The 72,089-nt window shown below is 46.6% G+C and overlaps 2 protein-coding genes across 2 annotated transcripts; one reads left to right on the top strand and one right to left on the bottom strand.

Moving 5' to 3' along the window:
• The first annotated feature begins 33,669 nt into the window (after nt 1–33,669).
• On the top strand, nt 33,670–35,838 carry LOC119923192 (olfactory receptor 1J2-like). Its single transcript, XM_038742697.1, has 3 exons — nt 33,670–33,830; nt 34,947–35,424; nt 35,542–35,838. Exons 1-3 carry the CDS (start codon nt 33,670–33,672, stop codon nt 35,836–35,838), a joined length of 936 nt encoding a protein of 311 aa, XP_038598625.1.
• A 12,587-nt stretch (nt 35,839–48,425) lies between these two features.
• On the bottom strand, nt 48,426–49,451 carry LOC119923191 (olfactory receptor 14A16-like). Its single transcript, XM_038742696.1, has one exon. It carries the CDS (start codon nt 49,449–49,451, stop codon nt 48,426–48,428), a length of 1,026 nt encoding a protein of 341 aa, XP_038598624.1.
• Between the last annotated feature and the right edge of the window lie 22,638 nt (nt 49,452–72,089).

The following is a 72,089-nucleotide window of genomic DNA, read 5'->3' as shown; positions in this document are numbered from 1 at the left end:
TTTTAAGTCTTCACTTCAAAAATATGAGTCTACTAGATTATACCTGGATGGTGAACACTGCTACATGATTATGGTTCCCTTCATTCCCTTCAGAAATGTCTCCCGAGCAAGACAGTCTTTTGTAACTTGAATGGGTCCGTGGTAGTCAAATGAAGGAGTCCTACTATCTGAGCAGGTTTTTTTTAATGGTATTTGTTAAGTACTTACTCTGTTTCAGGCATTCCAATAAGCTCTAAAAACAAACATGACTGTCAACTAAACCTAAAACTAAAACTAAATCTTAGTTTTCTTTGTTTTTATAGTTCCAAAAACTTTCTTAATTCTTTCAGAATTAAGTAATTAATTATTGTTCTTATTAAGCACTTACTATGTGCTTAATAAGCTTAATAAAATGCTGGGATAGGTATAGATTGGACACAGTCCCTGTCCCAAACATGGAACTCACAGTCTCAATCCCCATTTTATAGATGAGGTAATTGAGGCCCTGAGAAGTGAAGTGACTTGCCCAGCAGTCAAGTGGCAGAGCTGGGCTTAAAACCCATGACCTTCTGACTTCCAGGCCCGTGATCTATCCACTAGATAATACTGCTACAGAACTTCCATAAATTGCTTAAAAAAACTAATGAAGAGGCACATATGAAATCATCCATGAAACATGCTGATTCTCTCCCACCGCCCCCCACCCCCTTTTTTGGATCCTAATTTAATGGACTGCTTCTTCCAATGAAATGTTTTCTTAAATGGCATGGGGTGATTTAAAAATTAAGTCAAGCAGTAAGAACTATGTTGTCATCCTGTGTCTCAAAAATATGTAAATAAATCCAGTCTACATCGAAATTATTCCCAGATTCCTGTAATACCTATTACTTATGGAGGAAAATAGACCTCCAACAACAACAGTCACCATCTTTACAGGAGCAGTGTGGGTTCTCAACTTAATAGAATGTTAGAATTGAGGGCAGTTGTGCCAGTTGTAACTGTTTGACTGTTAAACTGCCATGCCAAGCAGTGATGAGCCAGAATCTCTGAGACTTCAGTCAGTTCTCAGCTGCTGTAATGTATTTATCATTGTCCCTGTCTTTTTATATACTGAGCTTTCCAAACTGGGGGGCTCATACCCATAGCTGCAGCCTCATTCTCAATCTAAATGACAACTCTAGATTCCCAGTCACTGACATGCCTAAATGAAGATACACTTTTATTCAATGAAACATTCGGCATATTCCTGATTATTTTTACCTTAATCATCAATTAGGAATTATAGAGGAGTTTGGGGGGACTTTAGATCCCAGCAAGGTTAAAATAAGGCTCTGCCTGGTAAGGACTTTCAAATGAAACCTCCAGTGACTAATAAATGTAAGGACCTTTAGCTTGACCAAAAAAATTAAAGTCTTCTAATTCTGTGTGCCATCAAAAGGGAAAGCCATCTGATGGCTAATTTTCCTCAGGTCAAGACATTTCCTCTACTGATCATTGTAACTTAAAATTCTTTAAATTGTTGCTGAATTAGGGGCAGCTGAGCACTCCTGATGATGCTATCTTTTCAAGAGAAGGAACATTCCATATGCAAGGGTGTCAGAGAGCAGCTCTCAGAGACAACAATAATCAAAGTGGTCTCACTGTTGTCAGCCCTATCTGTAACTGAAAGGCAATCTACTGCTCTACTACTAGTAATATGACTGGTACTAACATTGCATTACTTCTCTTCCACCTTGAGTATCTACTCTCTGACACCAAAAAGATTACTTTCAAATGTTTCAAATTCTCCCTGTCTTGGCTCTTCTCCTGACCAATCATTGCTTTTCAATGATGTTTCCAACAAGTAAATATGAAAACATTGCTTTCCATAACATTTTTGGACCTGACAGTAGACACCTCTCAAAGAATTAAATATTCCAAAAGTGACGTCAGTTCTTGGTATGCTACCTACAACATTCTACTGATATATTTACTGATTTGAAGGAAATTCTTACTGATCAGGGGCAGACTCCTCTTAAAATTTCTATTGAAGTGACTTTACATCTGCCCTAGTAAAAACATAAAACTTCCCAGAAAAGATATTTCAGACCAACTTTTTTAGAAAATTTTCATTCCTACCTAGATGGTGATGTGTGCTTTGTAGCGAAACTCTCTGAATATAGTTGATCACTTTCGCCTTTAGAATCAAAGGGGCATTACAAAGTGTTTCTCTGGACTTTTTGTCCTACCAAAGTTTAAACTAGGTCCTGCCTGGCATAGAATTGTGAAATGAAAGCTCCAAACATTCACAAATTATGGGATTTTAATAATAGATCCTCTTGATTGTCTCGCTTCTTCGGCATTATAATTTGTTGATTCACTATTACCCATAGTTGTTGATTGCAGAGGGGATAGGAGAATGAAAGTTGGCCTGTCTGTAGAGAAGCTGTCTTGTTCAAATAACTACACGTTCCCATTTACTGATCTGTTTCATGACAATGAGTTTGAGGCATTGGAAGCACCTGGCATATTACTAATTAATTTTGCTCTTTTAATCCAAGAGGCTTTACATAGGGCTTCTCTGGACTCTAGTTCCCAGGAAAGTTTAAGCACTTAGTACACTGCTTTGCACACAGTAAGCACTCAGTACATATGATTGAATGAATGAATGAAAGTTTAAACTGTATTCTGCTTGGCATAGAATTGTAAACCCGAAAGATCCAAATGTTCACAGACACAGGGGATTTAATTTAAAAAAAAATTACTGTGAGTGAATTGTCTCATTATCCACGGATTTGTCATCTGACTGTCCTACATGTTTGTTTGCAGAAATGCTGGACAATTGTAAGCTGGAATGCAACAGGAAAAGCTATCAGCTTCACTCGTCAACTCTGGCTCTACATTAAACACTTCGTGTTTGGAATCATTTCAAAACCAAGATCAACATAAATGCATAATTATGACATTTTATCACACAAAAAATTTCAATTTGATTTCTCATAAGTTTTGGGGTTAATTACAATAGAAAAGTATACTCTTCCATACCTCAGCAGTCAGAAGACAACTCATCTTTTGTGACAGATGTTTCAAATACAGAGTGAATAGCATTAAATTACCATGATTTCTGCAAAATCAGAGAGGGAGGAATACTCCACAAACACAAGCCCTGAGTCTAAACAGGGCCACTGCTAATGCATGCTCATGCCCCCTCTTCCTGTTACACCTGTAACAGCTGGTGGTATTGCACCTGGAACTTATAGCATTTTGATCCACATTTAAATTTCATCATGGGCAGCCCACAGTATTCAGAATGGGGCTTCTCCTATGCTAGGTGTCCCATATGATGCTGCATATGAGGCAGTCTTCACACCAGCTACAAGAACACAGACCAAGAGTAGCCACTGGTCTGGTTCCATGCAGCCTGGTGTGGATGAACCCTGGACTTCAGCCTGCCAGCTGGTCCAAGCTCTTGTTAGCTGAAGGGGAGCAGTGTGAGAGCTACTTTAAAAATACTATTTATTAAGCCCTCACTAGAGAAACAGCGTGGCTCAGTGTAAAGAGCGTGGGCTTTGGAGTCTGAGGTCATGAGTTCAAATCCCAGCTCTGCCAGTGGTCAGCTGTGTGACTTTGGGCAAGTCACTTAACTTCTATGTGCCTCGGTTGCCTCATCTGTAAAATGGGGATTGACTGTGAGCCTCCTGGCATTGACTGTGAGTCTCCTGTGGGACAACCTGATCACCTTGTAACCTCCCAAGTGCTTAGAACAGTGCTTTGCACATAGTAAGCACCTACTAAATGCCAACATTATAATTATTATGTGTCATAGACTGTACTAGCCATCAGATAATCAGATTGGACACAGTCCATGTCCCACTTGGAGCTCCCAGTCTTAGTTCTCACTTTAGAGGTGAGGTACCTGAGGCACAGAAAAGTGAAGTCTGTGCCCAAGGTCCCTTCAGATAAGTGGCAGGTACTCTGACTCCCAGACCTGTGGTCTTTCCCCTAGGTCATGCTGCTTCTGTCCAAAAAGCTTTGAGGGTGAAATTATTGTTCTGACCCTCTGATGCCAATCCCCTGGAGGCAGTCATCACTTCTCTGTCATGGAGGTAGCACCTACTGTGCAGAAGAAGGCAGTGTTGCCTAGAGCAAAGCACGGGCATAGGAGTCAGGAGGTCCAGGTTTTAGCTCTGCTACTGGTTTGCTGTGTGACCCTGGGTAAGTCACTTGACCTCTCTATACCTTAATTTTCCCTTTTGTAAAATGGGGATAAGAATCAATAAATCAATCAATCAGTGGTACTTATTAGCGGGTACTTTATGCAGAGCACTGTAATTCTTGGGAGAGTACAATACAACAGAGTTGGTAGACATGTTCCATGCATACTGTGAGCTAATAGCTTAGGTGGGGAAACAGATGTTAATAAAAGTAAATAAATTCCCGATATGTACATAAATACTGTGGAATTCAGGAGGATTGAGTATCGATTTCTTAAAGCATACAGATCCAAGGGCATAGATGATGTAGAAGGGAGGGGAGTAGGGGAAATGAGGGCTTAATTAAGAAAGCCTCTTGGAGGAGATTTGACCTTAATATGGTTTAGAAGGAGGGAACATGGTGGTCTGGCATATGTGGAAGGGGAGGGAGTTCCAGGACAGAGAGAGCACGTGGGGAAGGGGTCAGCAGTGGGCTAATAGATTGTGAGCCTCATGCGAGACAGAGATCTTGTCCAATCAGATAACCTTTAATTTATCCCAGTGCTTAGCACAGACTAAGGCATGAATAAATGCCATTGTTATTATTATTAAAGAAATGTGCCATGACATAGTCAGTGAATCCTTAGTTGGGGTGGGGTTGAATCATTCTCCTCCACATCCCATCGTTTCAGACACAAGTGTAACCCCCTGGTCCAGGGCCTGCTTCTTGGGCTTTGACCTGGTCCACACATGGCAGTAGCAGAGTGTCTGGTATATTCTGAGAAGGTTTGCTGACCCTTAAATGGGAGGAAGCCAGAAAAGGTGCATGTTTGTGAACAAAAGATGCATGATCTACCTGTGACCCTCATATTGATGGGTCCATGCCTGCTGCCAGCAGCTTCATCTTCAAATTGAAGGACAACACTTCATTTCCAGCAACTCATGTGCCTCAATGGTGATCAATTTTGCCACCATTATGCACCATCATGCATTATCATGATTGTCTTTAGGATCAAGAAGAAATTACATAAAGTTTCTCAGCCTCCTGAGCCCCACCAAAGTTTAAACTGGGCTAGTAACTATAAGTCTGTAGTTTCACAAGCAGCAGTTTTTTTAAAAAAGTATTTCACAGAGTCCAGATTGTTTCTTTCTAGGCTTATCCTCTGATGATCGACTATCATAGAAGATTCTTAATTTAGGAGGATGACAGAATTCCATGAATTTGGCTGGGAGAAGGAGTGACTAAGTTGACTCTCGAGGTCCCATAAACCATCTCGATACAGTTGGAGACTACCCATGCACTAGCGAGAGAACTAAGAGAGCCATCACACTGTAAGCTAATGCACATACTCAGGTCACTGTCAAGCTTACCCTCTTGCTCTGCTCTAACTCCAGCCATCTGAACATTTAGATCATTTGATACCCTAGAACAACATAAACAAAGAATTATTTCAAATTTTTTTTGCATTTTTTTTTCAGTTAGGTTTCAGAGCTAAATTGCAATTAAGCAAATTTAAGAAACGTATTTAAATGATGTTCAAATTCACTAAAACTAAGCATGTCAATTTAATTTGGGATTTCATTGGATGGCAAGTAGAAACTTCATTTGAAGAAGGAAAAGCAGTACCTTTGTTTTTGTTTTTAGAGATCATATCCTGGGTTGTTATGTGTTCTATGTTTCCTCAAATATAATTTTAACTTATTAGAGTGCTAATTAGTTGAGCTCCTAAGAGCTAAAGGAGGTAAAGACACATACATCATCACTACATTCTAGTTGGTGTGATTTGTTTCCTGACATAAAACCATGTTCCTGAATTTACACACCTTCGTCCTCTGGGATAAAAGGTCTTCAATTCCATTCTACATAGTTGGTAACTTTTTTCCTTTGCCCATCCAAGGGAGGTGAGGCTTGTATTGGCGATGCCAATTTATCTTTTTCAGCAAGGGTGTACTTGGAGCAGAACTCTGATGGGTCAGGGGTGGGGAGTGGGGGAGAGCAGAAAAGGGGACAGGAGGGCAAGCGGTGGGAAGAGGAAGAAAGGGTACTTGGGACAATGTCTCATTTTTTGTTTACTCTCCCAAACAACTAGTTAAGTCCTCTACACAGTAAGTGTTTGATAAGTGAACTTTCCCACGCTGCCCTGCTGGCTGATCCTCCCCTAGTCTCCCTTCACTGCCTAGTTCTTTTTCCTCTCTGGGCTGAGGTACCTCACGGTCCCGGGTCATAAGTCTATGAGGATGGGAGTAGCAGCCGTTCCTGGGCTGGGCTGAGGTTGGGTGTTGAGCTGAACTGGAGTCTTTACTGACTGGGCTGCCATTGTGGGAAGGGGTAGATAGCAGAGGCAAAGGCACAGGAGGGAACTGTTTTGCCTTACAAGACTAGGACTGCCATCCCAGTGGCTCCAGGGCCAGGAGTGAGCATTGCCACCAGCTGGGCCCCAGGCAGTCTGGTAGGGAAAACAAGAACCACGCAGCCTCAGAGTTCCTTTATTACTCCAACAGGTGGGGCCTGTCTGTTCTGCCCTAAAAGTTGTGGGGGTGATCCGCCCTTTCCTCTCCATCCAAACCGCTACCCTGCTCATTTAATCGCTCATCCTATCCCGACTGTATTACTGTATCAGCCTCCTCTCTGATCTCCCATACTCCTGTCTCTCCCCACTTCAATCCATACTTCACACCGCTGCCCGGATCATCTTTGTGCAGAAACGCTCTGGGCATGTTACTCCCCTCCTCAAAAATCTCCAGTGACTACCAATCAACCAACGCATCAGGCAAATACTCCTCACCCTCGGCTTCAAGGCTCTCCATCACCTCGCCCCCTCTTACCCCACCTCCCTTCTTTCCTTCTACAGCCCAGCCCGCACCCTCTGCTCCTCTGCCGCTAATCTCCTCACTGTGGCTCGTTCCCGCCTGTCCCGCCGTCGACCCACGGCCCACGTCATCCCCCTGGCCTGGAATGCCCTCCCTCCGTACATCTGCCAAGGTAGATATCTTCCTCCCTTCAAAGCTCTACTGAGAGCTCACCTCCTCCAGCAGGCCTTCCCAGACTGAGCCCTTTCCTTCCTCTCCCTCTCCTCTTCCTCCCCTTAAGGAGGCCTTCCCAGATTGAGTCCCCCTTTTCCTCTGCTCCTCCTTCCCTACCCATTGTCCCTACTCCTTCCCTCTGCTCTACCCCCTCCCCATCCCCCCGCCTTACCTTCTTCCCCTCCCCACAGCACTTGTATATATGTATATATGTTTGTACGTATTTATTACTCTATTTATTTATTTATTTTACTTGTACATATCTATTCTATTTATTTTATTTTGTTAACATGTTTTGTTTTGTTCTCTGTCTCCCCCTTCTAGACTGTGAGCCCACTGTTGGGTAGGGACCGTCTCTATATGTTGTCAACTTGTACTTCCCAAGCGCTTAGTACAGTGCTCTGCACACAGTAGGCACTGAATAAATACGATTGAATGAATGAATGAATGAATACCTGACTCTGCTCTCTCATTCACCCCACATGTCCAGTCTGTTACCAGAACCTTCCAGTCTTACCTTGAGAATATCACCAAGATCCTCCCTTTCCTCTCCATCCAAACTGCTAACTTTTTAGTACAATCACTGATCATATCTCGACTGGATTCCTGCATTAGCATCCTTTCTGATCTAACAACTTCCCGACTCTCCCCGCTTAAATCTATACTTCACTCTGCTGCCTGGATTATCTTCCTATAGAAACGCTATGGGCAAGTCACCCCCCTCCTCAAAAATCTCCAGTGGTTGCTATCAACCTTCGAATCAAGCAAAAACTCCTCACTATTGGCTTCAAAGCTCTCCATCACCTTGACCCCTCCTACATCACCTCCATTCTCTCCTTTTACAGCCCAGCCACTCTGCTCCTCTGCTACCAACCTGTGGTTAGCTGTGCCTCATTCTCACCTTTCCCGCTGTTGATCCCTAGCCTATGTCCTAACTCTGGCCTGAAATACCCTCCCTTCTCATGTCCACCAAACTAGCACACTTCCCCACTTTAAAGCCCTACTGAAAGCTCACCTCCTTCAGGAGGCCTTCCCAGATTGAGTCCCCCTTTTCCTCTGCTCCTCCTTCCCTCCCCATTGTCCCTACTCCTTCCCTCTTCTCTACCCCCTCCCCGCCCCACAGCACTTGTGTATATTTGTACATATTTATTACTCTATTTATTTTATTAATTATGTGCATATATATCCATAATTCTATTTATTTACATTGATCTTATTTATGCTTGTCCACTTGCTTTGTTTGACTTTGTTGTCTGTCTCCCGCTTCTAGACTGTAAGCTCATTAGTGCTCTGAACACAGTACACACTCTTAAACACGATTGAAAGAATGAATGAATAAATAAATAGATAAACAGTTATATAAATTACAGATATGTACAGATATATGCATATGTGCTGTGGGAATGGGAGGAAGGACGAATGAAGGAACAAGTAAGAGTGGCACAGAAGAGAGTGGGAGAAGAGGAAAGGAGAGTTTAGTCAGGGAAGGCTTCCTGGAGTTGTAACTTCAATAAGGCTTTGAAATGGGTGAGAGCAATTATCTTTCTGATATGTGGAGGAAGAACGTACCAGGAGACAGGTAGAATGTGGGCGAGGGGTCAGCTGCGTGACAGGTGAGATGGAGTCGCAGTGAGAAGGTTAGCAGTAGAGGAGCGAAGTGTGCTGGTTGTGTTATAGTAGAAGAGTAGCGAGATGGGGTAGAAAGAGGCAAAGTGATTAAGTGCTTTGAAGCCAATGGAGAGGAGTTTAATGGACAACCACTGGAGTTTATTAAGGATTGAAGAAACATGGTCTGAATGTTTTTGAAGGAAGATAATTCAGACAGCGGAATAGAGTATGGACTGGAGTGGGGAGAAACAAGAGGCAGGGAGGTCACCTAGACTGACACAATAATCAAGGCGGGATAGGATGTGTTTGCATTAATGTGGTAGCTGTTTGGACAGAGAGGAAGGGGTGGATTTTGGTGTTGTTGTGAAGGTAGTACTGAAAGTATTTAGTGATGGCTTGAATACGTGGATGGAACAAGAAAGAGCAGTCAAGAATAACACCAAGGATATGGGCTTATGTGACATGAAGGATGGTCGTGCGAACAACAGTGATGGGAAAGTGAATGGGAGGACAAGGTTTGGGTAGGAAAATAAGAAGTTCAGTTTTAGTCATTTTAGGTTTGAAGTGACAGGAGGACATCCAAGTAGGGATTTCTTGAAGGCAGGAGGAAATGCGAGATTGCAGAGAAGGAGGGAGATCAGGGCTGAGATCATAGCCTGATTTCTTATCGTATTGATCATCTTCCTTTTCTGTTGTCACTCTGAAAAGTTTGAACATCAGCCTACCTTGAGAAGAAGATTAAAAAAACTGAATGTAGATAGGAAAGTCAACATTGTAGCAGGCACTTGGGAGAATACAGTACAACAGAGTTGGTAGGGCTCCCTGTCCACAAGAAGCTTACATTCTAGAAGGGGAGACACGTCAATATAAATAAATTATGGGTATGTAAATAAGTGCCCTTGGACTGAGGGTGGATGGGGTGAATACCACCTACCCAAACGGTACAGATCATAATGCATAGATGATGTAGAAGGTAGAGGAAGTCAGGGAAAAGAGGGCTTTGGGAAGAGATGTGAATTTATTAAAGGCTTTGAAAGTGGGGAGAGTGGTGGTTTAGCATAGATGGATGGGGAGGGAGTTCCAGGACAGAGGGAGGATATGGGCAAGGGTTTGGTGGCAAGATAAAAGAGACTGTGATATAATGAGCAACCTGACACTAAAGGAGTCAAGGGTGTGAGCTGAGCTGTAGTAGGTAAACTGGAACATGCTTCGGTTACTCTACAGCATCTTCCAGGTTTTGCCTAGTGTTTCAGATCAGATAGCCTGGTTTCTAACCAGAATATTGAGACTTCATAGCAACTGTGAGGTTACAGTGGCAGTAGAAACGTAGAGAAATGCAATCATAGATTTTCTCTCTCCTTCTGCTGACTATTGTCTGAGACTGCATCAACTCAAGCAATGATCTAAGCAAATCAGGTGCCTCAATGATCTCAATATTTTAGGGAAAAACCATTAGGAGACACTTGTCTAGGAAATGCCTCTCAAGATGGCAGTAGCAAGTAAGTGGAAACCAGAAGATAAATCTAAAACAGTGGAGCTGATTCCTAAATTAAGTCCCAACTGTTCCAACTTATTTGAGCTGACTGTTCTTGAGTGGGAGGAGGTAATCAGAAAACCTATAAAAATCTTAATTCATGATAGGGGCAAGTCATCACATAATTATTGCTTTGACAAAACAAATCTTACAAAGTCAGTTAAAAAAGATCAGCAGCATAAAAGTAAAGAAAATATGCAAAATTGAAAAAAGGCAAAATTTTACACTGCAAATTACAGCAAAAAATATAGTAAATTTTTGTGACTGTTTTTACAACAGAATTTACATTTTAAAATTACAGTACTTGACACAAACCTCCCCCTACGTTGCCATAAATGAATTTTACAATCATTCTTTAAAAAAGCACTCAAACAAAGAGACCATTCAATTGTTTCTAAAGTAGTGCTATCAACATCCTGGAAAACCCGAGCTCTTCAGGGTTTCCCATAATACCTTTAGAGGTCTCAACAAGTCTGAGCCCTCCAGAAATTTAGATAATCTCTCAGCCTGCCCAGGTGGTTTTACACGTGGGGAAGAAATTGCACCTTAAACCAAAATATCCACTCCACCCACTTCCTTAGGTTTCCATGTAATCATCTTCAATGTCACCAAACCAGGTCACTTGACATTTGAAGATCGGCAGGTTCTCCTCAGTTTCTCTAGGATCATTGGCTTCGTAACATGAAAAAAACCCCAATGCTTTTGCTGCATAAATGACTGCAATAGTGAACAACATTATTAAAAAGTGGACAAGGGCCCAGCCTATCTGTTGCTGCAGATGGATATCCTCTGGATTCTTGCAAATCAGAAATTACATCACTTTCTGGACAATACAGAAAGAATACAGCATAGAGTCATAGTGGTCTTCTTTCATTTCTGCTGTCAGTGAATAGGATGAACAAGAACCTATCATTACAAGGAGGGTTGGTACTCTTGGTTTTGTAGCTACCGACTGCACCTCTGATTAGATTAGATTAGATCCCAAGATTCCTGTCTCCCAGCTCCAATTTCACTTTTCCACAGCTCTAGAAACTATCTTGAAAAGCCAAGCCTCTCCTGCAGAACCTCACAGGGCTCTCCGGGCTCCATCGAAAGAAACAGTCCAAGCAGCATTACAGCCTGTTTTTGCTTGGGAATGAAAGTGTTAACATTGATGGCGCCCTGAATGAAGGAGGAGTTCCTATTTCAAAGATAAGGGCTAAGTGGATTCCGGGTACAGGACCGAGGATACCTTCAGGCAAGGCAGAGAGCAATTTGCTGCTTCCAGTTGGAAATTGACCAAACATCCTACTGCATTGTAGGTGGAACTGATTCCCTAAGAGTAGAGTTGTGGTGTCATCATGGCTACTGAATATAAGCAGAGGCAAAAATGACTATTTTTACACAGGAAGAGATCTATTTGAATGATCATGCCAAGCATATGTAATATAAGCTTACAATAAGCCTGCGCAGTAGACTGTTTGGGCAAGGAAGGAAGCTACCAACCTTGCTCTGCCCCCTGAGTGGCGCCTACAAGGAAGACAATTAAAGTGTGTAAAGAAGGACTTGGATTCTAAACCCATCTCCACCACTTGTCTGCTGTGTGAACTTGGGCAAGTCACTTAACTTCTCTGGGCCTCAGTTACCTCATCAATAAAATGGAGGTAAAGACTGTGAGACCCATATGAGACATAGGTTATGTCCAACCACATGATCTTTTATCCATTCCAGTGTTTAGAATACATACAGGCACATACTAAACGCTTAACAAATACCGTAAATATTATTATTATTATCCCAGGTGAGAAGTCAGAAACCGGAAAACACCTTGTTTCTCCTTGTTTTGCCTCTTCATGACTCAACGTGGCTCTGGTTCCTGGGTTCATACTTAGGAGGTGAATGTGTGTAATAATGAAGGACGACTGCTAACCTGTAAAATAGGCTTTAGTTGGAGGTTTCTGGGGATGAGGCCCAGGTTTCCTTACCCAAACTCCAGGAAGCCAGTCGACACTCAGTAAATAGACGCTCGGGACTCCATTCCCGAGAGGCCCGCCCGCCCGCCATCACATCGCGCGACCTTGCTGCTCCAGGAAGGATCCTCTCCTCAGAGCGAACCGCCACAGACACCCGGGACTCCGTTTCCGAGAGGCCCGCCCGCCCGCCATCACACCGGGCGGCCTTGCTGCTCCCGGAAGGATCCTCTCCTCAGAGCGCCGCCACAGACGCCCGGGACTCCGTTCCCGAGAGGCCCACCCGCCCGCCATCACACCGCGTGGCCCCCGCTGCTCCCGGAAGGCTCCCCTCCTCCAAGCGACCCCATAGACGCCCCCTGCTTCCACCCCCCCCAACTTAAGCGCCCTTCCTTAAAGTGCCCCCCATCCCCCCCCCCTTCCCGGTCCGGTCCTGATTGACTCTCCCCCCCCACCACCCCAGGTAAAAGGCCATTGTTGGCACCATGTTACATTAACGACAACCTCATTCGCACCTCCTCAGCCCTCCCATGCAAGTTGGCTGTTCGCTCCTCTCCCCAGGTATCTCAGCCCCCTGACCCCCCTTAACAGGCCCACCCTACTCCAGCACATAATAGTTTGTATGTGCTCTCTGTGACATCATTATCTGCCAATTTTTATTATTGCCATAGCATTCTAATCGTTAACTACCCCCTGTGATGCCATCGCCTACTTATATCATTGCTACTGTTTTATTTCTTCTGCATCTCAATTGTTAACCTCCCGCAGTACTGTCACTCGCCCTGTTGACCTCACCATGAACTTTCAATTCCCTTATTCCCAACTGCCATTCCCATTCCTAACCTTCCCCTTCCCCTCTCCCACCCAGCTTTTTCCCTCCACCTCACCCACCAAGACCACTCCCCCTCATTCCTCACCAAGGATCCCTCTGTACCAGCGCCACTCCTCCACTCTTCCCTCCCGGCCCCCTCCCTCCCCTTCTTCCCGCCCCCACCCCACCCCAGTTCTCCTTTCCCATCGCCACCCCTCTTTCCACTCTCCCCGCCCAGGCCCCCGCCAACTCATCCCAATCCAAACCCTCCCCACCCCTCGCACCCTTCCCCCTCCCTCCCCTCCCTCGATAGCTGCTGCCAAGTGTGGCCTCTGGAAACCCGCTCCGTTTTAAGTAAGATCCCTTTAATCCTGGACCTATTCCTTTCCAGCTCTCTACTCCTCCTCGCCCTAACTGAAACATGGCTGTCTCCAGATGACACGGTCTCTTCTGCTGCTCTCTCCAGTGGAGGCTTCTTCTTCTCCCACTCCCCCAGACTCACCGGAAAAGGAGGAGGTGTCGGTTTCCTTCTCGCCCCCCAATGTTGCTGTCGCACTATCCCTCCTCCCCCTTCCCTTTCCTTCCCTTCCTTTGAAGCCCACATTATTCGCCTCTGCCACCCCCTCCAGATTCTTGTAGCCGTCATCTACCGCCCTCCCGGCCCCACCTCCAACTTCTTTAACGACTTTGACCCCTTCCTCACCTTCCTTCTCTCCTTCTCCATGCCCACTCTGATCCTCGGAGACTTCAACATCCACATGGATATCCTGATGACTCCTCTGCCACCCGCCTTCTATCTCTCCTCGACGCTGCCAACCTCTTCCTCCACCCCACCTCACCCACTCACCAACTTGGTCATACCCTCGACCTCATCATCTCCTATCGCTGCACTGTGTCCACCCTCACCAACTCTGAAATCCCTCTCTCTGATCATAATCTTCTCACCTGCCTCCTCACTCACACTCCTTTCCCCTGTAAATCCATATTACTCCCTCACAGAGATCTCCACTCTGTTGACCCCCTCCATCTTTAGGAGTGCCTCACACCCCACCTCGCCGCCCTCTCTTCTCTACCCAGTCTTGATGATCGTATTAGTGCTCTCAAATCTACCCTTTCTACTCAGCTAGACTCACTCGCTCCCCTTTCCCTTCGCTGCTCTCGTACCACTAACCCACAGCCCTGGATGACAGCCACTGTCCGCCTCCTTCGCTCTTATGCTCGAGCTGCTGAACGCTGCTGGCGAAAGTCTAAACACCATGCCAACCTCGTTCACTACAGCTTTATCCTTTCCTGCCTTAACTCAGCCCTCTCCTCTGCCAGACAAAACTGTTTCTCCTCCCTTATTGACACGCATGCCCATCGCCCCCGCCAGCTCTTCCGTACATTCAACTCCCTTCTCAGGCCTTCGGTTCCTCCCCCTCCTCCTTCCCTCATCCCCAACGATCTGGCCTCCTACTTCATTGACAAAATTAAATCCATCAGGTCCGACCTCCCCAAAATCACTTCCCCCCTTCTCCAACCCCCCGGCTCTCAACACTCTCTGCTACTCTCCCATCCTTCCCAGCGGTATCCTCAGAGAAGCTCTCATCCCTCCTCTCAAGTGCTACTCCGGCCACCTGTGCTTCTGACCCCATTCCCTCTCATCTCATGAAATCTCTCGCTCCATCCCTTCTCCCCTCCTTAACTTCCATCTTCAACCGCTCACTCTCCACTGGTTCCTTCCCCTCTGCCTTCAAACATGCCCATGTCTCTCCCATCCTAAAAACCCCTCTCTTGACCCCACCTAACCTTCCCTAACCTAACCTAGTTATCGCCCCATATCCCTCCTACCATTCCTTTCCAAACTCCTTGAACGAGTTGTCTTCACGCGCTACCTCGAATTCCTCAACAACAACACTTTCCTCCTCGACCCCCTCCGGTCTGTCTTCTGTCCCCTACATTCCACGGAAACTGCCCTCTCAAAGGTCACCAATGACCTCCTGCTTGCAAAGTCCAACGGCTCATACTCTATACTAATCCTCCTCGACCTCTCAGCTGCCTTCGACACTGTGGACCACCCCCTTCTCCTCAACACGCTATCTGACCTTGGCTTCACAGACTCCGTCCTCTCCTGGTTCTCCTCTTATCTCTCCGGTCGTTCATTCTCAGTCTATTTTGCAGGCTCCTCCTCCCCCTCCCATCCCCTTACTGTGGGGGTTCCCCAATGTTCAGTGCTTGGTCCCCTTCTGTTATCGATCTGCACGCACTCCCTTGGTGACCTCATTCGCTCCCACGGCTTCAACTATCATCTCTACGCTGATGACACCCAGATCTAGATCTCTGCCTCTGCTCTCTCCCCGTCTCTCCAGACTCGCATCTCCTCCTGCCTTCAGGACATCTCCATCTGGATGTCTGCCCGCCACCTAAAACTCAACATGTCCAAGACTGAACTCCTTGTCTTCCCTCCCAAACCCTGCCCTCTCCCTGACTCTCCCATCTCTGTTGACGGCACTACCGTCCTTCCCGTCTCACAAGCCCGCAACCTTGGTGTCATCCTCGATTCCGCTCTCTCGTTCACCCTTCACATCCAAGCCGTCACTAAAACCTGCCGGTCTCAGGTCTGCAACATTGCCAAGATCCGCCCTTTCCTCTCCATCCACACTGCTACCCTTCTCGTTCAAGCTCTCATCCTATCCTGTCTGGACTACTGCATCAGCCTTCTCTCTGATCTCCCATCCTCGTGTCTCTCCCCACTTCAATCCATACTTTATGCTGCTTCCCGGATTGTCTTTGTCCAGAAACGCTCTGGGCATGTTACTCCCCTCCTCAAAAATCTCCAGTGGCTACCAATCAATCTGCGCTTCAGGCAGAAACTCCTCACCCTGGGCTTCAAGACTCTCCATCACCTCGCCCCCTCCTACCTCACCTCCCTTCTCTCCTTCTACAGCCCAACCCGCACCCTCTGCTCCTCTGCCGCTAATCTCCTCACCGTTCCTCGTTCTCACTTGTCCCGCCATCGACTCGCGGCCCACGTCATCCCCCGGGCCTGGAATGCCCTCCCTCTGCCCCTCCGCCAAGCTAGCTCTCTTCCTCCCTTCAAGGCCCTACTGAGAGCTCACCTCCTCCAGGAGGCCTTCCCAGACTGAGCCCCTTCCTTCCTCTCCCCTTCGTCCCCCTCTCCATCCTCCCATCTTACCTCCTTCCCTTCCCCACTGCACCTGTATATATGTATATATGTTTGTACATATTTGTTACTCTATTTATTTATTTATTTTACTTGTACATATCTATTCTATTCATTTTATTTTGTTAGTGTGTTTGGTTTTGTTCTCTGTCTCCCCCTTATAAACTGTGAGCCCACTGTTAGGTAGGGACTGTCTCTACATGTTGCCAACTTGTACTTACCAAGCGCTTAGTACAGTGCTCTGCACACAGTAAGCGCTCAATAAATATGATTGATGATGATGATGATGATGATGACAGTATTCTGCCAGGAGAAGGATACAGGAAAGCCCAGCCGATAAAAGCTCTATTCACATGAATGGATGTTCATTGGGTTCCATACGGGAGGAGGACCTGAATTGGTAAGTCAATCAGTCAGTCAGTCGTTTTCATTGAGTACTTACTATTCATTCATTCATTCATTCAATCAATCATATTTATTGAGCAGTTACTGTATGCAGAGCACTGTACTAAGTGCTTGGGAAGTACAAGTTTGCAACATATAGAGACGGTCCCTACCCAACAGTGGGCTCACATGCTACGTGAAGAGTACTTTATTAAGCTCTTGGGAGAGAACAATATAACAATAAAGCAGACACATTCCCTGCCTCCAACTAGCTTACAGTCTAGAGGATTGTAAATCATTTTGTTCCAGGCCCTACCAAAAACCACAGGCATCAGTTGCAAATAGGAACTAGGAGAAGGAACTGCTTGGGGTCCTGACTAACAGCTTTACCTTCCCTGATCCCTCTCTGAGCATGGGCACTTCCACAACCTCTGGAACTCAATGGGAGGAGCAGAGGTGGAGGGAGGCTAGTATTACAATAACTATATCAGACTTAAAAGCTTCTGGCATCAGACCATCTGAAAAGCAGACTGTCTCATTTAGATCCTAACAAACGGTCACCCTTATTTTTATGGGTTTGACTTCAAACTTCTTGAAATGACCCTTTAGCCCAAGAAGTAAACATTTTAAATACTTTTTTAAAAATGTTGCATCAAGTCCCGATTGAAAAACTAGCAGCAATATACCACTTTCACAAGCACTGTAGTCATCTGCATGACTAACAAACACTAATAAGAGCAACCATCCTGGGGACTCAGTCCATTAACCTAAATCTAGTTATGGTTGGAGGCTTTCTATACCCACAATTTCCTTCACTGGATTTTTAAAGTACAAAGGGGCATTTGTCCATTCATTCGTTCATTCATTCATTCAAGCATATTTATTGAATGCTTACTATGTACGGAGCACTATACTAAGCGCTTGGAAAATATAATTCAACAATAAAGAGAGGTCTTATAAAGAGAGGTAATCCCTGCCCACACTGGGCTTACAGTCTAGAAAGGGGGAGACAGATATCAAAACAAGTAAACAGGAATCAATATAAATAAATAGAACTATAGATATGCACATATATACAACCTCTCAGAGTCTCACCTGGAGAGTTTCCAGAACTCTACCAGTCTTGACTTTGGGAGGGAGAGTCAAATAGAGGCATATAATTATAATAGTAATAACAATAATAATAATGGTATTCATTAAGTGCTTACTATGTGCAAAGCACTGCTCTAAGCTCTGGGGAGGTTACAAGGTGATCAGGTTGTCCCACGTGGGGCTCACAGTCTTAGTCCTCATTGTACAGATAACTGAGGCATAGAGAGGTTAAGTGACTTGCCCAAAGTCACACAGCTGACAACTCACAGAGCCAGGATTTGAACCCATGACCTTTGACTACAAAGTCCGTGCTCTTTCCACTGAGTCACGCTGCTTATCTAAGCATTATCTATTCAATTCCTAGCTTTGGGGGTGGCTAGCGCGTGGAAGGCAATCTGATATGAATCAAAACTCACCTGTGCTGTGCAGCAGCGGCATGGGAGAGAGTCGAGGGCAGAGACTCAGGTTTACTGCGTGGAAGGAGGCAATTGTAAACTGCTTCCGTATTTCCATAGCGTTTTCTCTATACACTACCAAAGTGAATGCAGATGGAGGAGGGGCGTTCTTGAAGAGATGTGTCCATAGCATCGCTATGGGTCAGAAACAACTCAACAACATAAGACAACAACAACATATATACAGAACTGCTGTGGGGCGGGGAGGGGGGGTGGAGCAAATAGAGTGAGATGGGGCGATGAGGGAAGAGGGGTAGCTGGAGGTAGTTCTCCTGTCACATCGCCACCCCTCATCCCCCTTAAGGGGGGTCTTAGTCTGGGAAGGCCTCTTGAAGGAAATGAGCCTTCAGTAGGGCTTCGAAGGGGGGAAGTGTGATTGGCGGATTTGAGGAGGGAGGGCATTCCAAGCCAGAGGTAGGATGTGGGCCAAGGGTCGACGGCGTTACGGGTGAAAACGAGGCATAGTGAGAAGATTAGCACCAGAGGAGTAGAGTATGCGGGCTGGGATATAGAAGGAGAGAAGGGAGAAGAGGTAAGAAGGGGCAAGGTGATGGAGAGCTTTGAAGTCAATAGTGAAAATTTTTTGTTTGATATGAGATTGATAGGCAACCACTAGAGACTTTTGAGGAGTGGGATGACATGCCCAGTATGTTTCTGTAGAAACACAATTCGGGAAGCAGAGTGAAGTAAAGACTTCAGTGGGGAGAGACAGGAAGTTAGGAGGTCAGAAAGGATGCTGATGCAGTAATTCAGTCGGGATAGAATGAGTGACTGTACTAACGCGGTAGAGGTTTGGATGTCAAGGAAAGGACAGGTCTTGGTGATGTTGTGAAGGTGAGACCGGCAGCTTTGGTGACAGATTGGACATGTGGGGTGAATGAGAGGGCGGAGTCAAGGATGACACCAAGGTTGCGAGTTTGTGAGGCAGGAAGGATTCATTTAATCATATTTATTTAGCGCTCACTGTATGTAGAACACTGTACTAAGCGCTTGAACTTTACTAAGCGCTTGAACTTTACTAAGCGCTTGAAGAATGGTAGTGCGGTCAACAGTAACGGGAAAGTCAGGGAGAGGACAGGATTTGGGAGGGAAGATAAGGAGCTCTGTCTCGAATATGTTGAGTTTGAGATTGCCAGAGAACATCCAAGTACAGATGTCTTGAAGACGGGAGGAGATTCGTGCCTGGAGGGAGGGAGAGAGAACTGAGGGGGGGTGTAGATTTGGGTATCATCCACATATAGATGATAGTTGAAGCCCTGTGAGGGAATGAGTTCACCAAAGGAGTGAGTGTACATGAAGAATAGAAGGGGACCACGAACTGACCCTTGAGGAAGCCCTACAGTTAGGGGATGGGAGGGGAAGGAGAAGCCAGGAAAGGAGACTGAAAATTAGCAGCCAAAGAGATGAGAGCAGAATGAGGAGGGGACAGAGTTAGTGAAGCTAAGGTTGGATAACATGTTGAGGAGATCGGGGTGGTCAACAGTGTCAAAGGCAGCTGAGGATTCGGATGGAGTAGGAGCCGTTGAGCTTAGAAAGGCGAGGTCATTGATGACATATGAGAGGGCGGATTCCGTGGAGTGGAGGGTGTGGACACCAGATTGGAGGGGGTTGAAGAGAGAGTTGGAGGAGAGGAATTCGAGGCAGCGTGTATAGATGACTCACTTCAGAAGTTCGGAAAGGAAGGGCAGGAAGGAGATAGGGCGCTAAATGGAGGGGGCTATGGGGTCAAGGGAGGGTTTTTTAGGATGGGGATTCGTGGGCATGTATGAAGTCAGAGGGGTAGAGGCCATTGGAGGGTGAGCAGGCGAAGATGGAAGTTATGGAGGGGAGGAGGGAAGGGACAAAGTTTTTATAAGGTGGGAGGGAATGGGGTCTGATGAGCAAGCTGAGAGGGTGGCACATGAGGAGGCAGGAGATCTCTGAAGATACTTCTGGGAAGGATGGGAAAGTAGAAGGGTAGTCGAGAGGAGGAGGAGGGGTGATTTTGGGGAGCTCCGACCTGATGATATTATTTTTCATAATGAAGTAGTTGTGGGAGAGGAATGGGGGGGTGGGGGTCTTAGGATGAGGGTGATGGGCATGGGTGTCAACAAGGGAAGAGAAATAGTTTTGCCGGGCACAGAGGGCACATTTAAAGCAAGAAAGGACAAAATAAAAATGGACAAGGTTGGCCTGTTTCCACCAGCAGCATTTAGCGGCTCAAGCACAAGAGCGAAGGAGGTGGACTGTGGTAGTGATCCAGGGCTGTGGGTTAGTGGTGCAAGAATGATAAAGGGTTAGGGGAGCGAGTGAATTGAGGTGAGTAGAGAGGATGGAGTTGAGAACATCTATTTGTTCATCAAGAGAGGGTAGAGTGGGTAGGGATGCCTATTTGGGGTGTGATGCGCTGAGAGAGATGGATGGGGTCGAGAGCGTGGTGGTCTCTGTGAAGGAATAGTACAGATTTGTGGGGAGAAGGAGTGTGAGAGAGGAGGCAAGTGAGAAGGTTGTGGTTAGAGAGCGGGATTTCAGAGTTGGTGAGGGTGGAGATTGTGCAGCAGCTGGAGATGATACAATCGAGTGTGTCCAAGTGAATGAAGGGGTGAGGTGGAGTGGAGCAGGAAGTTGGAGGAGTTGATGAATGATAGAAGGAGGGTGGCAGAGGAGTCACCGGGATCATCGTTGTGGATGTTAAAGTCTCTAAGGATGAAAGTGAGCATGGAAAAAGAGGGAAAGAAGATGAGAAAGGGGTCAAAATGGTTAAATAATTTGGAGGTGGGACCAGGGGGGCAGTATATGACAGCTACAAGAGTCTGGAGGGGGTGGTAGAGACTGATGATATGGGCTTCAAAAGAGGGGAAGGAAAGGTTAGGGGGAGGAGGGGTGATGCTGGTAGAAATACTGGCATTCCTGTGCTACTGGCTGCTGCTGTGGAAAATGTGGTTCAGCAAGCACAACCCCAGCGGCAATGAAACTCGACTCAGCTGGATGAGGCTGCCATCTGAATAGGGTGACCACCGATGAAATGCAAAAATACAGAGGCTGGAGTTGGTAGTGATTGTGCTTATCTTGCTGACCCCCCAACCTCCCACCTCTCCCCACTCCAGTCCATCCTTCACTGTACTAGCTGGATCATCTTTCAACAGAACCATTCATCCTCTCTCCTAAAATATCTCCAATGGTTGTCTATCCACCTCCATATCAAACAAAAACTCCTCATCATTGACATTAAAGCTCTCCGTCTCCTTCCCCCTCCTACCTCACTTTGCTTCTCTCCTTCTACAACCCAGCCCACACACTCTGCTCCTCTATTGCTAACCTCCTCACTGTGCCTCAATCTTGTCTGTCTCGCCGATGACCCTTGGTCCATGTCCTACCTGTCGCCTGGAATGCCCTCCCTCAAATCTGCCAAACAATTACTCGCCCTCCCTTCAAAGCCTTACTGAAGACACATATACTCCAGGAGGCCTCCCGAGACTAAGCCCCACTTTTCCTAATCTCCCACTCTCTTCTGGATTGAAGACATGAATGAGTTATCCAAGGGAGTGGATGTAAATGGAGAATAGAAGGGGGACCCAGAACCGGTCCTTGAGGGACTCCCACAATTAGAGGGTAAGAGGAAGAAGAGGAGCCTGAAAAAGAGAATGAGAATGAGTAGCCAGAGAGACAGGAGAACCAGGAGTTTAGGCCACATCCTGCCTCTCACCCACAACCTCTCACCCACATCCTGCTTCTGTTCTGCAATGACCTACTTCTTCAGGTTAGAAACAATTGCTCTCTCCTACTTCAAGGCCTTATTGAAGGCACAGCTCCTCCTAAAAGCCTTCAATGACTACATCCTCCTCTCCTCTTCCCCTATTCCCTTCTGCATCGCCCTGACTTGCTCCCTTCATTCATCATCCCCACCCCCAACCCTCAGTCCCAGGGTACTTTTGTATATGTCTGTAAATTCTTTATTTATTTCTGTATATTTATGTCTCCCTCTTCCTCTGGACGATGAGCTCATTGTGGGCAGAAAATATGTCTGTCTTTTAAGTGTACTCTCCCAAGCGCTTACTACAGTGCTTTGTGCACAGTACCTTTTCAATAAATAAATTTGAATGAAAGCAGAGGACAGTGTCAGTGAAACAGGGACAATATTTCCAGGAGATGAGGAGTTTGATGATGTCGAAGGCAGCTGAGAGGTCGATGAGGATTAGGACGGAGAACAGACGACTGGATTTTTCAAGATCCTCGACCTCTCAGCTGCCTATGACTCTGTGGACCATCCCCTTCTCCTCAATACGTTATGCAACCTTGGCTTCACGGACTCCGTCCTCTCCTGATTCTCCTCATATATCTCCTGCCATACATATATCTCCTGCCATACATTCTCAGTCTCCTTCGTGGGCTCCTTCTCCCTCTCGCATCAACTTACTGTAGGGGTTCCTCAAAAGTCAGTTTTGGCCCCCTTCTGTTTTCCATCTATACTCACTCCCTTGGTAAACTCATTCGCTCCCATGGCTTCAACTACCATCTGTACGCAGATGCAAAGTAAACATACTTGTTCCGTTTTGCTGTCTGTTTCCCCCTTCTAAACTGTGAGCCCGTTATTGGGTAGGTACTGTCTCTATATGTTGCCGAATTGTACTTTCCAAGCTCTGCACACAGTACGTGCTCAATAAACACGATTGAATGAATGAATGAATGAATGAATGAATGAATGCCCTAAATCCCTGCCCTGCATCCCTCCCCCGTGATTTCTGTAAAGGAGTCAGTGAGGGAGGGAGGTCTTAGTTCCTTCATTCACAGTTCACAGCATTTGGTAAAATCCTCCCTTTACTCTCCTTCAAAACTGCTACCATGCTGATCCAAGCTGGTCTGGGAGTCAGAAGGCTATGGATTCTAATCCTCACTCTTCCCTTGTCTGCAATGCGTTCTTGGACACGTCACTTCACTTCTCCGGGCCTCAGTTCCCACATCTGTAAAATGTGGATTAAGACTGGGAGCCTGATGTGGGACAGAGACTGTGTCTAACCTAACTATTTTGTATCTCTTCCAGTGCTTAGTATACTGACTGGCCATAACATTTAACAAATTCCATATTTGTCTTTCCTCTGGGCCTCAGTTCCCTCATCTTTACATGGGGATTAAGAATGTGAGCCCTATGTGGGACAGGCACTATATCCTACCTGACTAACTTGTCCCAGGGCTTAGAACAGTCTTGGTACATAGTAAGCAGCTCTGGTGCTCTGGATGAGGAGCTCTGTCTTGGAAATGTTGAGTTTGAGGTGGCGGGAGGACACCCAAGTAGTGATATCCTGAAGGTAGAAGGAGATATGAGCCTGGAGGGAGGTAGAGAGGACAGGAGAGGAGGTATAAATTTGGGTGTCATCCACATAGAAACTATACTTGAAGCCGTGGGAGCGAATTAGTTCACCAAGGGAGTGAGGGTAGATGGAGAATAGAAGGGGAATGGAAACTGACCCTGAGGGACTCTTACAGTTAGGGGATGGGAGGGGGAGGGGGATTCCGTGAAGGAAACTGAGAATGAACGGCCAGAGAAATGAGAGGAGAACCAAGAGAGGATGGAGTCTGCAACCTTGGTGTCATCCTCGACTCCATTCTCTCATTCACTCCACAGATTCAATCTGTCACCAAAACCTGCCGGTCTCACACAACATGGCCAAGATCCGCCCTTTCTTTTCCATCCAAACCGCTACCTTGCTGGTTCAATCTCTGATCCTATCCCGACTGGATTACTGCATCAGCCCCCTCTCTGATCTCCCATCCTCCTGCCTCTACCGGCTTCAGCCTATACTTCACTCTGCTTCCCGGAGTATTTTTGTACAGAAACACTCTGGGCATGTTACTCCCGTCCTCAAAAATCTCCAGTAGCTACCAATCTGCGCGTCAGGCAGAAACTCCTCACCTTCGGCTTCAAGGCTCTCCATCACAGACTGTGAGCCCACTGTTGGGTAGGGACTGTCTCTATACGTTGCCAATTTGTGCTTCCCAAGCGCTTAGTACAGTGCTCTGCACACTGTAAGCGCTCAATAAATACGATTGATGATGATGATCACTTCTCCCGCTCCTACCTCACCTCCCTTCTCTCCTTCTACAGCCCAGCCTGCACCCTCCGCTCCTCTGCTGCTAATCTCTTCACCGTGCCTCGTTCTCACCTGTCCCGCTGTCGACCCCCAGCCCAAGTCATCCCCCTGGCCTGGAATGCCCTCCCTCTGCCCATCCGCCAAGATAGCTCTCTTCCTCCCTTCACGGCCCTACTGAGAGCTCACCTCCTCCAGGAGGCCGTCCCAGACTGAGCCTCTCCATCACCCCCGTCTTACCTCCTTCCCTTCCCCACAGCACCTGTATATATGTATATATGTTTGTACATATTTATTACTCTATTTATTTATTTATTTTACTTGTACATATCTATTCTATTTATTTTAGTTTGTTAATATGTTTGGTTTTTGTTCTCTGTCTCCCCCTTCTAGACTGTGAGCCTACTGTTGGGTAGGGACTGTCTCTATATGTTGCCAACTTGTACTTCCCAAGCGCTTAGTACAGTGCTCTGCCCACAGTAAGCGCTCAATAAATATGATTGATTGATTGATTGATTGATCAATAAATACGATTGAATGAATGAATGAATGGAGTCATTGAAGCCAAGTTTGGATAAGATGTTGAGGAGAAAATGGTGGTAGACAGTGTTGAAGACAGCTCAGCGGTCGAGGAGGATTAGGGTAGAGTAAGAGCCGTTGGATCTGGCAAGAAGGAGGTCACTGATGACCTTTGAGAGGGTAGTTTCAGTGGAATGGAGGTGGCAGAAGCCAGATTGGAGGGGGTCCAGGAGAAATTTGGAGGACAGCATGTCCAACTATGACTTGCTCAGTTGGAAAGCATATTGCAGTCAAATGACTACCAACTCTATTGTACGTTCCCAAGCGCTTAGTATAGTGCTCTGCATACAGTAAGTACTCAATAAATACTATTGACTATTTGATTGGAAGTAGTCTAGTAAAAAACCTTTAAAAATCACAAGCTTTCTAGTAATGAAAATTTGACTATATTTGAGGTGTTCAGAGTCTCGAAAAGCAGCATTCATTTTTTTGCCTCTTTTTAATGTATTTAGTTATATGTCTGAGGATATGAGTGTGAACAAAGCAGCATGGCTTTAGTGAGAATCAGTACGGTTAAGTTTATAGAGTTTAGAAGGACCTGGGTTTTCATCTTGGCTTTGCCACATGTCTGCTATGTGACCTTGGGCAAGTCACTTAACTTCTCTAGGCCTCAGGTACCTCATCCATAAAATGGGAATTAAGAGTGTGAGCCCATGTGAGACAGGGACTGTGTCCAACTTGATAAACTTGTATCTACCCCAGTGTTTAGAACAGCACTCGGTACACAGTGAGTGTTTAAGAAGTACCATTATTATTTATTGTTATTGTTATTAAAAAAGGAGTACAACTAAGAGCTACCCATCATTGGGTTTCTCTTTTTCGATTTAATAATTGTATTTGGTTAGCACTTGCTATGAGACCAAGCACTGCGATAGATAAAATACAATCAGAAAAAGTCTCCATCCCACATGGGGCTCACAGTCTAAGAGGAAGGAGGAGGAGGTATTTATGCTGCCTTTACAAATGAGGACACCTAGTGACAGAGAAGTTAAGTAATTTGCCCAATATTATATATAGGTGAGTCGCAAAGTCAGGATTCAAATGCACGTCTCATGATTCCTAATCCTGTGCTCTTTCTACTAGGTCACATTTCTACTCTCTCCTTCTACACTCAAACTCATAATCACTCTCACACTCTCATACTACAACCCAGCCCTAACAATTTGCTCCTCTAATAATAACCTTTTCACCGCGCTTCATTCTTACCTGTCTCGTCTCTGACCCCTAGCCCAGATCCTGTCTCTGGCCTGAAGTACCTTCTCCCCTCAAATCAGACAGACAATTACTCTCCCCACCTTCAAAGCCTTATTAAAGACACATCCCCTCCAAAAGGCCTTCCCAGACTAAGCCCCCCTTTCCTCTTCTCCCCCTCCCTCTGCGTCTTTCTGACTTACTGTCTTTGTTCTTCCCCACTACCAGCCCCATAACACTTATGTATATATCTGTAACTCAGTTATTTGTATTTATTTCTGTCTCCCCACTCTAGACTGTAAGGTTGTTGTGGGCAGGAAATGAGTCTGTTTATTGTTGTATTGTACTCTCCCAAGTACTCAGTACAGTGCTTTCCACACAGTAAGTACTTAGTAAATGCAATTGAATGAATAAATAAATTAATAATAATAATGATAATGACATTTATTAAGCGCTTACTACGTGCAAAGCACTGTTCCAAACGCTGGGGAGGTTACGAAGTGATCAGGTTGTCCCACCGCGGGGCTTAGCGTTAATCCCTATTTTACAGATGAGGTAACTGAGGCCCAGAGAAGTGAAGTGATTTGTCCGAAGTCACACGGCTGACAATTGGCAGAGCCGAGATTTGTACCCATGACCTCTGACTCCAAAGCCCGTGCTCTTTCCACTGAGCCACACTGCTTCTCATGAATGTATGAATGAATGAATGAGTGAATGAACTGCTGCTGTTAGAAGTCCTAAAATTCAACAAAGTGCCCACAGGGAAGCCCATGTGAAAAACCTAATAAATTGCATTGGCCAGCTCTGGGTTCTGAGGCTGCCAGCCTTGACTTCTGAGACGCTGGATCAAGCATGAAGTCGGAGGCATCAAGATGCTACCTGAGGAGCAGCATGCCATAGTGGATAGAGCACTGGCCTGGGAGTCAGGAGGTCATGGATTCTAATCCTGGCTCTGCCACGTGTCTGTTGTGTGACCTTGGGCAAGTTACTTCACTTCTCTGTGCCTCAGTTACCTTATCTATAAAATAGGGATTGAGACTATGAGCCCCCCATGGGACAGGGGCTCTGTCCAACCTGATTTGCTTGTATCCACCCCAGTGCTTAGTACAATGCCTGGCACATAGTAAGGACTTGAGAAATACCACAATTAATAATAATAATAATAATAATAATAATAATAATAATAATAATAATAATAATAATAACTGGTTCCAGAAGATACAGCAGAAAGGTCAATATCCCTCCAATCTGGAGCCAGCCCTTGGAAGAGAAGCCCAGGACCATCTGCCCTGTGTGCAGATTACAGAAGCTGAATGTCAGAGTGCTTGTGTGATGAACAAGGACTAAATTAACTAGCAGGGGTTCTCCCTCTACTCGTGGAACAGGGCAGGTAGAAAATAAAGTGATGGTGATACTGAGATAGAGTTTGAGCTTTAGAGACCTCACTGTACGTGTAGCCTAAATCTCCCAGAAACATAGATTTTAACTAGATAATAAATAAACCTAACTGATCCACATCTATGACCCCTGCTTGCTGAGTTGGGTGTTGGGGATTGAACACCACCCCAGGCAAGCAGTCCTTGTTTTGCCATGCCAATAAACCTGTTGACGAAATGCAGGGAAGATAAATGTTCTCAAAGAGTGTATGCAAGCAGGCAAGTCTTTTGACTAGTGGGTAAATGTGATGGGGAATGACATACCCCAAGGGCTCTGGTTTGGTTTTGAGTGCGGGGGCAAATTAGGGCAGGGCAGTAGTGGGGGCGCATTGAATGGTCAGAACTCTGTACGGACTGATGAGAACCTACGAGAGGGAAATAGGTAAGGAGGGGGAAAGGAAGTTAGAAAGTCAGAAAGGGACCTGGAGAGAAGGGAAAGGGGAGAGAAGAGGGTGAGAAGCAGTGTGGCCTAGGAGATGGAGCATGGGTCTGGGAGTCAGCAGGAACTGGGTTCTAACCCTGACTCCTCCACTTGTCTTCTGTGTCACTTGGGTAAGTCACTTCGCTTCACTGGGTCTCAGTCACCTCATCTGTAAAATGGGGATTAAGACTGTGAGCCCTGTGTGGGACAGGGACTGAGTCCAACCACATTATTCTGTATCTAATCCAGCTTTTAGTACAGTTCCAGGCGCATAGTAAATCCTTAATTTAAAAAATGGGGGGAAATAAGGGGAAAAGGAGAGGAAGGGAGTCAAGGTGTTCACCATGGCTGCTGTAGTATTTTTCACCCAGAGTCTGGTCAAGGCAAGCCTCCTACCCTACCAGCCTCAGTGACCCAGGGTGGAGTCTCTCAGTGATGTTCCTATGGGGTTGAAATGCAAGTTTTGATGCCTTTTCCTCCCATGGGCTCCCGCACTCTTCTATTCCTAGAGCTAAATGGAGTGACTGGACTCAGGACAGGGAGTGGTAGAATGGGGCTGAATTCCAGCTAGTTTCGAAGAGAGGAATAGGGAGGTGATAGAGTATGTACAGCAGCACCTTAACCATGGTCAGACAAGAGGGGTTCTAGTTCTGGGGGAGTCCCCTTGTTCAACCATCTCCTCCCACCCACCTTCACGCTCCATTGCTTCCACACCCTGATGTCCAACTACCTTTTCACGTTCTCATAGAACACACTGTCAACTTCCTACCCCATCCCTCTCATGCTTTAACCAAATTGGACACCCCCTGAATTTCATAATCACTAGTCACTGTACAATCACTAACCTCATCAACTCTGGAATTTAACTTTCTTACCACATTCTCTTGCCTGTTTTCTCTTTCACACATGTCCTCCTGGAAAACGTCCAATTTTTTTTACCCGCTCCATTTATCCAAAGCCACCACAGCCTCTTTGGTTTTCCTACCCAAACTCCTCTGTCGTGGTGAACAAATTTATGCCCTCAACTCTGCCCTCTCCACAAACTCACCTCCCTTGCTACATCTCTCTCCATTCAGCAATCTCACACCCATCTCCTGTAATGAACCCCCCTTACTCCACTCACATGCTTGTACTATAGAGTGTTGATGGTGGAAATTTAGGCATTGGGTCGACTGTCCATCTGAAACTCTCACTCATCTGTTATGTAACTCGGCGTCTTCTGCCCAGCCACACTTATTTTCTTCCCATATAGACTTCCATGCCTACTGCCCACATCTTCTATTCTACATTCTTGCCTCCCTCTTTAAATCCCCAGTCCTCCCTTTTCCCTCCTCTTTCAACACGGAAGACCAAAATCGAAAGATATGTTTGGGCTGGAGAGGAGATTTGGGAGTCATTACTTAGAGGTGGTAGCTAAAGCCAGGGACACCGATGAGTTACCCATTTAGTTGGAGGGACCCAGAGCAGAGTAATAATAATAATAATAATAAAATAATAATAATAATAATAATAATAATAATAATAATAATAATAATAATAGTTAAACTCTTACTCTGTACCAAGAACTGTACTATGTACTGGGGTAGGTATAAGATAATCAGGCCCCATGTAAGCCTTACAGTCTAAGTAGGAGGGAGGTATTGAATCCCTGTTTTGCAGATGAGGTAGCTGAGACATAGAGAAAGGGAAATGACTTGCTCAAGGTCATTCAGTAAGCAAGTTGCCAGGATTAGAACCCAAGTCTTCTGACTTCCACACCCAGCCTCTTTCCACTAGGTCACGTTGTTATGTGGGTTGCCCACATTTATTGGATGAGAGGACAATTCAGAGGCAGGCAGAGAACCAGGAGTGTCCTTAAAACAAGACAGAGAGACTCAGGAAGGAAATGGTGATTGACAAGTGAAGGATCCCTCCAATTATCGACCAATTTTCCTCCTATCCTTCCTCTCCAAACCCTTTGAGTGAGTTGTCTACACCTGCTGCCTCCACTTAGTTTCCTATAAATTTATCCTTGATTCTCTTCAATCTAGTTTCCAAACTCCTCACTCCACAGAAACCTCCCTCTCTGAAGTCACCGATTACTTTCTTCTTGCCAAACCAGATGGCCTCCTTGATCTCTCAGCTGCCTTCGATACTGTGGACCACCCCTTTTTCCTTGAAACTATATCCAACCTTGGGTTCACTGATACTGTCCTCTCTTGGTTCTCCTTCCATCTCGCTGACAGCCCCTTCTCAGTCTCTCTCACCAGCTCTCCTTTGCCCCCCACCCTCCTACAGTAGAGGGCTCTTAAGGTCCAGTTCTGGGTTCCCTTTTATTTTCTAACTAACCTGACTCCCTTGGAGAATTCATTCACTCCCACGGCTTCAACTACTATCTCTCCGTGGCTGATGCTCAAGTTTACCTCTCCAGCCTTGACCTCTCCCCTTCTCTGCACTTGGGCATTGTTTCCTTCCTTCAAAACATCTCTACCTGGATATCCCTCCAACACCTTAAAGATAACATGTCCAAAACTGAACTTCTCATCTTCCCACTCCAACTCTGTCCTTCCCCTGACTTCCCTGTCACTGTAGACAGTACCACCATTCTCCCTGTCTCACATTGCCCCTAACTTTGGTGTTAGCCTCGACTCATCTTTTTCATTCAACCCACATATTCAATGTCACCAACTCCTGTCTGTTCAACCTTCACAACATATCTGAAATCAGCCTTTTTGCTCCATCCAAACTGCTACCACATTAATCCAAGCACTTATACTATCTCATCTTGACTCCTGCATTGGCCTCCTTGGTTATCTCCCTGCCTCCTGTGTCTCTCCACTCCAGTCCACACTTCGCTCTGCTTCCTGGATTATTTTTTCTAAAGAACACTTTCCCCAACTAATCAAGAACCTCCAGTGCTTAACAATCGATCTCCACATCAAACTCCTTACCATCAACGTTATAGCACTCAATCATCTTGCCCCATCTTTCCATACTTTCCTGACATCTTACAACAACCTAGCCCTTACACTTCACTTCTCTAATGACAACCGACATACTGTATCTAGATAATAATAATAATAATAATAACAATAATAACAATAATAATAATAATAATGGTATTTAGTAAGCACTTACTATGTGCACTGTTCTAAGCGCTGGGGAGGTTACAAGGTGATCAGGTTGTCCCACGGGGGGCTTACAGTCTTAATCCCCATTCTACAGATGAGGTGGCTGAGGGACAGAGAAGTTACGTGACTTGCCCAAAGTCACACAGCTGACAATTGGTGGAACCGGGATTTGAACCCATGACCTCTGACTCCAAAGCCCATGCTCTTTCCACTGAGCCACGCTGCTTCTCTGATCTCGTCTTAATTCACCACTGACTTCTCACTCAAAGTCTGCCTTTTGTTTAGAACGATCTCCCTTTTCTTATTCAACAGACAATCACTCTCACTACCCTCAAAGCTTTATTGGAGACACACCTTATCCAAGAGGCCTTTCCTAAGTATGCCCTCATTTTCTCTTCTCCTACGCTTTTCTGCACTGCCAATATACTTGGATTATCACCCTTAATTAACCCCTCCCTTAGTTCCAAGAAATTCATTCACATATTATATTAATTGTCTCGCACTCTAGACTGTAACCTCATTATGTGCAGGGAACGTGTCTATCAACTCTGTTATATTGAATTTTGCACTCCATAAATACAATTGATCGATAGTGTACTAAGTGCCGAAATGCCTACTGTATGATGAGCACTGACCTGGATGCCTAGTCTGGGCATAATGCTAATCTGAGAGTCTTTTGTTTGTGAAGTGCTGTCCCAAAAACTTACACAGTAGACAGAAGGAAAGGGAGCAGCCCCATCTTCGAGGGACTTCCAGTGTAATGGGAGAGACAGCGGGCATGAAATGACAGAATAGTTCCTGTCAAGAGAGAGCAATGACACTGGGAATTCACCTGACAGATCGATGGACTAGCAAAAATTTAAAAATGACTCCCAAGCAGGTCAGGCAGATGAGTTTTGCACTTTTCCCGTGAGTAGTTCTCTCAATCAATCAGTCAATCAATCAGTGATATTTATTGAGCACTTACTGTAGGCAGAACTTGGGAGAGTGCAATACATCAGCATTGGTAAACGTGTTCTTTCCCCACACAGAGTTCACAGTAAAGAGGAGGAGACAGAGATTAAAATAAATTACTGATGAAGTAATTCAGAGAGTTCAGGGATATGTATTTAAGAACTCTAGGCCTGCTCTCAGCTCCACTTCACTGTAACTGTGACCCAGAGGGGTAGGTGGGCCCTGAGTGTGTGGGTAGGCCTGTGGTGCCAACTGGACCCTGGGGATGTGGGCGGGACCTGCGGACTGAAACTCTGGGGAGGGTTTTCTGGGGCACTATCATTTCAGTATCCAGCCCCAGGAGGTGAATTAGTGGAGGCATAGAGCGGATCTGGGGAGTGAGGGGGAATGTACCCAGGGGATCCTACATGCCAGCAGCCTCATAAGGACTGGGGAACCAGCTGAAGGGGTAGGCAGCTCTAAGATTGGCGTGGAGCAGAGCGGGCACGGTGGTAAGGAGTGGGTCAGGAAGTAATCTTTCCTGTAGTCCTCGACACGTCCTCGACACGTCTTTGTGGGGTGCAAACCAAATCCAAGATCTGGATATCTGGGCTGTGGCAGAGTTTGGGTAGTGGTGAACTCTTAGGGAGCTGGGGAGGTTATCCGAACACTGTTTTTTATGGTATGTGTTACACACTTACGAGGTGCCAGGCACTGTACTAAGAGCTGGGGTAGATATAAACTAATCAGATTGTATACTGTTCATGTTTCATGTGGGGATTTCAGTCTTAAACCCCATTTTACAAATGAGGCAAATGAGGCACAGAGAAAGAAAGTGACTTGGCCAAGTTCTTATAACAGAGATGGGCAGAGCTGGGATTCGAACCCAGGTTCTTCTGACTCCCAGGCCCGTGTTCCATGATGGGGAGGAAGGAAACCAAATCCACTCAAGACACGAGCCCCAAATTAGAAGGTGGGGGCTTCATGGTGTCTCAGGGAAGGGGACACCTGGCTCCCAGCTTCTCCCCTGTACGGTGTCAAATGAATTCAGGGGCTCAAAAGGCTCAGGCCCCGGGCCCAGGTATGCAGGGGTCCTGGCTGACTCCCCAAATTTCACCTTCTCTAGACCTGACAAAGATAGCCAAAGCTCAAGCCAGGATAAAGATTGAGTCCTGGTTAAAATAGTGGGTGCAAAGCAGCCTGTGCCCTCATGTCTAGTTCTAAAAAGGAACACTGCCCCATAGGTATCAAGGCATAGGTAGCACGAGAGAGAAGCTTGCATGCCCCAGGAGCGCCATTAAACCTGCCACCGCCTCTGCCTTCTCTCCCTTCTTCCCAGATAGCCCACCCGAGGGGCTGTGAATGGAGTGCTCTCACCCATCACCCGGGGACGGGTTCGTTCGGGAATTGGCGCTGTGAGAGAGAGAGAGAGAGACCGGGGACAGAAAGCCCGAGTTTTATACAAAATTTATTCCAAGGGGAGAATTGAATTATTTGAGTATTTTGGAGACAGTGAATTGAATTATTTGATTATTTTGGACTAGGCGAATTGAACCTCCCTTTAGAGAGGAATATGATTGCTTAATTATATTAGAGCTTTCCTACTGGGAGGAGTATACATACGTGTTATTCGTGCATGGCAAAACCCCCCAGGTCTCACCCAGGAGGAATTGCTTATAGTTTGTTTGCACATGATGAGGCGGCTAGCTCTCACCCACATGCACTTCCCACTTGGGAGGAATCCACTTATGTGTTACACACCCATGGCAAAGCGCCTGACTTTCAGCCCCACAAACGTTCAGATGTACGGGACCCTCACCCATCCCACGGCTCCTCACTTGGTGCAGGCAGAGCGGGCATCTCACGTTCTGGGCAGAAATGACCTGCAGCCGACAGCTGCAAGTCTTGATCTGCTGCCCAGAAGGTCAGAGGCTGCAGGTATTTATCACCTGTGCTTCGAGGTCATTCCAGCTTCCGGCCTCAGTTTATACAATCTCTACCCTCCCGCGTCCTCCATACCTAATTTAATTGGCACAGGGGCGAGGGACACCTTCAAAGCCCTACTGAGAGCTCACCCCCTCCAGGAGGCCTTCCCAGACTGTACACCTTTTTCTTTTCCTCCTCCCCACCCCCCCGCTCTACCTCCTTCCCCTCCCCACAGCACCTATATATATGTTTGTACAGATTTATTACTTTATTTTACTTATACATATTTACTATTCTATTTATTTTATTTTGTTAATATGCTTTGTTTTATTGTCTGTCTCCCACGTCTAGACTGTGAGCCCGTTGTTGGGTAGGGACCGTCTCTATATGTTGCCAACTTGTACTTCCCAAGCGCTTAGTATAGTGCTCTGCACACAGTAAGCGCTCAATAAATACGATTGAATGAATGAATGAATGAATATTACCTGCTTGGGCTGTCAATCTAGCAGTTTTGGTTGTGAGGGCGGTGTCCTTCCAAGTTCCACCTTGCTGGCGCTGTAACATTTGACCTTGAGATTATGGGTACCCCGGGGTCACCTTGGGACAAGGGGTGAACACAAATAGATGCTCTTCACCAATGCTGATCACACCTGGCCCTGGCTGTTCATCTCCAGGAGGAAGGCCGGTGATTCTGTGGCTAGGAGGGGGTCCCTAGATTCATTCATTCATTCAGTCGTATTTATTGAGTGCTTACTGTGTGCAGAGCACTGTACTAAGCGCTTGGGAAGTACAAGTTGGCAACATAATAGTGCCAACTAGATGGTGCTGCATAGAGGTGGGGAGATATGAATGTGTTGTGTAAGTGCCATAGAGGTGACCCTTGTCTGCCACTTCTGTACTAAGGGGGGAGGGGGCGGGTGTAGGATGTGGATCCACACCATCCAGACCAGGACACAACTGGGATGGGGACTGGCAATCGAGTCAGGGAGTTCTGTCTTGGACGTGGTGGTGGGGTGTGGATGATGCCTCGGGGTAAGCAACGGCAAGAAGATCCATCAGGAGATAAATCCATGGTCCACCTAACCCTTGACTCCTCCCTGCCCCCTGCTTGCAGGAGATCCCTGAGACCCAACCTCACCATGGATCCACAGAACCAATCCACTGTGACCGAGTTCATCCTCCTGGGTCTGTCCAGTAGCACAGAATTGCAGCCGATCATTTTCATGCTGATCCTCACCATGTACCTGATCAACCTGGCTGGAAACAGCCTGATCGTCACGGTCGCCTGGACTGACCCCAAGCTGCAGACCCCCATGTTCTTCCTGCTCAGCCAGCTCTCCTGCGTGGACATGAACTTCTCCTCAATCACCGTACCACAGTTCCTAGTCCACATCTTCTCCAAACATAAAGCCATCCCTTATGGAAGCTGCTTTGTCCAGATGACCTTTTTCTTGGCCGTGGGCAACATGGAGGGTTACGTGCTGGCCACCATGGCCTATGACCGCTACGTGGCCGTCTGCATGCCCCTGCACTATGCCACAGTCATGACCCAGGAGCTCTGCATGCGCGTGATGGTTGGGTCCTGGGTCCTGGTGACCCTTCATGGTGCTCTGCATGGCATCCGGCTGTCTGCAGCATCCTACTGCAACAATCGCATCCTGCACTTCTTCTGTGACATTCCCTTCCTGGTGTCACTTGCCTGCCCCTAGCCCTTTCTGAATGACCTGGTGGTCTTCACCGAGGGAATCAGTGTGGTCGTCTCCCCCTTCCTCTTCATCTTGGCCTCCTATACCCGCATCGGAGCCGCCGTGCTACACCTGCGCTCGGCTGAGGGGCTGCGCAAAGCAGTGTCCACCTGCGGCTCCCACGTGTTGGTGGTGACACTGTTCTACGGCACGGTAATCCGCTTGTACTTCCAGCCCCCCGGCCACTCCAGCCTGGAGCAGGACCGACGTGTTGCTGTCTTCTACACGGTGGTATCTCCCATGCTGAATCCGCTCATCTAGAGCCTGAGGAATCGTGATGTCCAGGGGGCTATGTGCAGGCTTCTGAGGAAGGACCTTTGGCGGCCCAGCTGACAAGCCAATACCTTACCATCCCCGCTTCCCCTTTTCTCTGATCAATCATGACCTCAGACCCCTAATCCTCTTGTACACGCAAAAGAGGGAATTTGGAGCCACTATATACACCCGGGATGGCCAGAGATGGCAGTCTGATCTGGCCCCGTGGACATCATTTGGAGTAGCCCGGCCACTCCACTGGTCTTCTGGGAGTCTGCCCCATTCTTGCTCGGTTTAGCTGATTGCCAATAGTACTTGAGCCCCCTGTGGTAGGGGTAATGCTAGAACTGTCCCAGGAAGAGTTTCCATCTTCTGTTAGCCTCCTGTGCAGAACTGAGTCGGGGGACTCAGCTGGAGGTGGAGGGGATCCGGTCTGGGGACTTAGCTAGTGCAGTCTGGGGTGCACAAAGGAACATAACAAGAAGATAGTGAATCTAGGTTTGTTCGTGAGATAAAAACCCTGTTCATATGTCCACTTTGGACAGGCCAGATAGGGCCAGGTTGATTGGGAAGCAGGCGTCCAGGTGGCCAAATCCAGGTGGGCAGACAATACACCAGGGCACTGACTCAGGGGTATCTCTGCGTTGTGGGACTGGATTTGTTGAGATGCTCTGTTACCTGTAATGATGTCATCTTGTTCTCAGCTCTTTTCCCGCTCCATACTGATGCTGCACGTGTTCAGTATTGCTGCTGCTGCTGCTGATGGCTCTCCTGAACACCCACACCAGCTTTGAATTCAGTGAGTCATGACTTTTTTTGGTATTAAAAGGGGAAAGGGTATGAATCTATAGCTCGTCAACTCTCAACATGTCCAGGTGGGGCCAACTTTCTGAGAGTGAGGGTGGAAGACTGCCATGCTAGAATAGAACTGTACCAGACACTGATCACTAGACGGTTCCCGTGTCAGTTCAGAGGGCTGAAACTAGGAGTCATGGGATGGTGAGAGTGATTACTTGTGATTCTCAGATGGTCTGCTAAGGAAGCTCCGGTAGTTGGGGATGTGGTCGGGGTGGATGCTAGGGTCCCATGATAGCAGCAAACTTAGGCAGGGGTGGGATGTGGCGGGGAACAGACTGGTTGGACATAGGATCGTGAGGGGCGGCCACAGAGGCAAGGAGGAGGAGGAAGCCCCTACCCTCACTGGCTAATCTCAATCCCTTCGTAGTGGGACTCCAAACTTTGGAGGAAACATGGGGAATTTCTGGCCATTTTCTGGTGGTCTGATCCCATTACCCTAGGGATCCGACTTCCACAAGGCTGCCCTGTTGGGGACAGTCAGGAAGGTCATGAGTGCCTGAGCTGAGTCTTGGGGAAGGACGCAGCCGAGTGAGGCCTGTTGTACCTTCACTGCATTATGGGAAAGCTTCTCATCATCACTGACCTGTTGCTGAGCCGGTTACTGCTCCTCTTTGCCATCACCTAAACCTGGCTCTTCCCAGATGACACTCTCCCCTGCCGTTACCTCTAGAGGTACCTCATCTTTCCCATTCCCTGAGATGCCCTGGGAAAGGGGGAGGGGTCGGCTTCCTTCTTGTTCTCCAATGCCATTTTCACACGATTCCACCTCCCTATCTCTCTGTTTCCCTTTCTTTGAAGCCCATATCACCCAACTCTATCACCCTCTCCAGATGCTATTCACAGTCATCTACCGCCACCCAGGCCCCACCTCCTCTGCCTGGGGACGTTATTTCTTCATCCTTCATCCCGTGCCCATTGCCCTTGCCAGTTATTTCAGATTTTTAACTCCCTCCTCAAATCCCCACCCTCCCCTCTCCAATTCCCCCATCTCTTGCTCCCAGTGGCCTGGCCACGATTTTCACTGAGAAAATTGAAAACGTTAGACGTGATCTCCCTAAAATCTTCCCTACTCCTCTCCAGTCCCTCCCTCTTTCTGCCCTTTCAACTCTCCCATCTTTGCCAGGAGTACCTCCACAGGAGATCTCCAACTTTCTCTCAAAATCCATCCCCTCCACCTGCACCTCCAATCCTAACCTTCTGCACCTTATCAAAAGCACTTGTCCTTTCCTTTCTTCCCTCTCTGACTGCCACTTCAACTGTTAACTATCCAATGGCTTTTTCCTCACTGCTTTCAAACATGCTCATTTCTCCCCTATCCTAAAAATAAAATCCTCTCTTGACCCCACGGCTCCCTCCAGTTATGGCCCTATCCTCTTTCTATGATTCCTCTCTAAGGTCCTAGAACGTGGTGTCTAAGCCCATTGTCTTCATTTCCTCTCCTCCAATTCTCTCATTGATCCCCTTCAATCTGACTTCCTCCCCCTGCTCTACACAGAAACTTCCCTTTCACAGGTCACCATTGGTCTTCTTGTTGCCAAATCCAATGGCCTCTACTCCATCCTAATCCTTCTCTATCTTTCAGCTGCCTTCGATATTGTTGACCACGCACTTTTCCTGGAAAAATTTACCAACTTTGGCTTCATTGACAATGTCCTCTCCTGGTTCTCCTCCTACCTCTCTGACCATTTGTTCTCAGTGTTTTTTATGTGGGCCCCTCCTCTGCCTCCCACCACATAAGTATGGGAGTCTCTTAAGGCTCAGTTCTGAGTTGCTTTTTATTCTCCACCTAAACCCATTCCCTTGGAAAACACAGTCGTTTCTATGGCTTCAACTACCATCTATATGCGGATGATTCGCCCATCTACTTCTCGAGCAGTCCCCTCTACAGTCTTACATATTCTCCCCTCTCCTGGACATCTCTACTTGTATGTTTTCCCAACACCTCAAACATTACAAGTCCAAAGTTCCTCATCTTCCCACTCAAACCCTGTCCTTCCCCTGATCTTATCATCATTGTAGACAGCACCATCATCCTCCCTACCTCACAAACCTATAAGCTTGGTTTTGCCCTTGACTCATCTCTCTCATTCAACCCCCATATTCAACCTTTCACCAATTCCTTTTAGTTCAACTTTCACCACATCGCTAAAAGCCACCATTTTCTCTCCATCCAAACTGTATCCCATAAGTCCAAGCACATTTCTTATTCCACCTTAATTACAGCATCAGCCTCCTTGCTGACCTCCCTGCTTCCTGTCTTTCCCCACCTCAACCCATACTTCCCTCTGCTGCCTAGATCATTTTTCCACAAAAACGTTCGGTCCATGTCTCCCCGCTCCTCAAGAACCTCTATTGGTTGCCCATCCACCTCCACATCAAACAGAAACTCTTTACCATCGGCTTACGCCTTATCCCTTTCTACCTTACCTCGCTCCTTTCCTTCCACAACCAGCTCACAAAGTTTGCTTCACTAATGCCACTCTGAGGACTGTACCTCTATCTCATCTGTCTCACCACCCGACCTCTCACTCATGTCCTGCCTCTGACTAGAATGCTCTCCCTCTTCATATCCAACAGACAATCACTTTCCCCACCTTCAAAGCCTTACTGAAAGCATGTCACCAGCAAGAAGCTGTCCCTTAGTTCTCCTCTCCGCTTCTCCCACTCCTTTCTGCGATGTCCTGACTTGCTCCCTTCAATCATCCCCATGACCGCTTCCACAGTCCCCGGCAAATATGCATAAATCTGTAGACTGTGAGCTCACTGTGGGCAGGGAATGTGTGTATTTGTTGTTATATTGTACTCTCCTAACCGTTAGGTACAATATTTTGCAGACAGTAAGTGCTCAATAAATATGCTTGAATTATTTATTTATTTATTCATTCATTCATGCATTCACTTATCCATATTAATGTCCCTCTGGACTGTGAGCTCGTTGCAGGCAGGGAATGTGCCTGCTTATTCTTATATTGTTCTCTCCCAAATGCTTAGTACAGTGCTCAATAAATACAATTGAATGAATTAATAACTCTTCAGGAACTGATCTCTGTTTCCCCAAAATCAAAGCTGGGGCAACAAAAATGATTAGAGAGAAGGTAAAAATGGTTTCAGAACTAAACCCTGTTTCTGTCACAATAGGCTTCCTGGTCTGATGAGAAGATTCAGGATATCAGGATTTTATTCTTAACCCTGTTATTGGGGAGCTGGCAGACTCAGGCAATGCAGTTTACCTCTCTAATTCTCAGTGTCCCCATTAGTCATCAACCACCCATGGCTGAATTTCACCTATAGTGGTGTCTTCTCCAACACTCCCCTTAGTTCCCAGCATAAACCTGAAAACCAGTTGGCCCATTCCTTTGTATTGGCTGCTGCTGTGGGCCACAGACTGTGGAAACAGAAGGGCAGTCATTCATTCAGTGAATCAATCATAGTTATTGAGCTCTTACAGTGTGCAGGGCACTGTCCTAAGTACGTGGGAGATTACAATATAACAATTACTTGTACATATCTATTCTATTTATTTTATTTTGTTAGTATGTTTGGTTTTGTTCTCTGTCTCCCCCTTTTAGACTGTGAGCCCACTGTTGGGTGGGGACTGTCTCTATATGTTGCCAACTTGTACTTCCCAAGCGCTTAGTACAGTGCTCTGCACACAGTAAGCGCTCAATAAATGCTATTGATGACGATGATGATAATGGGGAATTAGATTAACAAAATAGCTACAAGTGTTGTGAATACAAAGAAGAAATGAGGACATAACAAGAAGTACATGCATATCGAGATTAAATAACTGAACAGATAATTGAATATACAAAGGTATATATGGATAAGAATAAAATGCATGCGGGTGGCTGCTGAATTGACATGATTATGCTTTTGTGAATTAATTTCTAGAGGAGGCGGGAGCATAGGGGAGCTACAAAACTGTAAAGAAAAGAGGAGATTCCACTTTTACCTTACATTTGTTGAATAATTAATGTAAGTGAGAACCTGGACTAATGTACAGAATAGAATGGGCTTATAGTGATAAAATCAGTAGTCCCTACTAAATTCATGACCTCTGGTAAACCCCAACAGTTTCCCTGAAGCAAGCGGGCCCTAAGTGTGTCTTTTAGGGTCCCAAATTAGTTAAAGAACTGGTATTGACCTGTAGCTTTTAATCATCTTTAGGGGATGAGTTGGGAAAAATATCTCACAGGAGAATTAATGTCCCACTCATTCATTCGATTGTATTTATTGAGCACTTCCTGTGTGCATAGCACTGTACTATGCACTTGGGAAACTACAACAACAAATGGACACATTCCCTGCCCACAGCGAGCTCACAGTCTAGAGGGGAAGACAGACATTAATATATATTAATTAATTAATGATGTATAAATATGTGCTGTGGGGAAAAGAGGGAGGATGAATGAAGAGAGCAAGTCAGGGCAACGCAGAAGGGAGTGGAAGAAGAGGAAAGGAGGGCTTAGTCAGAGAAGTCTTCTTGGAGGAGGTGTGTCTTCAATAATGCTTTGAAGTCAGGGGGAGTAATTATCTGTCCAATATGAGGAGGGTGGGCATTCCAAACCAGAGATAGGATGTGGGTGAGAGGTTGCTGGTGACATAGGTGAGATAAACTGCAGTGAGAAGGTTAAAGGAAGGAAGTTTGCAGGCTGGGTTGCAGTAGGAAAGCAGTGAGGTGAGGTAGGAGGGGGTAAGGTGGTTAAGTGCTTTAAACCTAATGGTGATGAGGTTTTGTTTGATGCAGAGGTGTATGGGCACCCACTGGAGTTTCTTGAGGAACAGGGAAACACGGTCTGAACGTTTTTGAAGGAAAATGATCAGGGCAACAGAATGGAGTATGTACTGGAGTAGGGTGAGACAGGAGGCAGAGAGGTCAGCAAGGACGCTGATACACTAATAAAGGCAGGATAAGATAAGTGCTTGCATTAATGTGGTAGTAGTTTGGATGGACAGGAAGCAGTAGATTTTAGCGATGCAAAATATGATGTAAACTCTCCATACCTATGGAGCCACCCCAGCAGAAATGCTGTTTGTACAGATCCCTGGGGAAGACAGGTACTTGAGAGAAATCGAGGCTCCTCGGGTATTTCTTCAATTTTCAATCACACAAATAAAGGAGTTAAATTCAGAAGGCAGAAAAGAGAAAGGTGAAAATTTACACAAAATCCCAAATTACACAGACTACATTCTAAATGATAATGGTGAATCTCCCATCAGTAGTGATGGATGACATTTAATGTTGAGACTTCAAGACTGAGAACCTGGGGAAAGGAGCTGATTATAGTGCTAGTGGTTTGCTCAGTGCCATATTCTTGTCTTTTCCAGACACATTCCTGGAGGGTTACAGCGTGCACCTTCCTAAACACTTAAATCTCTGTCACTGAATGTAAACTTTTCTGAGAAGCCTAATTAGGGATGCTAGCTTAGCAAGATGCTAAAAGGCAGTACTAAAAGCATGTGGAAACTACTCTCCCAGGTTAAAGTCAGCCAGCCATTTTTATATATTTTTAATAATAATAATATAACAATAATGACATTTATTAAGCACTTACTATGTGCAAAGCACTGTTCTAAGTGCTTGGAAGGTTACAAGGTGAACGGGTTGTCCCCCGGGGGGCTCACAGTTTTAACCCCCATTTTCCAGACGAGGTAACTGAGGCCCAGAGAAGTTAAGTGACCTGCCCAAAGTCACACAGCTGACAATTGGCAGAGCTGGGATTTGAACCCATGACCTCCGACTCCAAAGCCCGGGCTCTTTCCATTGAGCCACGCTGCTTCTTACTATGTGTCAAACACTGTTATAAGCATGGGATAGGTACAAATTAATTAGGTCAGACACAGTTCCTGTCCCACATGGGGCTCACAGTCTAAGTAGGATTGTGTTTTGACTGGGAAGCAGACAGAGAGAAAAAAGCCTCAAATATGGGCATGGGCCAGATCTTAATTTGATCTTTTATTAACTACAAAACTCTGTGTAGTAGTGCCTTGGACATAGAGTTTGCTTTCTTGCTCTAGAAACAATAATGAAAATCACACCTGATAGTGCCATTTTTCACTCTTTCCAGTATGCAGACATGTGGATTTAATGATCCATGTCAGCTGTTTGAAAAACAGGGTAGGACAATTCTGATGTAAGGCCCAGAACATCTTCCCTCTGGCACTATACCAGAGGATATAGTATACTATACTATATCCACAGACCAAGTGGATGCCCACGCTGGTCTCAGCCCGTACGTAGCTGCTCACTGTCCTGTATAATCCATGACTATAATCCACCCTGAGTGCTACATCACCTGTCTCTTCAATATCATTCTCTTCTGAATGATCCACCTCCATCAGGGCATACTTCCACGTGATCACTAGGCCATACTATGTCTCTAGGAATGTGGGTTCTAATCCCAGCCCCACCACTTGTCTGTTGTGTAACCTTGGGCAAGCCACTTAACTCCTCTGTGCCTCAGTTATCTCAACTGTAAAATGAGGATTAAGACTGTGAGCCCCTTGTGGGACAATCTGATTACCTTGTAATCAGAGCTTAGAGCTACTCAGAGCTTAGAACAGTGCTTGACATATAGTAAGTGCTTAACAAATACCATCATCATCACATCTAGCGTAGGGCGTTTGGCTGGGATCAAAGAAAGTGTGTGTTGCCATCTTGTACTTCCCAAGCACTTAGTACACTGCTTTGCACACAGTAAGCGCTCAATAAATATGATTGATTGATTGAAATGTAAAGACAAGGTGAATCCTTGAGGAGCTGGCAGATAATATATTTCCATTTTACAATGAGAAACCTGAAGCTCATGGAGGTTAATAGACCATCCAAGGGCCACTACATGTCAGTGTCAGAGCTCATATTATTTCCTGAGACTCTTTACTTACATTTTCAAGCTCTTCCCACTTGGCCATGTGTTATGTCCCAATAGTATCAATTAGGGTCAAGGGAGTTCATGACTCAACTTTACAGATGGAACAAGCCACAATATTCACAGAAAGAAAACATTTATTAACATACAGAAAAACAAAAAGTGCTGTGGATCCTGCTTCTGTTAAGCCCTCACCACAGGGGTAGTGAGATCTCTGGCACTATATAAGCCTCAACTCAGGGGCATTGTGAATTTCCTACGACTGGATGATCAGTCCCGTTCGGTGTTCAGGTTCTTAACGGGCTGGACCAGCACATGCATTCCCTAGCCAAAAGATCTTCTGCCCAGACAGTTCCCCTGCCTTCCCTTCAGAGGACAGTGAGCAGCCAAGTACGGGCTGAGACCAGCGTGGGCATCCACTGACACTGACATGTAGTGGCCCTTGGATGGTCTGTTAACCTCCATGAGCTTCAGATTTCTCATTGTAAAATGGAAATATATTGTCTGCCAACTCCTCAAGGATTCACCTTGCCTTTACATTTCAACACACTTTCTTTGATCCTAGCCAAGCTCCCTATGCTAGATGTGATGATGATGGTATTTGTTGAGCACTTACTATATGCCAAGCACTGTTCTAAGCTCTGGGGTAAATACAAGGTAATCAGATTGTCCCACAGGAGGCTCACAGTCTTAATCCTCATTTTACAGTTGAGATAACTGAGGCACAAGGGAGTTAAGTGACTTGCCCAAGGTTACACAACAGACAAGTGGTGGGGCTGGGATTAGAACCCACATTCCTAGAGACATAGTATGGCCCAGTGATGATGTGGAAGTGTGCCCTGATGAAGGTGGATCATTCAGGCTTTCTCAGCGTATTGAAGACAGGTGATGCAGCACTCAGCATGGAGTATAGTCACAATGGAACCAAGATGGATACTTTTAGACCCAGCCCGCACACTCCACTCCTCTGCTTCTGCTGCTAACCTCCTCGCTGTGCCTCGTTCTTGCCTGTCCCACCATGAACCCCTGGCCCATGTCCTACCTCTGGCCTGGAATGCCTTCCCTCCACACATCCCCCAAACTAGCTCTCTTCCTCCCTTTAAAGCCCTAATGAGATCTCACCTCCTCCAGGAGGCCTTCTCAGACTGAGCCCCCCCCCCTTATCCTCTTGTTCTCCTCCCCTCCCCATCGTCCCCACTCCTTCCTTCTGCCCTACCCTTTTCCCCTCCCCACAGCACTTGTGCTTAGTTGTACATATTCATTGTGCTATTTTATTAATGATGTGTATATATCTATAATTCTATTTATTGTGAAGGTATTGACACCTGTCTACTTGCTTTGTTTAGCTGTCCGCCTCCCCCTTCTAGACTGTGAGCCCATTGTTGGGTAGGGACAGTCTCTATATGTTGCCGAATTGTACTTTCCAAGTGCTTACTACAGTGCTCTGCACATAGCAAGTGCTCAATAAATGAATTGATTTATTCACACAATGAATGAATGAATGAATGAATGAGTAGTGGATAGAGTATGGGCCTGGGAGCAGGAGGACCTGGCTAATCGCAGCTATGTCATTTGTCTGCTATGTGTCCTTGGTCAAATCACTTCACCTCTCAGGGTCTCAGTTACTACATCAGTAAAATGGGAACTGAGACTGGGAGCCCTATGTAGGATAGGGACTGTGTCCAACCCAATCATCTTGTATCTACCGTAGTTATTAGTAGAATGCCTAGCATAAAATAAACACCTAACAACTACCGCAGTTATTATTTGCCATCCTGGGAATTTTCAGACAAGTCCTCACCAGTTACAATCAACTGCTCTGATACTTGACAACAGCCCAACAACTTCCCCACAACTCCAGTGTGAGGTCATTGTTGATCTCAGTCTTGTTTTATGTCCTTCATCATTTAATTACTTTATTCAATCATATTTATTGAGCACTTACTGTGTGCATTACACTGTACTAAGCACTAGGGAAAGTACAATACAACAATGGAGACAATTCCTGTCCACAATGAGCTCACAGTCCAGTGGGGGATGGGGGGAAGACAACAATACAAGTAAACAGACACCAATATAAATAAATAAAATTGCAGATATATACATAAGTGCTGTGGGGTGGGGAGAGGGAGGAAGAGCAAAGGGGGCGAGTCAGAGTAATGTGGAAGGGAGTGGGAGACGTGGAAAACTGGTGCTTAGTCTGGGAAGGCCTCTTAGAGGAGTTGGACCTTCAGCAGGGCTTTGAAGTGAGGAGAGTGATTGTTGGGCAGATTAGAGGAGGAAGGGCATTCCAGGTAGGAAGTAGAACATAGACCAGGGGGCAATAGCAAGACAGGTGAGATAAAGACACAGTGAAAAGGTTAACATCAGAGGAGCAGAGTGTGCGGGCTGGGTTGTAGAAGGAGGAAAGGGAAGTGAGATAGGAGGGGGCAAGGTGATGGAGAGTTTTACAGCCAATAGTGAGGAGTTTTTGTTTAATATAGAGGTAGATAGCCACCCACTGGAGATTTTTGAGGAGAGGGGTGACAGTCTCTGAAGGTGTTTCTGAAGAAAGATAATCTGGACAGCGGAGTGAATTATGGACTGGAGTGGGGAGAGACAGGAAGTTAGGAGATCGAAAAGGATGTTGATACAGTAATCCATTCAGGATAGGATGAGTGATTGTACTAACGTGGTAGCAGTGTGGATGAAGAAGAAAGGGCGGATCTTAGGGATATTGTGAAGATGAGATCAATAGGATGTGGTGATGAATTGGAAGGTGGGTTGAATGAGAGAGCAGAGTCAAAGATTACACCAAGGTTACAGGCTTGTGAGATGGGAAGGATCGTTGTGCTGTCTACAGTGATGGGAAAGTTTGGGAGAGAACAGGGTTTGGGAGGGAAGATAAGGAGCTCTGTTTTGGACATGTTAAGTTTGGGGTGGCAGGAGAACATCCAAGTAGAGATGTCTTGAAGGCAGGAGGAGATGTGAGCCTGGAGAGAGAGAGACTGGGGAGGAACTGTGTCTTCTCTTATGCTTTCCAGTCAACCCGACCCATAGCGAAGCCATGGACACATCTCTCCCAGAACATCCTCCCTCCATCTGCAATCATTACAGTAGTGTATCCATAGAATTTCCTTGGTAAAGAATACAGAAGTGGTTTACCATTGTCTTCTTCTATGTAGTAAACCTGATGTTTTGCCCTCCACTCTCTCCTATACTGCTGCTGCCCAGCACAGGTGAGTTTTGACTTGTAGCAGATTACCTTCCATTTGCTAGCCACTGCCCAAGCTAGGAATTGAATGGCTAAGCCTCTGCTTGACTTTCCTTCCCATGGTAGAGTACTGGTAACACTCCAGGTGCGACCCTGAGAGGGGATATTGTTCTTAGGGAACTGGAAAATGAGCATTCCTTCTAAAGGGGGCTTTGAGGAAGTCTTTTCTATGGCATTTGTTAAACACTTAATATGAATCAATCAATTGAAATTATTGAATGCTTACTGCATGCACAATACTGAAACAAGTGCTTGGGAGAGTATAATATAAAAGAGTTGGTAGACATGTTCCCTGCCCACAATGAACTTACAGTCTAGAGGAAGAGACAGTCATTAATATAAACAAATGTTACAAATATTTAGATAAGTGCTAAGGGGCTGGGAGGGGGTTGAAAAAAAGGAGCAGGTCATGGAGATGCAGAAAAGAGTGGAAGAAAACTGAATGAGGGATTAGTGAGGGAAGGCCTCTTGGAGGTGATATGTCTTTAATAAGGCTTTGAGGTTGGGGAGAGGGATTGTCTACCAGATATGAAGACAGAGGGCATTGCAGGCAAGAGGCAGGACATGGGTGAGATGTCAGCAGCGAGAAAGACGAGATTGAGGTACAGGAATTAGGTTGGCATTAGAGGAGTGAAGTCTGTGGGCTGGGTTATAGTGAGAAAGCTATGAAATGTGGTGGGGGAGCAAAGTGAATGAGTGCTTTAAAGCCGATGGTAAGGAGTATCTGTTTGATGCAAAGGAGGATGGGTAACACACGAGAGCTCCTTGAGGAGTAGGGAAAAATGGACGGAATAGTTTTGAAGAAAAATGATCCAGGAAGCCAGGTTTATGAGCTTGTGAGACTGGAAGGATCTTAGTGTTTTGTACAGTGATGGAAAATTCACGGGGAGACAGGATTTGGGTCGGAAGATGATTGAGATCTGGTTTGGACATGTTATGTTGGGGGTGTCAGTGGGACAACCTCCAAAACCTCAGCGTGTAAGCTATATGTTCAACTACTTACTGAGTCATCTCATCCTGAAATATTTATGCTACCTCTTGCATTCTTGTTCTCCAGCCTTCCTCCTCAGGAGTAAGTCTACATGTTTTATCCATGAGATTATAAGACCTGGGAGGGCTTTGGTTTTTTGTATACTCTCCCAAGTGCTTAGTAGTGACCTTCAGTAGTCCCTTACTAAATGTTATTAATGATATGGGGTGTTGCACCACCTCTCCTTATGTACCCAATGGCTAAAACTGAACTTCTCATCTTCCCTCCTAGATTCATCCCAAACTTCCTCATCACAGTGGTTAATATAACTAGATTCCCTCATTAGAAGCAGCAAGGCCTAAGCAGCACGGGCCTCGGAATCAGAAGCACCTAGGTTCTAATTCTGGCTCTGCCACTTGTCTGCTGTGTGACCTTGAACAAGTCACTTCACTTCTCTGTTTCTCAGTTACTTCATCTGTCAAATAAGGATTAAGACTATGATCCCCGTGTGGGACAGGGCCTGTGCCCAAACCGGTTCACTTGTATCAGTCCTAGATATTTGTCCCGGGTCTGGTGCGTAGGAAATGCTGAACAGATTCCATCATTAATTTGTAATTTTCCTGGGACCAGAGGTCTTGCATCATTGGTTCATTTTGAAGGAGGGGAGGGTGCTGAAGTGAAAATCTGGGATAGAATGAATAGGAAACATATGTAAGGAGTGAAATAATGTTTTACTCCCAGTTAATATTCTTGAGCTCAGGAACTTCCCCGGAGCATCCTTCATGTCCTTGTTCCTCAAGCTGTAGATAATGGGGTTCATGGCAGGAGGTAACACCATGTAGAACAATGAGAGCAACAGATCCAGAAAAGAGGGCGAATCTGATTTCGGTTTCAAATAGGCAAAGCTTCCAGTTGAAATGAAAAAAGTCACAACAATGAGATGGGGCAGGCAAGTGGAGAAGGCTTTGGATCGACCTTCTGCAGATGGTATCCTCAGCACTGTGGAGAAGATGTGAATGTAGGAGATGACGATGGGCACAAAACAGAGAAAGGAAAGGTTTAAGTTGAAGATTGTGACACCCATTTCTCTAATGATTGCCTTAGGATGAGAAATCCTCAGGAGCTGGGGAATGTCACAGAAAAACTGGGGAATCACGTTGGACCCACTGAAGGGTTCGGAGAAGCTAGCAGCTGTGTGCATCAGTCCAAAGAAGCCCCCACTGAGCCATGAAGCAGCCACCATGTGCAAACAGGCCCCTCTGTTCACGATAATCTCATAGTGTAGAGGGTAGCAAATAGCAACATAACGGTCGTAACTCATTGCAATGAGGGGGGCCAGCTCAGTAAAGGCAAAAGACACCAAGAAAAACACCTGTAAAACACATCCCAGGAAAGAGATGAAGTTGCTGTGCAACAGGTTGTTGAAGATGGCTTTAGGGACGGTGACAGAAATGTAGCATATATCTACAAAGGACAAGTTCTTCAGAAAAAGGTACATGGGGGCATGAAGACATGGATGAAAAGTAGCAATGACAATGATGAGAATATTTCCCATCAGAGCTGCCAGGTATATCAGTAAGAACAGAACAGCAATCCAGATTTGTAGCTTTTGGTCACTAGAAAATCCCATAAGTAGGAATTCGGGCACTATGGTGTAATTGGCCATTGCAATAACTCCAATAATGGAGTTCCAAGCCAAAACGTATCAACTGTAATAACACATTGACATGAAAGAGAAACACTGCACATTATGAAAGGGGCAAAAACAAGTGAAGATAGACAAAAATTAAGACAAGAAAGAAAAGAGTGCAATTCTATTTATGAAACTCAGAAAGGTAAAAAGAGAAAATCACCCTATAAATACATAGGACACAAATACATTAGAAAAGAAATGTGACCTAGATTATAAAGCACGGGTCTGGCAGTCAGAGCACCTAGAGTTTAATCCCGGCTCCACCCTGTCTGCTATGTAACCTTGGGTAAATCACATAACTTTTCTGTGTCTCAGTTACCTCATCTGAAAAATGGGGAGTAAGACTATGAGCCCCTTGTGGGACCTGGACTGAGTCCAACCTGATTAGTTTGCATCTATCCCAGTGTTCAGTGCCTGGCACACAGTAAGCCCTTAACAAATACCAATATATATGTATATGAAATTCAACTGGAGATGACTATGTGAGCCCCATGTGAGATAGGGACTCTGTCTGATCTTATTATCTTGACCTCGGAGCCAGAGGCCCTGGGGTCTACTTCCAGCTCTCCCAATTGACTGCTCTGTGACCTTGGTCAAGTTACTTTACTTCACTGTGCCTCAGTTTCCTCATTTGTAAAATGTGGATTAAATAACTGTCTCTCTCCTAATTAGGCTATGAGCCCCATGAGGGGAAGGGACTTTGTTGAATCTGATACACTCTGATACCCAGTATATAGAACAGTGCTTGACACACAATAAGTTCTTAACAAATACCATAATAAAAATTATCATCTACTCCACCATTTAATACAGTTCTCGGTGCATAGTAAATGCTTAGCAAATATTATTATCATTACTATTATTGTTATTAGCATCATCATTATCATCATTATTTGAAGGTTATTTTCCCTAAGTAAAAAACAAAATTAGTACTGTGCTAACCACCAACCTAGGATGTATATAAGAGATATAGCCTAGCAATAATAGAATGAGAAAGATTCCAAATGTACTCAAATCCCCAGGGCCTGATGAACTGCTTTTTGTTTTGAGTTCAAGTCACTTTCACATTTGAGTGAAGATGAAGGAATAACAACATAGCTGATATCTGGAAAAAGAGGACAGTTTTGTCTGGATAGAAAATGATATAACTGGGTACAGCATATTGAAGAATCAGTGTGTGTCACATTGCTAGGAAGGTGATGTTATTACATTTTCCTAAAATGTTGAACCCAGCGTGTCTCCCCATTGCTCAGAAACCTCCACTGGTTGCCCATTCCTCTCTGCATCAAACAGAAAATTCAGTTCATTGGTTTTAAAGCACTTAATTAACCCTCTCCCTCCTATTTATCCACTTGTCTTACACATTATCCAGCTCACCACCTTTATTCTTCTGAAGATAACCTACTCAGTATTCTTTGTTCTTATCCTTTCTTGCTTACACCATCTTACCTGATTGGACCTTCTTCCTCCTTCATATTTAACAGACCACTCTATTCCCCATCTTCAAAGTTCTCTAGAGATCACATCTCCTCCAGAAGACTTCTATGATAAGTTGCACTGCCATCATCACTGCACTTGGTTTCTCTACTTACACCCCCCAAATTATCTCCTTGATCCTATGCAATCTGGCTTTCATCCCCTCCACTCCATGGAAATGGCCCTTTCTAAGGTCACCAATGACCCCCTTCTTGCCACATATAATGGTCTCTACTCCACCTAAACATCCTCAAACTTTATGCTGACTTCGATACTGTGGACCAAACCCTTCTGGAAATATTCGTGCACCTTGGTTTTACTGACACAGTCCTCTTCTAGTTCTCGTATCTCTCTGGTCCTTCCTCAGTCGTTTCTCAAGCTCCTTCTCTGCCTCCCACCTTCTAACTGTGAAGGTATCTCAAGGTTCAGTTCTGGGTCCCCTTCTATTTTCCATCTACACCCCCTCTCTTGGAAATCTCACTCACTCCCATGGCTTCAACTACCATTTCTATCAAATCCATCCAGCCTGGACCCTTCTCTTTTTCTGCAGTCTCAAATTTCTTCCTGCCTTCAGGGTATCTCTACTTGGATATCCTACCGATGTTTCATGCCTTAACATGCCTAAAACAGAAATCCTCATTTTCCCACCCAAACCCTGCCCTCTCGTGACTTTTCTAACACCACCATCCTCCCTGTCTCACTAGTCCGTGACCTTGGCGCTATCCTTGACTCATCCAATGTTTGTCCATCCACCTCCATATCAAATAGAAACTCTTTACCATTGGTTTTAAGGCACTCAATCAGCTCCCTCCCTCCAACCTTACCTTACTAATCTCATGCTGCAAGCCAAACCACACACTCCACTCCTTTCACACCTAGCTACTCTGTCTACTTCAGTCTCATCTCTCCCACCACTGAAACCTTGTACATGCTCTCCCTCAGGCCTGGAACTCTCTGCCTCTTCAAAACTGACATTTCACCACTCTTCCCAACTTCAAACTCTCCTAAAATCAGAGCTCCTCAAAGATACCTTCCCAGTCTAGCCTCTTTAGACCAATCAGCTCTCCTCTCTACATTGACTGTGCACTCAGCTGTGTACTTCTTAAGCATTCTGAGTTGTCAGAGTGAGTTGTCAGCCCCTGGAGGGAGGAGGAGGAGGGAGGTGGAAAGTGGCAGCATGAAGTAGGGTGGCCTAATAGATAGAACACAGACCTGGGAATCAGAGGGATCTGGGTTCTAATCCCAACTCCACCACTTGGTTGCTGTGTGATCTTGGGCAAGTCACTTTCACTCTCTATGCCTCAGTTACCTCATCTTTAAAATGGGGATAAAGACTGTGAGCCCTACATGGGACAGGGACTGTGTCCAACATGATTACCTTGTATCTACCCCAGCGTTTAGAACAGTATCTGGCACATAGTAAGCACTTAGCTTAAGAAGCTGCATGGCTCAGTGGAAAGAGCCCGGGCTTTGGAGTCAGAGGTCATGGGTTCAAATTCCGGCTCTGCCAATTGTCAGCTGTGTGACTTTGGGCAAGTCACTTAACTTCTCTGTGCCTGTTACCTCATCTGTAAAATGGGGATTAAGACTGCGAGCCCCCGGTGGGACAACGTTATCACCTTTTAACCTCCCCAGCGCTTAGAACAGTGCTTTGCATATAGTAAGCGCTTAGTAAATGCGGTCATTATTATTATTAAGTACTACTAAAAAAGTGGGGATAGAAATAGAGCGAAAAAGAGAAAGTGAGGGGGAGAGAGAGAGAGAGAGAGAGAGAGAGAGAGAGAGGAGAGGGTAATAAGGGCATGTGAGAGTTTGGTCTTATCTCATTTTGCTCATAATATCAGCTTGATGTCTTCTGTTACCAGTTGCTCATCTCTCCAGTGAGTACATTATCAGAGAAGCAGCGTGGCTCAGTGGAAAGAGCATGGACTTGGGAGTCAGAGGTCATGGGTTCTAATTCCAGCTCCACCACTTAGCTGTATGACTTTGGGCAAGTCACTTACTTTTTCTGTGCCTCAGTGATCTCATCTGTAAAATGGGGATTAAGACTGTGATACCATGTGGGACAACCTGATTACCGAACAGTGCTTGGCACATAGTAAGTGCTTAACAAATGCCATCATCATCTCATCATCACTCTGATATTCATCCCAGATGCACAATAATTATGTAAATATTCTTATATTCATTTATTTTCCCTACCCCTAATCTATTTTAATGTCTATGTCTCTTGTAGATTGTGAGATCCTTGAGGGCAGGGATCATGTCCTCCAACTCTGTTGTATCGTTCTTTCCCAAGTACTTAATACAATGCTGCACACAGTGGTTACTCAATAAATTCCACGAATATCTGGGCTGGTCAACCTGGGGAAATAGTCACCTTGAAGAATTACATACCACACTTTTGTTGGGCCAACAACAACCTGTCCTCACACCCATGCCCTGCCTCGGGCCTGGAAAGCCCTCCTTCTTCATATCTGAAAGACAATTACTATCCCCACCTTCAAAGCCTTATTGAAGGTATATCTCCTCCAAGAGACCTTCCCTGATTTAAACCCTCCTTTCTCTTCTTCCACTCCCTTCAGAATTGTCCTGATTTGCTCTCTTTATGCATCCTCTATCCCAGCCCCACAACACCTATGTACATACCTGTAATTTATTTAAATTAATAGCTGTTTCCTCCTCTAGGCTGTATGATCATTGTGGGCAGGGAATATGTCTAACAACCCTGATATATTGTTATATTGTACTATCTCAAGGCACTTAGTACAGTGCTCTGCAGACATCAAGTGCTCAGTAAATAAAATTGATTGACTGTTTCAGGAAAAAGAGACAAGGAGCATGGCTGAGTGGTAAGGGCATAGGCCTGGGAGTTAGAATATCTGGGTTCTAATCCAAGCTCCACAACTTGTCTGCTGTGTGACCATGAGCAAGTCCCTTAACTTCTTGGTGCCTCAGTTACCTCACCTGTTAAATGGGGATTATGATTGTGAGTCCTATGTGGGACATGAACTCTACTCCACATAATTATCTTGTATCTACTCCAGCACTTAGTACAGTGTCTGGAACATAAAAAAAAACACTTAACAAATGCCATTTTTTTAAAAAAGGCAATCTTGTGTCCAGATCTCAGACTTTGCACTGCTATAAACTTCCCACCAGTTGGTATTGTCTTGGCGACCTGTCAATCAATAATATTTATTTACCATATTCTGTGTTCAGTGTTGGACTAAGTAACAATAATTGTAGAATTTTTAGTACTCACTATATGTCAAGCATTGCATATGTATAAAATAATCCCTCTAGAATGTAAGATCATTATGGGCAGGGAATGTGTCTGCTAATTCTGTTGTATTGAACTCTCCCATCTGCTTAGTACAGTGCTCTGCACACAGTAAGTGCTCAACAAATACCATTAATTGATTGATTGATAATCAGGTTGGACACAGTCCCTATCCCATACTGGACTAACAGTCTAAGTAGGAGAGGGAAATAGGTACAGAAAACATATTTTACAGATGAGGAAACTGAAGCACAGAGAGGTTGTATGACTACCCACATAATACAGTGCTCTGCTCATAGTAAGCCTCAATAAATACACTGATGTTATGAAGATAAAGCAAAATGATATATCTGCTTCTGCTCAGTATATTGAAACCATTTAACTACCTGATTTGACTGGAAATGAAACTTCAATTAGAGCATCAGCGAGCAAACCATGGTGGGAACTTGAAGACAAAATACTCTAAAAGCCCATATTTGTTCTTATCTCACCCTGGACTGTAAGCTCCTTGTGGGCAGTGAATGTGTCTACTAAATATGTATTTTACATAACTTTGGAACTTTGTAAAATAGTATTTTACATAACTTTTAGTACAGGGCTCTGCACCCAGTACGCACTCAATACATAACATTGAAGAGAAATGATGATGATACCTGAATTCACACAGCAGGCACAGGGTGGAGACTGGATTAGAACCCAGGCCCTCTGACTTCCAGGCCCTTACTATTTCCTCTAGGCCAGGCTACAAAGCGCTTGGAGGTGTTCAAAAGGATTACTTGACAAGATCGCTGCCTTCAAGGTGCTCACAATACAGCAAAAGAGGCACACACTAATACAAATGGAAGGCAGGAAGAAGAGCTTGTACATGAATTAATGCTTAAGTAATAGTATATGCTCCCTCAAACTGTGAGCCCCATGTGGGTCAGAGACTGTGTTCAACCTGATTATCTTGTTTCTATCCCAGTGCATAGTCCCTTGTTTAGCACAGAGTAAAGGTTTAACAAATATTACATTTAAATGCATGGGAGATTGTGAGTCCTTAAGTGATTAAGTGGCACAGAAATCCTGAAAGTGTCATTTGGGGAGAGTATAGACCAGGGAGATGATACATTGATCAGATAAGGCCTCTTGGAAGAGATGTGATTTCAGAAGGGTTTTAAAGATAGGAAAAGCAATGGCTTGTCAGATTGAAGGAGGAAGGAGTTCCAAGCAATTGGTGATTGACCAAGAGCTTGGCTGTGGGAGAAGTAATCATAAAGCAGAATAATAGGTTAGATTGAGAGGAATAAAGAATGTTAGATGAGGTGTAGTGGGAGAAGAAAGTGGATAAATAGAAGGGAGAGATGATGGAGTGCTTAAAACCAATGGCTAGGAATTATCTTTATGATGCAGATAGAAATGTAACAACCACTGCAGGTTTCTGAGATGAGAGAATGACAGAGAGATGTGCAGAATTACATTTTAGGAGAATGAACTGGGCAAGGGACAGAAATCTGGACTGGAAGAGGAGAGACACAGACAGGGAGACCAGTAAGGAGGCTGATGCAATAGTTAAACTGGGATATAAAAAGTACCTGAACCAACTCTGGAGACATTTGCTTTGTGAGGGAGAAGTGTATACTGGACATGTTAGAGAAAAAAAATAACAACAGGATTTAGTGACACATTGATTTGGGAGGTTGGAGGGGAAAGAGAGCAAGGAGTCAGGGAGACTGTAAGTTCCTTGTGGGCATGGATCTGATTCACAACTCGTTGCGTTGTACTTTCCAAAAAGGTCAGTAGAGTGCTCTGCACAAAGTAAACACTCAATATATAGAATTGATTCATTAATAATACCAAGATTGTGGTCTCCAGTGATGAGGATGGTGGCTATTGCAGTTTTGGGAAAAGTTAGTTGAAGAAGTGGATTTTGAAGGAAAATCAGGAGTTACAATTAAAGTGTTTTGAGCTTGAGATGTCTGCTGAACATCCATGTAAAGATGGGCTGGAAGAGGAGGAAATGAAACATTGTATAGGTGGAGAGAAATCAGGCTAGTGAGATGATTTTGGAGTCATTCACAATGAGGAAATACATGAAGCTGTGAGAATGGATTAGTTAGTTCTCCCAACGAGTGATTGTGAAGTGAGAAGTAGTGGAGTAGCAGAACAGAATGCTGTCAAACACTCAAAGTTAGGAACTGGAAGGCAGTGAAAGAGCTAGTGAAAGAGGCTGAGAAGTTCCAGACATAGAGGTAAGAGGAAGACCATGAAAGAGCTGAAGTAGAACGGAGGTTAAATAAGGGTTTCCAGAAGAAGGGATCACAATGTCCCCATGGCTTGGAATTCCCAGGTGGCACAGGCCATGAAAGAGCATGAGTTAGGACAAGGACAGGGTTGGCTTTAGTTTGATGAGGATGGCTTCAGAACTTTGGAGTTTCGGTCTGCCCAGCAAGGCTAGTGTAAGAACCGAGGTTTGCAGGACAAGGGGACAGTGTAAGAGGGGATGACAGGGGAAGTAACGAAAAGGATAAAAGGAAACATCTCACCCGAGCAACAGCTGGCTGTTCCAAATTCTTTCTGTGTGGCAGACCTATGGCAGTGAATTAAGTGTGTCCAGTCATCCCAAGCTTGCTCTGTGAAATTGGGTGAAGCAGAGGGTGGGAGTCTTCATCCATCATCAAACTATTTGTTGGAGGAAGAATCCATCCTGCTTAGCCTCAAGACCCTGAGACCCACCATAGAGATGGGTCTGAACTCACCTAGCAGAGGCCCAGAGCAGCTGGCTGGCGTTGGGTCTGGTTTTGAGCAACTGGAGTTTCTATGCCTACCCAGAGTCCCAGGAAGCACTGTTCCAAGAAGGCCAGTGGAATCTGTGTGTATGAACACAGGGTGGAAGATTCCCTTCTGCAACTGCATATTAAGAAAGCTCTGTTTTGCCAATACTTGGGAGAGGAGAAGAAAGGATTTGCAAGACACCATTTGTATCAGGATTTTCCCTTGCACCGAGACTCTGAGAAATAAATGAAAATTGTCCTGAGTCTAAGGAATGGGATTGTTAGTATGCCATTGGTAGGGTTCTGTAATCTGTCTAGTAATGACACTGTGGAGAAATGCATAACAAGGAAAACAATGTTCACCCAAACTATGGTTGGGGAGGGTTAGTGCCATGATTCATTCCACCCTTCCCACCATAATTTGGTTTGTGTCACAACTGCCATTGTGTCAGGGCCCTTGAATTGTAAAATCTGGCCTTAATTATACTGTATGTCATGGTAAGAATGGTAAAAATTCACCACATGCATTACAGTGAATATAGTAATACTGAGGGTAACTATAATGATGATGTTGACAAAGATGGTTACATTATCACCATTCATTCATTCATTCATTCATTCAATCATATTCATTAAGCACTTACTGTGTGCAGAACACTGTACTAAGTGCCTGGGAAGAACAATTCAGCAACATATTAAAACGGTCTCTACCCAACAACGGGCTCACAGTCTAGAAGGGGGAGACAGACAACAAAACAAAACATGCAGACAGGTGTCAAAATCGTCAGAACAAATAGAATTAAAGCTATATGCACATCATTAACAAAATAAATAGAATAGTAAATATGTACAAGTAAAAAAAATAGAGTCATAAATCTGTACAAATATATATACAAGTGCTGTTGGGAGGAGACTGAGCTAGGGAGGGTGCATGGGAAGGAGGAGAAGAGAAAGGGGGCTCAGTCTGGGAAGGCCTACCTGAGGAGGTGAGCTCTCAGTAGGACTTTGAAGGGAGGAAAAGAGCTAGCTTGGTGGATGTGTTGAGGAAGGACATTCCAGGCCAGGGGAAGGACGTGGGCCGGGGGTTGATGGCGAGACAGGCGAGAACGAGGCACAGTGAGGAAGTTAGCGGCAGAGAAGTGGAGGGTGTGGGCTGGGCTATAGAAGGAAAGAAGGGAGGTGAGATAGGAGGGGCCGAGGTCGTGGAAAGCCTTGAAGCCGAGAGTGAGAAGTTTTTGCTTGATTCCTAGGTTGACAGGCAGCCACTGGAGAATTTTGAGGATATTTTTGAGATTTTTGAGGAGTAACATGCCCAGAGCGTTCCTGTACAAAGATGATTCGGGCAGCAGAGTGAAGTATAGACTGAAGTGGGGAGAGACAGGAGGTTCGGAGATCACATAGGAGGCTGATGCAGTAATCCAGTAGGTATAGGATGTGAGATTGAATGAGAAAGGTAGCGATTTGGATGGAGAGGAAAGGGCGGATCTTGGCGATGTTGTGGAGGTGAGATGCATGGGGAGAACGGAGCAGAGCAGAGTCGAGGTTGACACCAAAGTTGTGGGCTTGTGAGATGAGAAGGATGGTATTGCCTTCTACAGTGACGGGAATGTCAGGGAGAGGGCAAGATTTGGGCGGGAAGATGAGGAGTTCAGTCTTAGACATACTGAGTTTTAGATGGTGTGCAGACATCCAGATGTAGATGTCCTGAAGGCAGGAGGAGACACGAGCCAGGGGCAGAGATCTAGATTTGGGTGTCATCAGCGTAGAGATGATAGTTGAAGCCATGGGAACGAATGAGTTCATCAAGGGAGTGAGTGTAGGTAGAAAACAGGGGGACCAAGAGCTGACCCTTGAGGAACCCCTATGGTGAGGGGATGGGAGGGGGAGGAGGAGCCCGCAAAGAAGACTGAGAATGAATGGCCGGAGAGGTAAGACGAGAACCAGGAGAGGACGGAGTCTGTGAAGCCAAGGTTGGATACCATGTTGAGGAGAAGGGCGTGGTCCACAGTGTCAAAGGCAGCTGAGAGGTCGAGGAGGATTAGGAGAGAGTAGGAGCCGTTGGGTTTGGCAAGAAGGAGGTCATTGGTGACCTTTGAGAGGGCAGTTTCGGTGGAGTGTAGGGGACAGAAGGCCGGATTGGAGGGGTCAAGTTGAGAGTTGGCATTGAGGAATTTGAGGCAGCAGGTGTAGATGACTCGTTATAGGAGTTTGGAAAGGAAGCGTAGGAGGGAGATAGGGTGAAAACTAGTTGGGGAGGTGGGGTCAAGAGAGGGTTTTTTTAGAATCGGGGAGACGTGGGCATGTTTGAAGGCAGAGGGGAAGAAACCAGTGGAGAGTGAGCGGTTGAAGATGGAAGTTAAGGAGGGGAGGTGGGAAGGGGCAAGAGATTTGATAAGATGAGCACCAGTCTCTGCTAGAAAAATCAAACAGCACCAGAAACTCACCATAACTTCTTCCGAGCTGGGAATGGATGAGTGAGATGAGTTCAAATACTTTTTCAAGCTCTGCTACTCTACCATATGACACCGGACCCAAGTTTCCACAGGCCTTTGTTTTTACCAACAAGGGAATGGGGATGAGCCATGACAAACCTTGGACAGATGCTTAGGTTTCACAGTTTGAGAGCTGTGGAAATCCCTGAGTTGAGGAAATCATCCTTCTACTCTTTCTCTCTGAGACACCAAAGGCTACAGAGGACTGGACAGATCTGCCAAGCATCAGAGCACGTCACCTTCACTTACCAAGGAACTCCAGGATGGCAAAGAGTTAGGACGGGAGAGGCAGACCATGTGTATGGGGTTTTTAAGGCCTTTGAGGACATGAGCCATGCTCTAAGGGACATGAGGAGGAACACTGATCAGACCCTGTGGACGCTAATGTCACAACAGCTCTCTGTGAGGGGGTCAGGAAATAATGAGAAATGAAGATGATGTAAGCCCCACTGCTCTTTAGTACATAGGTTCCCTGAATCCCAGGAGCCTAAGCATTATGTGAACCCAACAAAGCAGCCATTCACCTAAACATTTTTTCCCAAGAACAAATACAGACCACGGGGAAGTAGGGGTAAGAACAGCCTGATCAGAGTGTTCAATAGCTCGGAAACCATTCCTTCAGGTGTGACAAGAAAACTGCTCAGCATAGGCAAATGTATAGAGTGTTATTTGTTTAACTTTATTTCTTCACCTAGCAATAAATGCTATACTGATTGAATTATTCATAACAGCTTGATAAATTGAGACTATTTTCTACTAAACATTTCTACCACTGTTTATAAAAAACTATTACCAAAAAGTGTCTGTCTGTCTGTTTGTCTCCCCAGTTAGATTGCTAACTCCCTGGGGTCAGGTTATATATCTCATGCTTTTGTTTGTTAACCTGAATTCCCAGAAGACATTCCCCCATAACAAAACATGGAGTTTGTAATTCGGACAAGCACGATTTTTGCTAAACAAATTCTAATGGCAGACTGCCTGTCCTGGGATGCAGCCTGAGCTTATACTTCTCCATCCTTATCGACTTTCATGCTCACTGCTCATTAACCGCTTCTTCAAATCCTATGTCAGTGCTTAGAAGAGTGCCAGCGCTCAGACCAGTGCTCACCGCTTAGAACAGTGCTTTGCACATAGTAAGCGCTTCATAAATGTCATTATTATTATTATTATTATTATTATTGTTATTATTATTATTATTATTATGTCCCACCGACTGCCCCATCTCTTCCCCTAATGACCTGGCCACATATTTTATTCATAAAATTGAAACCATCAGGTATAATGTCCCTAAAATATCCCCTGCTCCTCTCCAATTCCTCCTCCTCATCATCATCATCAATCTTATTTATTCAGCGCTTACTGTGTGCAGAGCACTGTACTAAGCGCTTGGGAAGTACAAATTGGAAACATATAGAGGCATTCCCTACCCAACAGTGGGCTCACAGTCTAAAAGGGGGAGACAGAGAACAAAACCAAATATACAAACAAAATAAAATAAATAGAATAGATATGTACAAGTAAAATAAAAAAATGAATAAATAGAGTAATAAATATGTACAAACATATATACATATATACAGGTGCTGTGGGGAAGGGAAGGAGGTAAGATGGGGGGATGGAGAGGGGGACGAGGGGGGAGAGGAAGGAAAGGGCTCAGTCTGGGAAGGCCTCCTGGAGGAGGTGAGCTCTCAGTGGGGCCTTGAAGGGAGGAAGAGAGCTATCTTGGCGGAGGGGCAGAGGGAGGGCATTCCAGGCCCGGGGGATGACGTGGGCAGGGGGTCGATGGCAGGACAGGCGAGAACGAGGTACGGTGAGGAGATTAGCGGCAGAGGAGCGGAGGGTGTGGGCTGGGCTGTAAAAGGAGAGAAGGGAGGTGAGGTAGGAGGGGGCGAGGTGATGGAGAGCCTTGAAGCCCAGGGTGAGGAGTTTCTGCCTGATGCGCAGATTGATTGGTAGCCACTGGAGATTTTTGAGGAGGGGAGTAATATGCCCAGAGCGTTTCTGGACAAAGATAATCCGGGCAGCAGCATGAAGTATGGATTGAAGTGGAGAGAGACACGAGAATGGGAGATCAGAGAGAAGGCTGATGCAGTAGTCCAGAGGGGATAGGATGAGAGCTTGAATGAGTAGGGTAGCGGTATGGATGTAGAGGAAAGGGCGGATCTTGGCAATGTTGCGGAGCTGAGACCGGCAGGTTTTGGTGACGGCTTGGATGTGAGGGGTGAATGCGAGAGCAGAGTCGAGGATGACACCAAGGTTGCGGGCTTGTGAGACGGGAAGGATGGTTGTGCCGTCAACAGAGATGGGAAAGTCAGGGAGAGGACAAGGTTTGGGAGGGAAGACAAGGAGCTCAGTCTTCGACATGTTGAGCTTTAGGTGGTGGGCAGACATCCAGAAGGAGATGTCCTTAAGGCAGGAGGAGATGCGAGCCTGGAAAGAGGGGGAGACAGCAGGGGCAGAGATGCTGATCTGGGTGTCATCAGCGTAGAGATGATAGTTGAAGCCGTGGGAGCGAATTAGGTCACCAAGGGAGTGTCTGTAGGTCGAGAACAGAAGGGGACCAAACACTGAACCTTGGGGAACCCCCATAGTAAGGGGATGGGAGGGGGAGGAGGAGCCTGCAAAAGAGACTGAGAATGAACAACGGGAGAGATAAGAGGAGAACCAGGAGCGGACAGAGTCTGTGAAGCCAAGGTCAAATAGCGTGTTGAGGAGAAGGGGGTGGTCCACAGTGTCGAAGGCAGCTGAGAGGTCGAGGAGGATTAGGACAGAGTATGAGCCGTTGGATTTGGCAAGCAGGAGGTCATTGGTGACCTTTGAGAGGGCAGTTTCCGTGGAATGTGGGGGACGGAAGCCAGACTGGAGGGGGTCGAGGAGAGAGTTGTTGTTGAGGAATTCTAGGCAGCGCGTGTAGGCAACTCGTTCAAGGAGTTTGGAAAGGAATGGTAGGAGGGATATGGGGCGATAACTAGAAGGTGAGGTGGGGTCAAGAGAGGGGTTTTTTTAGGATGGGAGAGACATGGGCATATTTGAAGTCAGAGGGGAAAGAACCAGTGGAGAGTGAGAGGTTGAAGATGGAAGTTAAGGAGGTGAGAAGGGATGGAGCGAGAGATTTCATGAGATGAGATGGAATGGGGTCAGAAGCACAGGTGGCCGGAGTAGCACTTGAGAGGAGGGAGGAGTGCTCCTCTGAGGATACTGCTGGGAAGGATGGGAGAGTAGCAGAGAGTGTTGAGAGCCAGGGGGTTGGAGAAGGGGGGGGACGTGACTTTGGGGAGGTCGGACCTGATGGATTTAATTTTGTTAATGAAGTAGGAGGCCAGATCGTTGGGGGTGAGGGAAGGAGGAGGGGGAGGAACCGGGGGCCTGAAAAGGGAGTTGAATGTACGGAAGAGCTGGCGGGGGTGATGGGCGTGGGTGTCAATAAGGGAGGAGAAATAGTTTTGTCTGGAAGAAGAGAGGGCTGAGTTAAGGCAGGAAAGGATAAACTTGAAGTGAACGAGGTTGGCATGGTGTTTAGACTTTCGCCAGCAGCGTTCGGTAGCTCGAGCATAAGAGCGAAGGAGGTGGACAGTGGCAGTGATCCAGGGCTGTGGGTTAGTGGTACGAGAGCAGCGAAGGGAAAGGGGAGCGAGTGAGTCTAGCTGAGTAGAAAGGGTAGAGTTGAGAGCAGTAATCTGATCATCAAGACTGGGTAGAGAGGAGAGGGCAGCGAGGTGGGGTGTGAGGCGCTCCGAAAGATGGGTGGGGTCCAGAGAGCGGAGATCTCTGTGAGGGAGCAATACGGATTTACAGGGGAAAGGAGTGTGAGTGAGGAGGCAGGTGAGAAGATTATGATCAGAGAGAGGGATTTCAGAGTTAGTGACGGTGGACATAGTGCAGCGATAGGAGATGATGAGGTCGAGGGTATGACCAAATTGGTGAGTGGGTGAGGTGGGGTGGAGGAAGAGGTTGGCAGCGTCAAAGAGAGATGGAAGGCGGGCGGCAGAAGAGTCGTTAGGGATATCCATGTGGATATTGAAGTCGCCGAGGATCACAGTGGGCATGGAGAAGGAGAGAAGGAAGGTGAGGAAGGGGTCAAAGTCGTTAAAGAAGTTGGAAGTGGGGCCGGGAGGGCGGTAGATGACGGCTACAAGAATCTGGAGGGGGTGGTAGAGGCGAATAATGTGGGCTTCAAAGGAAGGGAAGGAAAGGGAAGGGGGAGGAGGGATAGTGTGAAAGCGACATTGGGGGGCGAGAAGGAAACCGACACCTCCTCCTTTTCCGGTGAGTCTGGGGGTGTGGGAGAAGAAGAGGTCTGCACTGGAGAGAGCAGCATCTGCCTCTGCCCTCTTTAACTCTCCCTATATTCAGTGCAGAGCCTCAAGAAGAGATTTCTTGCCTCCTCTTAAAATCTACCCCTCCACCTATACCTCGACCTCATCCGTTCTCAATTTATGAAAATACTTCCCTCCTCTTTACCTCCCTGCCTGACCATCATCTTCAATCGTTCCTTTCCAATGGCTTCTTCCTCACTGCTTTCAAACTTGCTCATGTATCTCCTAACCAACAAAACCCTCTCTTCATTCCATGCCTCTCTCCAATTACTGCTTTATCTCCCTCCTACTATTCCTTTCCAAACTCCTTGAGCAAGTTATCTATGCCTGCTGCCTCCACTCCTTTTCATCCAGTTCTCTTCTGAATCCCTTCCATTCTGGCTTCCTCCCCCTTCACTACAAATACACTGCCCTCTCTAAGATCTCCAATGATCTCCTTCTTGCCAAATCCAAAGCTCTACTCCATCCTAATGTTCTCTAATTTCTCAGGTGCCTGTGACATCCTGGATCACCGTCTTCTTCTGGAAACATGATCTAGCCTTGATTTCACTGACATTGTGACACTGAACTCATTCACTCCCATAGCTTCGACTACAATTTCTACATGGATGATTCCCAAATCTAACTCTCCAGGTCTGACCTCTCTTCTTCTCTACAGTCTTACATTAACTCCTGCCTTCAGGACATTTCTAGCCAAGTGTCCTCCCAAAATCTCAAACTGAACAAGTTCAGAATAGAACTCATTCATTCATTCATTCAGTTACATTCACTAAGGACTTAATGTGTGCAGAGCACTACAGTAAGAACTTGGGAAAGTGCAATACAACAATGAACAGTGACATTTCCTGCCCACAATGAGCTCACGGTCTAGAGACATCAATACAAATTTTTAAAAATGCAGATATATACATAAGTTCTGTGGGGCAGGGAGGCGGAAGAGAAAAAGGAGCAAGTCAGTGTGCCTCTGAAGGGAGTGGGAGATGAGGAAAAGTGGGGCTTAGTCTGGGAAGGCCTCCTTAGGAGATGCGCCATTAACAAGGCTCTGAAAGTGGGGAGATGTGCCCTCAACAAGGCTCTGAAAGTGGGGAGAGCAATTGTCTGTCAGACCCGAAGAAGCAGGATGCTCCATACCAGAGGCAGGAGGTGGGCCAGGGGTTGGCAGCAAATTCCTTGACTTCCCACCCAGCTAAAGTTCAGTCCATGTCTCCCCACCTCTCAAGAACCTCTAGTGGTTGTCCATCCTCCTCCAAACCAAACAGGAACTCCTTTCCACAGCCTTAAAAGCATTCGGTCAGCTTGCTGTGTTCTGTCTTACCTCCCTGATTTTCTACTACAACCCAGCCTGAACTCTTTGCTCCTCTAACAGCAACCTACTCACTCTTCCTTGATCTTTTCTGTCTTGCCACTGACTCGGTGCCCACATCCTCCCTTTGGCCTGGAATTCCCTCCCCTTTCATATGTGAGAGATTATTACTCTCTCCATCTTCAAAATGCCTGCCCCAACTAAGCCCTTATTTCTCTTACTCCCTCTTCCTTCTGCTTCACATTTTAACTTGGATTTCTACTCTTTAATCACTTGATAGTCAAGGGATTTTTTTAAGCAAGGGCATATATGATCAATGATTGCCCATCCACCTCCACATCAAGCAGAAACTCCTTACCATAGGCTTTAATCACCTTGCCCCCTCCTACCTCATCCCACTTTCCTCTTACTGCAACTCTGCCCATGCACTTCACTCCACTAATACCAACCTACTCGCTGTACCTCAATCTCATCTCATTTCATCATCACCGTGCGGCCTTGCCGCTCCCGGAAGGATCCTCTCCTCAGAGCGCCGCCATAGACGCCCGGGACTCCGTTCCCGAGAGGCCCGCCCGCCATCACACCGCGAGGCCTTGCCGCTCCCGGAAGGATCCTCTCCTCAGAGCGCCGCCATAGACGCCCGGGACTCCGTTCCCGAGAGCCCCGCCCGCCATCACACCGCGAGGCCTTGCTGCTCCCGGAAGGATCTTCTCCTCAGAGCGCCGCCATAGACGCCCGGGACTCCATTCCCGAGAGGCCCGCCCGCCCGCCCGCCATCACACCGCGCGGCCTTGCCGCTCCCGGAAGGATCCTCTCCTCAGAGCGCGCCGCCATAGACGCCCGGGACTCCGTTCCCGAGAGGCCGCCCGCCATCACACCGCGCGGCCTTGCTGCTCCCGGAAGGATCCTCTCCTCAGAGCGCCGCCATTGACTCCCGGGACTCCGTTCCCGTGAGGCCCGCCCGCCATCACACCGCGCGGCCTTGCCACTCCCGGAAGGATCCTCTCCTCAGAGCGCCGCCATAGACGCCCGGGACTCCGTTCCCGAGAGGCCCGCCCACACGCCATCACACCGCGAGGCCTTGCTGCTCCCGGAAGGCTCCTCTCCTCAGAGCGCCGCCATCGACACCCGGGACTCCGTTCCCGAGAGGCCCGCCCGCCCGCCCCCCCATCACACCGCGGGGCCTTGCCGCTCCCGGGAGGATCCTCTCCTCAGAGCGCCGCCATAGACGCCCGGGACTCCGTTCCCGAGAGGCCCGCCCGCCATCACACTGCGCGGCCTTGCTGCTCCCGGAAGGATCCTCTCCTCAGAGCGCCGCCATAGACGCCCGGGACTCCGTTCCCGAGAGGCCCGCCCACCCACCCGCCAACTCAGCGCCCCCCCGGACGCCCCCCCCCTGCTTCCACACCCCCACTTAGGAGGCCTTCTGTAAAGTGCCCCTCATCCCCCTCCCCCTTCCCGGTCCGGTCCTGACTGACTCTCCCCCCGCCCCCAGGTAAAAAGCCCTCGTTTGCACCATGTTACATTAACGACAACCTCTTTCACACCTCCTCAGCCCTCCCATGCTACTTGACTGTTCGCTCCCCTCCCCAGGTATCTCTGCTCCCTGACCCCCCTTAACTGGCCCACCCTACTCCAGCTCTTAATAGTTTGTATCTGCTCTCTGTGACATCATTATCTGCCAATTCTATTATTGCCATAGCATATTGATTGCTGAACTACACCCTGTGATGCCATCGCCTACTTTTATCATTGCTATTGTTTTATTGCTTCTGCATCTCAATTGTTAACCTCCCGCTGTACTGTCACTCGCCCTGCTGACCTCACCATGAAATTTCAGTTCCCTTGCTCCCAACTGCCATTCCCATTCCTCACCTTCCCCTTCCCCTCTCCCACCCAGCTGTTTCCCTCCCTCTCACCCACCAAGACCTCTCCCCCTCACCCCCTACCAAGGATTCCTCTGTACCAGCGCAGGTCCTCCGCTCCTCCCTCCCGACCCCCTCCCTCCCCTTCTCCCCACCCCCACCCCATCGCAGTTCTCCTTTCCCATCACCACCCCCCTTCCCACTCTCCCCGCCAAGGCCCCCACCAACTCATCCCAATCCAAACCCTCCCCACCCCTCGCACCCTTCCCCCTCCCTCCCCACTCTCGACAGCTGCTGCCAAGTGTGGCCCCTGGAACCCCCGCTCCGTTTTAAGTAAGATCCCTTTCATCCTGGACCTTTTCCTTTCCAGTTCTCTACTCCTCCTCGCCCTAACTGAAACATGGCTGTCTCCGGACGACACGGTCTCCTCTGCAGCTCTCTGCAGTGCAGGCCTCTTCTTCTCCCACTCCCCCAGACTCACCGGAAAAGGAGGAGGTGTCGGTTTCCTTCGCGCCCCCCAATGTCGCTCTCGCACTATCCCTCCTCCCCCTTCCCTTTCCTTCCCTTCCTTTGAAGCCCACATTATTCGCCTCTACCACCCCCTCCAGATTCTTGTAGCCGTCATCTACCGCCCTCCCGGCCCCACTTCCAACTTCTTTAACGACTTTGACCCCTTCCTCACCTTCCTTCTCTCCTTCTCCATGCCCACTCTGATCCTCGGCGACTTCAATATCCACATGGATATCCCTAACGACTCTTCTGCCGCCCGCCTTCCATCTCTCTTTGACGCTGCCAACCTCTTCCTCCACCCCACCTCACCCACTCACCAATTTGGTCATACCCTCGACCTCATCATCTCCTACCGCTGCACTGTGTCCACCCTCACCAACTCTGAAATCCCTCTCTCTGATCATAATCTTCTCACCTGCCTCCTCACTCACACTCCTTTCCCCTGTAAATCCGTATTACTCCCTCACAGAGATCTCCGCTCTCTGGACCCCACCCATCTTTCGGAGCGCCTCACACCCCACCTCGCCGCCCTCTCCTCTCTACCCAGTCTTGATGATCAGATTACTGCTCTCAACTCTACCCTTTCTACTCAGCTAGACTCGCTCGCTCCCCTCTCCCTTCGCCGCTCTCGCACCACTAACCCACAGCCCTGGATCACTGCCACTGTCCGCCTCCTTCGCTCTTATGCTCGAGCTGCCGAACGCTGCTGGCGAAAGTCTAAACACCATGCCAACCGCGTTCACTTCAAGTTTATCCTTTCCTGCCTTAACTCAGCCCTCTCTTCTGCCAGACAAAACTATTTCTCCTCCCTTATTGACACCCATGCCCATCACCCCCGCCAGCTCTTCCGTACATTCAACTCCCTTATCAGGCCCCCGGTTCCTCCCCCTCCTCCTTCCCTCACCCCCAACGATCTGGCCTCCTACTTCATTAACAAAATTAAATCCATCAGGTCCGACCTCCCCAAAGTCTCTTCCCCCCTTTCTCCAACCCCCCGGCTCTCAACACTCTCTGCTACTCTCCCATCCTTCCCAGCGGTATCCTCAGAGGAACTCTCCTCCCTCCTCTCAAGTGCTACTCCGGCCACCTGTGCTTCTGACCCCATTCCCTCTCATCTTATGAAATCTCTCGCTCCATCCCTTCTCCCCTCCTTAACTTCCATCTTCAACCGCTCACTCTCCACTGGTTCTTTCCCCTCTGCCTTCAAACATGCCCGTGTCTCTCCCATCCTAAAAAAACCCTCTCTTGACCCCACTTCACCTTCTAGTTATCGTCCCATATCCCTCCTACCATTCCTTTCCAAACTCCTTGAACGAGTTGTCTACACGCGCTGCCTAGAATTCCTCAACAACAACTCTCTCCTCGACCCCCTCCAGTCTGGCTTCTGTCCCCTTCATTCCACGGAAACTGCCCTCTCAAAGGTCACCAATGACCTCCTGCTTGCCAAATCCAACGGCTCATACTCTGTCCTAATCCTCCTCGACCTCTCAGCTGCCTTTGACACTGTGGACCACCCCCTTCTCCTCAACACGCTATCTGACCTTGGCTTCACAGACTCCATCCTCTCCTGGTTCTCCTCTTATCTCTCCGGCCGTTCTTTCTCAGTGTCTTTTGCAGGCTCCTCCTCTCCCTCCCATCCTCTTACTGTGGGGGTTCCCCAAGGTTCAGTGCTTGGTCCCCTTCTGTTCTCAATCTACACTCACTCCCTTGGTGACCTCATTCGCTCCCACGGCTTCAACTACCATCTCTACGCTGATGACACCCAGATCTACATCTCTGCCCCTGCTCTCTCCCCCTCCGTCCAGGCTCGCATTTCCTCCTGCCTTCAGGACATCTCCAACTGGATGTCTGCCCGCCACCTAAAGCTCAACATGTCGAAGACTGAGCTCCTTGTCTTCCCTCCCAAACCTTGTCCTCTCCCTGACTTTCCCATCTCTGTTGACGGCACTACCATCCTTCCCGTCTCACAAGCCCGCAACCTTGGTGTCATTCTCGACTCCGCTCTCTCATTCACCCCTCACATCCAAGCCGTCACCAAAACCTGCCGGTCTCAGCTCCGCAACATTGCCAAGTTACGCCCTTTCCTCTCCATACAAACCGCTACCCTGCTCATTCAAGCTCTCATCCTATCCCGTCTGGACTACTGCACCAGCCTTCTCTCTGATCTCCCATCCTCGTGTCTCTCTCCACTTCAATCCATACTTCATGCTGCTGCCCGGATTATCTTTGTCCAGAAACGCTCTGGGCATATTACTCCCCTCCTCAAAAACCTCCAATGGCTACCAATCAATCTGCGCATCAGGCAGAAACTCCTCAGCCTGGGCTTTAAGGCTGTCCATCACCTCGCCCCTTCCTGCCTCACCTCCCTTCTCTCCTTCTACTGCCCAGCCCGCACCCTCCGCTCCTCCACCGCTAATCTCACTGTACCTCGTTCTCGCCTGTCCCGCCATCAACCCCCGACCCACGTCATCCCCCGGGCCTGGAATGCCCTTCCTCTGCCCCTCCGCCAAGCTAGCTCTCTTCCTCCGTTCAAGGCCCTGCTGAGAGCTCACCTGCTCCAGGAGGCCTTCCCAGACTGAGCCCCTTCCTTCCTCTCCCCCTTGTCCCCCTCTCCATGCCCCCATCTTACCTCCTTCCCTTCCCCACAGCACCTGTATATATGTATATATGGTTGCACATATTTATTACTCTATTTATTTATTTATTTATTTTACTTGTACATTTCTATCCTATTTATTTTATTTTGTTGGTATGTTTGGTTTTGTTCTCTGTCTCCCCCTTTTAGAATGTGAGCCCACTGTTGGGTAGGGACTGTCTCTATGTGTTGCCAATTTGTACTTCCCAAGCTCTTAGTACAGTGCTCTGCACGTAGTAAGCGCTCAATAAATACGATTGATTGATTGATTGATTGATCTATCTCATCACTATCCTCTCGCACAAGTCCCATCTCTGGTCTGGAATGCCCTGCTTCTTCCTATTTGACAATTATTCTCCCCCCGTTCAAAGGCCTGTTGAAAGCACATCTCTTCCAAGAGGCTTTCCCTGACTAAGCCCTCAATTTCTTCTCTCTCACTCCCTTCTGCTTTTCTCTGATTTGCTCCCTTTATTCTCACCACCCTCAACCCTACAACACTTATGTTCATACCCATAATTTACTTATTTACATTAATGTCTGTCTCCCCCTCCGGACTATATGATCGTTGCGGGCAGGTAAAATGTCCTTTATATTGTTATAGTGTAGTCTCCCAAGTGCTTAGTTCTGTACTCTAAACACCAGTTTAACAAATACAATTGATTGATTGATGATCATGTCTGGAAATGGTAGGGAAGAAGCTATTTAAAAGTGAATGTTTGAAAATGCTTGTCAGGGAAGGAAGATGAGAGAGGGCAAGTGTTTTGAAAAGGTGAAAATGGATAAGGTGGCTGGTGCAGATGGAGTGGGTGGATTTTGAGAGGAGGCACTGAGATCCTGGTGGGAAAGATGAATGAGTCAAAGAGCAGGCAGGAGGAGAGAGGGAGTGAAGATGATGTGCAGAGATTTTAGGGATTAGACATGATAATTTCAATTTTACTGGTAACGTACATGGCCAGATCATTAGAGGCAAAAGATGGGGGTAGGGGAACAGGGGTTTGAAATACCTGTCGTGGAAAATAGGCATGAGAGTCAATAAAGATGGAGAAGTATTGTCAGGCAGAGGAGAGATCAGAATTGAAGCTTGTGAGGATAATTTTGAAATGGATGAAGTCAATCCAGTGCCTGGATTTCCATCAGCAGCGCTCCACAGCTCATGCACAGGTGTTACATCCTGATAAAGCCAGTTAGGGATGAGGGGGTTCATGACTCAGGTTTACCGAAGGAACATACCACAGTGTGCAGTATTATAGTAAGAAAACATTTATTAAAACATTTATTAGCATGCACAAATCATTAATGGTAGAGGATCCTCCTTCCATTAAACCCTCCAACCCAGGGGCCACAAGATTTCAGACACAATTAAATTCTCAACCCAGGAACAACGGGATTAAGCACTCAACCCGGGGGCCATAAAATTCCTCCTACCAAGTGATGACTGGTAGGGGCTGAGACCAGCATGTGTGTCCCGGACTAAAAGGTCTGCTCCAACCCGGGCTGTCTCTGCCATCCTTTCAGATTATAATGAGCAGCATCAACAGGAGATTTCCCCCAGTCTTTATACTATTCTTGTTGACCATCACATTGAGCTTCTTCCACATCCTTGCCCAAATCTACCAACTACAGTTCCTCTCTTTGTTGTAATCTGAGAAGATATCTCACCTGGCATCCCTGCAGTTGTGTCCATACTTATTCAGGGTGGTCTTGGCTCTGGGCTAATCTGCCTGTCTGATTATGATCAGAGGAAGTGATATATGTTGAAGGGCATCCTATTTAACTCATTGTTTAGTAAATTGCAAACTGCACCCTTAAACAGGAGTGGAGGAAGCATACAGTGGAGATTGTACTGTTGGAGGTGATTCAGGCTTGTGGGTTGGTGGTCCGAGAGGAGTCAGGAATATAGGAGTGAGGGAGTTGAATTCAGTGGAGAGGATGGTGCTTTGGGTGTCAATTTGTGCAGAAAAAGAAAGTGGTTTGGGCA

Source organism: Tachyglossus aculeatus, unplaced genomic scaffold (genome assembly GCF_015852505.1).
Source record: "Tachyglossus aculeatus isolate mTacAcu1 unplaced genomic scaffold, mTacAcu1.pri scaffold_153_arrow_ctg1, whole genome shotgun sequence".
In the NCBI taxonomy this organism is placed as follows: Eukaryota; Metazoa; Chordata; class Mammalia; order Monotremata; family Tachyglossidae; genus Tachyglossus; species Tachyglossus aculeatus.
This window is presented reverse-complemented; position numbering and strand designations above follow the sequence as displayed.

Bases quoted from the DNA above. Each gene is read 5' to 3' on its own strand.
- LOC119923191 (XM_038742696.1), bottom strand. From the start codon at position 49,451: ATGGCCAATTACACCATAGTGCCCGAATTCCTACTTATGGGATTTTCT.
- LOC119923192 (XM_038742697.1), top strand. From the start codon at position 33,670: ATGGCAAAGCGCCTGACTTTCAGCCCCACAAACGTTCAGATGTACGGG. The intron at 33,831-34,946 runs GTCAGAGGCTGC...CCCTGCTTGCAG, and splicing joins CTTGATCTGCTGCCCAGAAG to GAGATCCCTGAGACCCAACC. The intron at 35,425-35,541 runs GTGACCCTTCAT...GCCTGCCCCTAG, and splicing joins TGGTTGGGTCCTGGGTCCTG to CCCTTTCTGAATGACCTGGT.